Raw genomic sequence first — 72,089 nt, 5'->3', positions numbered from 1 at the left:
ACTATTTGGCCTACCTACTATTTTAGACATATATATATATATATATATATATATATGTTATACGCAGGTGTATGAAAAAGGCCTATGATTTTAGGGCCCGGGACGGCCGCCCCGCTCGAACCCTCAGGGCCGGCCCCGGCCCTGATGAGCTGCCTGACTCAGGTAACCAAAAATAGATGCCTGACTCCAGCGCTAGCAGCTGCCTGCATTTGCTCACTTGAGTTCTTTGCTAATGGCAATCAATGCTCAGATTGCATTGTTGTCCATACGCACCAGACCAATTAGCCTTCAGGATTCAGCACACAGCTCCCACTCTTTTTTTTTTTTTTGGTCGAAAGAAGACTACTAACAAGCGTACAACCACCAATCAACCATTCCAGTATCGAGTATGCCATTTTTTTGGTTTATTTTTTCACTTCTCATTGGGATGCAGTTTAAAAAAAACTTCTTGTTAGAATATTTGTGGCGTATTAACACTTCAGGCAACCCCAACCAAATAGGCATATTTCAAGCTTGCCTAGTCTCCTATCAGGTGTCACTTTTTCTCAGGCACATCACTCAACCTGTCCAAATAGACCATGTTTATTGGGCCAGCCTGAGACCCATCACTAAAGGTACGGCCCAGGCATGGCACTGTCCAAGCGTAGTCGGGTCGGGCTGGCACAATGCGATGAGTCATGCCTGGGTCGAGAACACATCACGCCGGGCCAGCACGACACGACCTAGCTGAAATGGTCGGCGCGAGCACGGCACAGCACGGGTCAGCACAGCACGACCCGACCAGGAACGCCCTGGCCCTGCATTTCAACAGCCCATGCAGCACGGGCGGCCCGATTAGGTACGACATGGCTTGGCACAGCAGTGGCCCATGCAGCACGATCGACCTAGCCAGGCACGCAACAACACGTCTAGCCCGACCCAGCACGCATGCCAATGGCCGGCGCGGCACGCGGTGGCACGGCCAGCCCAGGCAGCACGACATGCCTGACCTGCGCTCGTCGTTGGGCGCGTGGGGCTGGCACGGCCAGTATGCCAAAGCACGCGGGGCATGACCGATTAACGGGTTAAATGGGCTATATCTAGTCTGTTTAACCTATTAACCTAGTTTTTTCAATTTTATAGCCGTTTTTGACTGTTTGAGCTCCGAAATATTCGAATTTTTTTTGCAAAAATCACATTTTTCACCTATAAATAGAGCACCACCCTGTCATTCCATTTCACACCAGCAACATCATTTGCTCACTTTTTTTCTCCTCTCATTCTTGTCTCAAAGTTCTTGCGAAATTGCAAAATTTGGCAAAATTAGGTTGAATTGTTGCCAAAAATATGAGAAATTTCAACGTTGTCGTCTTGTTATCTTGAAAAAATCTTGGTGATTTTTTGCATCGTTATTCTATCTTGTTTCTTCCAATCTTTGTTTTATTATTTGATTATTTCTAACTCTGAATATTTTAATTATTTGTAGTGTTATTCGACATTGATCGTGGACGCCGGTGGTTATGATCATGATGATACATGTATCGATCATGATTTTTTCCTCAAGGACTCTCAACGGATTATGGCTCCTTTGACGGTGCTACAGGTGATAAACCCAACGGTGACCCTCCAGCAGCACCTCCATCATCAGGCTCTACAAGTGCACACACGTTAACAAGCACCGACTCTAGAAGATGAAGAGCCACTACTTCCGAAGTTTGGTAAGACTTCTAAAAAATCTACAGACAGAAAGACAAGGTAAATGTCAGGTATGCTAAGTGTTATATTTGCACAAAATAAATTATTTGCAAAGCCCTCAGGTGTAATGGAATACTTAAAGAGGCACGCCACAACTTGCAAGCGAAAGAGTGAAGTAGTCATGAAGCAGATAGTACTGCAGTACAATCCTGATGGCTCTGTTCATCATTAGGAGTATGACTCTACCAATGCACAAAAAAGAGCTATGCTGTTTCATTGCAAGAGTGAATCTACCACTCAACATCGGTGAATCTGTTGCATTTGAAGATTACATTAAGCAAGCTCATAATCGTAGGGTTCACGCATGTTTCTAGACAGACACTAGTAGGTATATGGTAAAATACTACAATACATGTCTAGAAAGCTTAAAAAATATTACAAACATGTATATTTTCGGTTGCTTTGACCTCAGACATATGGGCAGGTAGAGCTAGAGAGAATTATCTTAGTGTGGTTGCTCATTTTGTTAATAATGATTGGGAATGCACATACCTGTAAAAATATTGCTCAAAAAATATCTCAAGTAATTGAAAACTTTAGTCTCACAAATAAAATATTTTCTATCACTTTAGATAATACCAGTGTAAACTCTAGAGCATGGATATTCTTACTCCGTTGTTTAGTACATATGCTGAATCTTTCTTGTTACATCAACGTTGTGCTTGTCATATTATCAATCTTATAGTAAAATTCGGTTTGAAGATGTTATCGCAATACCTAGTTACTACAATATCTTTTGTAAACTCCTCTAACCAACGAATTGCAGCATATAAACAATATTGTATTGCGATGGGTGTGCGTCCACGTAAGTCTGTTGTGGATATGCCGGTAAGATGAAGTCTACTTTCTTGATGCTAAAAAATAGTGTACCATATAACAACATATTGTGTGTGTTTATTCATACGCACTATCATTAGCACGGGATCACATTTTACTCATGGAAGCGCATTGATATGTTGTCGAAAGGATATTAGAGTTTCTTGAATTTTTTTATGATTTAACTGTGAGTTTATCAAGAGTTTATTATTCAACATCTTACTTAGTAGCGCATAATATTATTGAAATTGCTACTCATTTAAACATCTATAAAAATGGTAATCTTCTAAGAGATTGTGTAGTTCATATGAAATCTAAATTCTTAAAGTATTAAAATGAAATTCCTTTGTTGTACGTTTTTACATTTATTTTAGACCCTAAGCTAAAATTGTAGCTTTCTGTAGAATTCTATCAATTATAGGTGATGCTCTTGGCGATTATTCTAAGTATTATACTAATGTTCGTTCTAAGTTATTCAAATTTTATGGTAAATATGAAACAAAGTATGACAGAGTTCGCCGGCAACGACCTTCACTAACACCCATAACAAGTATGAAGACGACAATGTGGGAAAAAAATTTGGTGGAGGTTCTTCATGAAGAAGTTCAAATTCTTTGTCACGATCGTCTACAAGTGCCAGAATTCTAACATCCGGAGGAGAGCTAACTATCTTCATCGACAACAACGTTATCAGCCATGAACAAGAAAATTTCAACATACTGTAATGGTGGCATGAGCACAAGATGAATTATCCAATGCTTTCACTGTTTATACGAGATTTGTTAACAGTTCTCATATCTATAGTTTCTTCTGACGCTACATTCAGTCTTACTAGAAGGATAATTGAAGAAAGAAGAAAAAGTCTATCAAGTGAGATGGTGAAAATGCTTACCATAATAAAAGACTGGGAATAAGCTGAAGCACGAATGCAATACACTGCAGAGAACACCGAGCTTGAAGCGTCATTGAAAATTTGTATCTAAATGTTGATGAGAACGTGTAATTTTCAATTTTTTAAGCTAGGTTGTACTCTTTTTTTCTTTACTAGAAAGGTTTTTAATGAGGCAACCTATCAATAAAGCTCAATTTTAGAATTAATTTTGTTTCCTTATTATTTTTTATTTTTTAACTTTTTCATGATTTTTATTTACTTTTATCAAAAAAACAACCCAAACCTGCCACCCATCTCTCAATTACTAATCTTGGCCTATAAATAGCCACGAACCATGCATGAAGCCATCATCCCAAACTCCCTCCTACTGAACAACAAAGCTACTTGGTAACCAAAGCCATAACAAAATAATTCTATATCTCCATTCATGGATCAAAACGTTGAGAACCCGTGTGCATGGTCATGGATGTGGCAATATTTTGTAAAGGACTTTAAGAGATTAATAGGGAACATGTAAGATTTGCTAAATATAATATATAAAATAATGAATTAGGTGATAGATCTACAAATAGAACGGGACACTTTAGGAAGCATATTAAATGCTGCGAGCAAAATTCTAGGGTTTCTAAAGAAATCATGTAATTTTCGGAGAAAAGTTTATAATCATTTTTCCTTATAGTAGAAAGGTTTTTAATATGGCAATCAATCAATAAAGCTCATTTTATCTATTTTCTATATTTTTTGAATTTTTTTACCTATTATTCTAGATTTTTTTATATTTTTGGAATGTTGCCGGGCCGGCTGGGCTTGCATCGTGCCCCGTGCCTCAACTGTGCTCGCCGGGCCGGTCATCCATCGTGCCTCCATCGTGCCCCCTAGACCTGCCACACTGTCGGGCCGTAACCGTGCCTAGGTCGATCCGACACGGTATGGTGGCTAACAGACTGTGCCATAAGTCGAGGGTACGGCAAGTGGATCGGCTCAGCATAGCCCGTCTAACTTAGTGAGCCTATCAGATCATGCCATAATCAAACTATGCCAAGCTGAGCCCGTATCAGGCCAACCCGATAAATCCATTTAGATAGGTCTGGCTCCAACCAAATATGCCCCGTATCCTCTGCCCCGCTGTTAAAGTGTTAACAAGATCCCTTGCTTGCTTGACTAAAACTCGTTTGCCAAGGATTTGAAGCAAGGACAATTGAATTCACGTGGAAAACAAAAGGAATATACCTCCTTGGTCATAAATACATGACTTTTTGATAAGGTCTGGTTAAATTTTTTAAACTTTGACCACCAATAACATATGAATATTTAGTTTCAAACATGAAAATTATATGCTTGGATTTTTCTTCAAAAATATTTATATAATATAATAAATTTATTGGATTATATAGGTATATTCTAGTTGAAAATAGATATCAAATGCACGTATCGAATACCATGCTATATCTAAAACACCAAATATTTTTAACTAGAGAGAGCATGAAATAAGCATACTGAACTGCCATCCTCACTTATATTCATACGGATGATTTCGTGGCTCCCGTCACCATCCGAGCATCACGATCCTACGTTCCATAGCCGTAACTGCATTGCTTTTAGATGTCCCACTAGCCCTACGGCGACATTGTTTTCTTGAGACTAGTAAGCGTGCACGCGGAATCCATATATCTAACAAAATAAATTTGACAACTTTGCACCGCATACAAGTACCAGTTGTGCTATGACAATTTCATATTGTATTAAATTGACAGTTACTTCAATCTGACTTTGTAACACATGGATGGCATTGTTTGTGGTTAAAATTTGACAAACGACCCTGTCTTAGAGCTTGAAGGACGATGCATCTTTATAGACAACTGAATCACGAGCTCTCAAGATGCCAAGTACAAGACAAATCCGTGATCTTTTTATGCTAATGTACTGCATTATGAAATTATATTGTAATCACCGTCAAAACACATGCATGTGTTAGTTAAATCAAAATGTTGTAGAGATAATATGACATGATCATTTAAAGAAAACTGACATAAGGCCAGCCCAACGAATTTCCTTCGGGGACCAAAATCCCGTCTTGAAGAGATTTTCGTTTCCTTCAGCGCTCCAACGGTTTCTCTTCACGGTTTCCTTCACAACGGGATTTCCAGAGTCATTCCCTTCAGGATGGGATTCTCTCTCCTTTCCCTTCGCAATTTCCCTCGAAGGGAAGCTATTGGAGATGAGAGAAAATAAAGGGAATGGGAACAGGAAAGTGAATCAGAAGGGAACAAAATGAAGGGAATATGGTTGGGGATAATCTAATCATGTTCCGTGTAATAAAAAATACTCGATCGGGGGAAGAGACAACCCGTAGGTATTATTTAAGGTTGAGAAAAGGCTCCGAACGCATGCTCGCACCTGCCATGTTGTCGCTATAAGCAACCCTGACACGACCACAAGGAACACACAACGAGAGGCCTTTTTTGTAAGAACCAGGATTCGAGTCCTGGTTGGTAGCCCCACTCCTGGAGGTATTCTCACCATGCCAGACATACATTTTCATGTTCCAAGTAATGGATGTTCTAAATACATATTACATAACAATAGTGAGCAAAACCTGAGTATATGATGAGTAATCCAATTTCTTGGATCTTTTGGCAGCAAATATGCCAACAGGCTTACCACTTTGAACTGAATATCAGTGTCTTTCTTTCTCCTGCATGCAACACATATAGTTAGATCCATCATGACCACAAAGAGGAACTAAACAACTGGATTTTTGAAAGAACCGTAAAAAAAGGTATGGCTACAAAAGCTGGTAATAGTAGAACTTATACTCAGTCCATGGAAAACACGGTTAAAAAAATTATGATACAGTGAGCGGTTGACATTTTGCAAAGTGATTCTCACTAATCATCGATGACAAATCGCACCAAACTATGAAAAATTTAGTCACCTTCATGGTTCTTTGAAAAACTGCATGCTTACAATGAAGGGTCTCTGAACATACTGGTGAAAGCAGAAATCCCATGATTTATAGAGCTGGAATGAATTTCTTATCAAATCACCTGATTCGATTAAGCTCATTAGCAAAACTCTAGGAATAAAATCCGTACAAACTGCACTCATCCAAAAAAAGAAGAGATACCTTAGCCCTTCAACTATTTTCCATGGAGAATAAGAACCCCAACTCTTATAGACCTTGTGCTGCATCATGACGTGGAATGCATGAAGTAAACTTTGATTGCAACCAACCATGCCACAAGCCAAATAATGCTTTTCTTCACAAGCACATGAACAGACAATAAGTTCCAACACGAAGAACTTAGTGACAGATGAACAGTGGAGATACTTCACTAAATAACTTTACAGACATGGCTAGATCAAATTAGTTGTGTAAGCCTATGCAGTCGAAGAGGTAATGCTGCAATGGGCTGCATGACACTTTTAGTACCCAATTTGAATTAACAAAGATAAATCATTGAATTTGAAAGTTGCAATAGACTGCATATAAATCGGAATAACACCACATCTGCATATAAGTTTTTTGATGGACTGCATATAAATAACACCAAGAGTAGTTTTGGAAACATGCTGCATGCTTGAGTTTTTGGAACACATAATGGAATTTATATTTTCATTACTTATGGTGTATACGGAGAAAACACAGCAAAATACATAAATTTAATTCAATGATATTGTATGCCCTTATTTGGCTTAGTCAAAATTCTAGTTATCTGCCTTGACACACCCCTTGAAAGATTGTTGAGCTGACAATTAAAATAATAAATATGAATTTTATAATGGAAACTTGTGTGATAATAAAAAGCAATGGAACTTAGTTGGAGCGTTTACCTAGGCTGCACAAACTAGTTTAGAAGTTCGTAAGAAATTTTGGACAAAATTAGAACCTTGAATAACAGTCACAGAGGAGTGATACAGTTGGGTATTGACATTCAGTGTTTAGCATGATTGGAGAAGAATCTGCGTAGCCATGAAAGAATGTATCTGATACGATGAATAAATTAGTGGCGTCATGAGGAATCAGTCAAATTATGAAAATATTTATCGGTCATACACTGGAAAAATGGCAATCTTTATTGAATGTTAACAAAAAATGAATAAAAAACATAACTTTTAAATGGGGTATGCTCCCTAGATCAAAACAAAGAAGCATCTGATTGATATGCCATCTGCTATGAATACATTGATGAATAGGAAGTCCAGACAAAAGGGTTATCTGCTGATTAGTGAGAAACTAATCGGCACCCCAAAAGATTACAATGCACATGTAGAATCATGTCTCTAAGATAGTTTCCATGTGACAATGGAAAATGTCTACTAATTTTGTAACCAATAATAGATGTTTTAACCAAGGAGCCACAAAATGATAAAAATGAAAGGGAAATGAAAAGTGCTTCCTTAACACTTCATAAAATGCTGAAAAGGGACAATCTTATGGGAACCTAGTGCATTTGGATCCAATTTAGTTAGCCAAATAGGAACGACCACGGAAATTCAGTATTGCATACATATGTCAAGTTAGCCAATGGTCTAAGCATCTCAGCCTAGAAGATAAATGAAACCACTTAAACAAATAACTGTAGCTCAAGAACCTGCTAGCCACTCTTCAGTGTCAGGATTCACATCGAGAAAGTTGTTGTCCAGCAAACTCAAAACCAATTAGAACTTCATGATGCATTGATCGAAAAACATAGCAAGAGGAACACAACTCAATCAATTTGGGGCAACATGATCTATATAGATAATTTATTCAAACAAATTATCAAGAGCATATGACTATGCAAGAAGAACTGACATGAAAATTATCAATAGTGTAAGAGGAAAAAATTACAGAGGTACCAAAATGTTTATGAAAGCGTTGTCATGCAAAACATTCAGGGTGGCATTATCTAAGGCAATTATCATGCTAATGAGAACAGCAATGAGGGATCAATCGGTATGCCCCCATATTTAGGCATCATCCAAAATATTACAACTCACAACCCCAAACCAGTGATACTCTACCGGTCCACCCTGATATCAATTTGTTAAATCTATTGGCTGTTGGAAGGGTGATAGGAGTATCAGCCAACTTTAAGATTCGATGTATGAATTATTATACAAATACCTTCTTGCTAAAGTGCAACTCTTCTGTACCAACAAAAAGATTCTAATTAGGGCTGCTAATCCTAAAACCGAAGCACCAATCATGATTCCAGCAATTGCACCTACTTCACTTTTCTTTTTGGAACACTGTTTCACACAGTAGGAGTAAAATCTGAAAAAGGGGTCTTATATTAGAAGTGAGTAAAATCCTTAATGTTATTTTTAGGAACATTTTAAGGTTATCTATTCATAGCATACTTGGTGTCACGCTTAATGTAGTTGCCATCGGTCTGCAGTATCGTTCAGTAGGAATGCAACAGGTTCCCTTGCCAGTCCAGAAGAGATGGATCAAGGAAATTTTTAGACACAATTGCATTATATTTGTGCAAACAATCAAAACATGATTCTTTGGTAACATGTAAAATAAATAAAGGAAATATGGTGTGTGGTAACATGTAAAATAAATAAAGGAAAAAAGGACACTATGGGCTTCCTGTTTGGGTCCATAACTATACCCTTATTTCTTGCTTCATAAACCAAACACTAACAAACCAACCTACAACTCACTTTCCTCTCTTGTTATATCTATGCTCTGAACCAACTACAGCTGAAAAAAGAAAAACGGCTCTATGTGTCCAGAAAAAATATGGCTCTCCTCTGAAGAGGATAAGGCAGCAACCACTGGAACATCACAGGCCATGGACAACAGAAGGTTACTGCGAGCCAGATTGGAGTGGAAACAAATTGCAGAGAAAGAAAAACAGCTCACCCAACTTCCTCCCAGGCAAACACAAAGAAGTGGTGTTGTCTTTGGCCGAGCAATAGCAATAAGTGGAGGTGTTTACAACTTGACATTACTCCTTACATTTAAAACATACGTTAAGATATTTTGACAACAAAATAATTTAGTAGTCCGAATTATGTCTATTTCGATTCTCTACAGGGTTTTATGGCTTTATAGAACAAAAAATGAACTTGAAAAACCTAGCAGCAGTTGCACACTTTTGAAATGAGGAGAAAGCTAAAACTTTAACCGTCCTATAAGCTTAAATAATGGTTACCAACCATACTATAGCCCAGTTTATTTTAGCTTATTGCTAACTTCTACTTTTTAAGGTAAAAGCTGAAACGAATAGGCTGGCTTATTGTTGGCTTTTAAAAAACTGAAAACCTGGCTTCTTATGCAATGAATTAAAAGCTGATAAGCTGACTGAGAGTGGTTTTCTAGCTTTTGGTATGCTGGGAACCTAAAAATTTCTCGTAAAAGCTAACAGCCCAAAGCCATAAGTAGCTTTCAGTAAAAGCCGTTTTTAACAAAAACTTATAAGTTTCAACTGTGTCAAACAGGGCTATAAGTCGATACAAAAAATACAATTCCTAAATGACAGCAACCTAGATGATAACAAACATCATGAGCATCATGTGGCTTCCAAGTTATCTAATAATGATTTATGTATACACAAGTGTATCAAGCAAACACAATTAACCTGCAGTTTTCTTGGATACGCATCAAAAGAATTTGCACCGCACATCCAAGCCATGGAACATGGCCCAAATAAATGAACCACTAAATCACATAGGTCATATAGTGTTATAGAAGATAACAACGCAGACATCACTGCATCCAAACATCTAAAAGACAAAAATAAACATCTGCAAAAACTGACAGGATGACCCTCACCTGCAACCATAAAACTACAAACTTGTTCAGTATAGGAAACAAAACCGGCGACGAAGATGAGATTTTTCATGTTTCTACCAACTTTGTTGCACATAGAGACCCTAATCTATCGATTTAAATCAATAAAAATATGAATTCGATCACCAAGCATCAAATAACAGAGCTATAAGAATATTGATAACCAAAGCAGAAACCCTCACATGCTTCTGCAATCTCTACAATATTACAATCATCTGCAAAACTACGGCAACCACACCGAATCAGAAACCCAACCTAGACCCAAACCTATTGATCCAATCTACAACCCCAAATAAATCCAAACCCCCTATGAGCAAAAGACCGACAACAACCCTCACCTATGCAACGACAACATGCCGCCTACTAACCTCGTCAAGCCTCACAGCGAGCTCGTCCATCCCAGAGAAGAATGACACCCTACCGCCGCCGCCGCCGAACATCCCCTGCGCCGCCACAGCCACCGCCGATCTACCCTCCATCGTTGGCCTCCCCGACCTCCTCGTCCTCCCCGCCGCCGTCGCTAAAAGGAGCCATGTCCTCCACCGCCTCCCCTCACAACCCGCCCATAACAATCGAGCCCATGCCTGTGGAACTAGTCGCATGGTGCCCGCAACGGAAGAGGTGCGATCTCTCCCCCCCGCTAGCCGTCCTTGCTGCCCCGCACATCTGATTCGCCGTTGCGTGGCCTGTCGTCGTCCCCATGCGCCCCTGAAGCTGGCATGATGATGTTGTAGGAGCAGGCTTCGGGGGAGACGATAGCCGCGTGGCGCGCGATGCGCGATGCTAGCTGCAGCGATGTTGGCGAGCAACATGGCCACCTGTAGCACGAACTCCGGCCGCACCTCTTGCTCGAGAGTGTGGTGAGTGGAGGAGGCACCATTGGCCAGCGTGCGACGAACAAAGAAGGGCGCAGTCATGGCGGTGACAGAGAAAGGCATGGTCACGGCAGTGGAGCTAGCGAGTGATGTGGTTTGGATAGAATCGAGAATTACGGGAGGAGTGCAGGGAAGTCATGAGAGGAACGTAGATTTAAAGTATTAGCGTAAGAAGCCGCGTGCGGTTTCCAAATTAGATGTGGGGAAGAAAGGTGACGTTAGCTGTTAAGGAAGAATCTTTAACTGTAGACCGTTTGGTCATGTTTAATGTAGGATGTAGATTGTTTAATTTTATCATAACTTAGTACATTATATAGAAGTATAAATACATCGAACCTGTTATCACAGATCCATAATTAAAAAAGCTGTTGTCACACACGGGATTTCTATGCCTTTTTTCTCCTCTGCTTGGTGTTGTAACCAATATCGACAGCTCATAAACATGGGGCCACAACTAAAAAGTCGTCCTCGTCACGAGCCCGTGGGAGCTCAAAACTTGAAAAGGTTTGGTGACCAGTGACCTGATAGCGCAGCAGGCAGCAGCGACTTGCGAACAAACTGCACCCGGAAATCGCAATACCAGCGAGCTAACGGCGAGACTTCCCGGTTGGGAGAAATCTCCAGAATTTTTTAATATTATATTTTTGTACGGCAATTTTAAAAATATTGCATAAATTCGAAAAATTACAAAAATATTCCCTGCCGCGAGATGGTTTAGCAAAAACCATTTTTTGCGAGTTAGAATAACGAAAATAAATATTTTCACAGTTCAGTTTAACGTAAATTTAATTTTTAGGGTTCGAAACTACGAAAATATTTTCGCGTCTTCAAATTGTGAAATTTTAAATTTTTCACAGGACCGTTTAGAGAAAATTGAACATTTAGCGTGACTATTGAGCGAAATACTTATTGGGGGACAAAAGCGTGAAAACATATTTTCGCTAGACCGTTATGCGAAAATTGTAATTTTCGCACAACGACACGCGAAAACTATATACTGTTTTGCCCATGCGCGCCTCAACTGGCTATCAGTTGCACCCGCCCACACCTACGCCAAGTGCGCATTCGGCCGAGTCTACCGGTTGGGAGAGAAGAGGGAGGTAAGAAGAAGAGAAGGAAGGAGGAAGGAGAGGAAGGAGAAGGAAGGAGGAAGAAGGAGGGAGAGGAAGGTAAAAAAATTACTATGTTTTTGTTAGTTTTGGTTTTTGTTTAGGTTATATAATTTTAATCAAATATTTGTTAGTTTTAGATGTATGTAGAAATATTAATTAGTTTTAAATGTATGCATAAATAATTTATATTAGGTAAATGAGTAGGGGGACAAATTTAGATGTATGTAGAAATATATGTTAGTTTTAGATGTATGCAGAAATAATTTATATTATAAATAATTTATATCTATGTAGGATGCAATATTTACTTTAGGATAAATGAGTAGGAAAAGAAATTATATATTTAGTTTTGTTATCATTTAAATGTACAATGTAATTAGTGATATTTGTTTTAGGTTATATATATTGAATTATGTATTTTTAGAATATTTGAACAGATATATTCTTAGTCAATATAAATTTTTATTTAGTCTAAGAACATTTTTATAATTTGTTGTAAATTATGTCATGTCGTAGATATGTGAAACACTATAAGTCTTAGAGTAAACATTTTATGTAGAATTTATTTATTTTCTTTGTAACATTGTTTTAGATTTAGGTAATTATAGTAGTCTTTTATTAGAAAAAAAGAATTTAGGTTATATTGGTCCGTTATATATGTAAGATTAGAAAGATTAATTGTAGGTTATATTTTAGGTTACAAATATTTAATTATGGTATAGAAATTATGATTTTGAATAATTTTATTTGTAATTAACAGGAAAATAAGTTGATAATTTATCTTGATATTTTTTTTTACGTCACAGTTATATCAAACCCTATAAGTCTCAGAGTTTTCTACAGAAATGGTTAAATCCGTGATGGTCCATCTGGTGTTGATTTGAGCATTTTTCTGTTTACCATCCTTGAATATCCAAATCATGTGGGCACAAGAATGAAGGAGATGATAATGTGGTTTATCTGATATTTTCAGTTGGGCCTTGACATTTATTATGTTACGGTAGAATGCATGTGGACTCGTACGTTAGATCTAGTTTTTTGAGTTAAAGCTGGTGTATCGAACGGACAAGTGGTTTAAATAATTGGAATGATGTAGCCGGCGTGGGGTTGAGTGCAATATGCTAGTGTATGCATATCCAAGAGAAGTGTATGTCAATAGCAGTAAAGCGACACTGATAGAAGAAGAGGATAGGGTCACGAAGTGTCGAGGGAGGAAGTTGAGCAATGGTAGACGACTGAGCTAGAGGTTGTTGTGCATAAGCAGGTGGGAGAGGTTGAGAGTCAGGCTGACGCATGGGAATAAAATGAAGAAATTATTGTTGAGCTTGAGAACGTAGACCATAACACAGTTCATGAGGAAGAATCTTTATTGCAATATGTAAATATGGGGGATGATGATGATGCCGATGACGAGTCCTCTAATACTACTATCCCAGATCAATGGAACTGATCTGACAACGCGAGGATGTAAGTTATGAAGAACCATGATTTTTCTTAGAAGTATGGTTCAAATATGGTTCACCTTAATCAGGTCTTCTCCAATCAGCCTGAAATGAAGGATGCAGTAGCATGATGGGCAGTGATATCACATAGAGAGGTATGTGTTGCTACTTCAAGCACAGAAAAGTACAGTGTCAAGTGCAGAACTTATTGATGCAGCTTTTTTATGTTTATGCATACAAGCTGAAGCATTCGATCCAATAGGTAGCCTCTAAAGTGGTTTAGCACAGTTGTAAGCTACAAAACGTACGTCGAAAGCACCGTAACCTCACATCACATATTCAAACATATAACACAGGCTAAAATCACCTACTCTATAAAAAGGTAACCTAAGGATGAATACGCTTTAGTGCATATAAACCGACTACTTCATCTCCAATACAATCCCATTCATGGCATTCGGATCCAGGTCCGACAAGGATAAAGACAAGATGAACCCTTACGAGCTATGGCACGACATCCTTGATAGACTCAAGCGTGAGGACAAAGAGCAAAAGAGAAATGAAGACTAAGAGCAGAAGAAGAGAGAGATGAAGTTGCAGATAAAAGTGTACAAGGCACGCATAACATGGTGCCATTGCGGTAAAATAGCACACCAGAAATCTAGTACCGTTATGGGGTAAGTGTATGTCGGAGAGTGAACTCCTGTCGCAGGGATCCCGAGAGACCCCTTTTTAGAGATTCGGCCGGGGGGATGATCCTGGAAAAGCTTGTGTGGGAAATAATCGGGAACGAAAATAAATGCGATGGCTGGTGGGAGACGATCACCCTAATGCAAGGAAAAGTGGGTACGCCGGGTTTTAGACAGGTTCGGGCCGCACGGAGGCGTAACACCCTACTCCTGTATGAGCGCTATATTTATCCTTGAAGGGGATTCTTCAAGGAGATATCTGGTTCTAAGGGGAGAACTGTTTACAAAGAGCTTGAGGCTCTTCTGTTCTAGCTTAACTTGAGCTGGTGCGAGTGTCTGTTGATCTATCTTTGGCCTGGTTCGCCGGAGATTGTTGGTTGTCTGGTCTCTTGGTCGTCTTGTGGTCGGGGGCTCTTGCTCTCTCTTCTTTTAGTGTTCTCCATCCTTTCCTTTTATAGGCGCGCCGACCTCAACATATCCTGAATGGGAAAGAGGGGACGCGAATGCCAAGGTGCCACGGAGAAAGGCGTAATCATTTCATCTTGGCGAAGTGACAGGGGCGGTGGAGAAATGCGGCGCGCATTCGACCACCAGTCGCTGCGGAAGCCTCGGGGCGCCCTAAAAGGGGCCCACCGGGCAGCCTCAGAGGTGCCCAGTGCGCCCACCCTGTCTTGTTCTTCTGCCAGGGCAGGGTGGCAGGCGGAGCGCTTCGATTCTGGCAACGTTATCCCGAGGCACCTGGATGAAACGGGACGGGACCCGTGCATTTAATGGACCCACGGCCCCCTGCCAGTGCATGGCAGGGTCTGACACTGGGGCGTGGGCAGCTGAGAATGTCAGGATGTCAGGATGTCAGACCGCGTGTGCCTATTAAATGCGGCATTGGGCCTTTGACTGGATGACACCCTGACGACGGGACCCTTCGGGTCGTTGAATGATCTTGCGCGAACCTTCGGGGAACCGAGTCCTCGGGGGCTGCCACGTGCAGCCCCGAGCACTCTCTCCCGAGCACTTCGGTGGGACCTTCGGGGCACCGAGTCCTCGGGGGCTGCCACGTGCAGCCCCGAGCACTCTCTCCCGAGCACTTCGGTGGGACCTTCGGGGCACCGAGTCCTCGGGGGCTGCCACGTGCAGCCCCGAGCACTCTCTCCCGAGTACTTCGGTGGGACCTTCGGGGCACCGAGTCCTCGGGGGCTGCCACGAGCAGCCCCGAGCACTCTCTCCCGAGCACTTCGGGGCACCGAGTCCTCGGGGGCTGCCACGTGCAGCCCCGAGCACTCTCTCCCGAGCACTTCGGTGGGACCTTCGGGGCACCGAGTCCTCGGGGGCTGCCACGTGCAGCCCCGAGCACTCTCTCCCGAGCACTTCGGTGGGACCTTCGGGGCACCGAGTCCTCGGGGGCTGCCACGTGCAGCCCCGAGCACTCTCTCCCGAGCACTTCGGTGGGACCTTCGGGGCACCGAGTCCTCGGGGGCTGCCACGTGCAGCCCCGAGCACTCTCTCCCGAGCACTTCGGTGGGACCTTCGGGGCACCGAGTCCTCGGGGGCTGCCACGTGCAGCCCCGAGCACTCTCTCCCGAGCACTTCCTTCTTGGTATTTGGGCTCTGTGGATCATCGGGGAACTAGGGTGCTCGGGAACCAGAGGCGGCGGCCCCGAGCACCTTCTCCCGGGACTTAGCTTCTACCTACCTTGCAGGGTGGTGACATGTGGTGGATGGCCGGCCTGGCCTCGGGACTTAGGGACCCCTGGTTCTAAATACACCGATAGTAGCCCCCGGGCCCGTTGGTAGCCGATGGGACGGAGACTGCGAATGGGCCCTTCGTCGCTACCGAGGCCAAGGCTGGCGCGGACGCCATGTGGCAAGCTTTCGAGGGGTGGCCCTTGCGGACCTAGACCTCAAATATGTTCCAACGGGAAAATGAGTGGACGCGTGTCCACACAACTTCCGAAGGGTATGATAACCATACGGGCGGCACGCGCGGTTGCCGCGCAGATCGAGGAAAATACGCCTGGCAACCGCTGACATCGCACGATCGGCGGGAGATTCGCCTGACAGTTGCGCCGATCGAGGCGACGCTTCGCCGAGCGAACCGTTCGGGCGGCAGTTTTCGAATTTTGAGATATAAAAGGGGGAACGGATCGGTCCGTTCCCCTTTTTACGCTCTCTTGCACTTGTGCTCTTGCCTTCTTCGTGCTCCGAAGCCCTCAGGAAACTCCCAGGCGACCGGAGCATTCTCCCTTCTCTCTCTTTTCACCACCAAAAAACATCCCCCATCTTGCCGAGATGACGAGGGTTGGAGGAGGACGACGGGACAAAACTTCGGACAGCATCTTGCCGGAGTCTCGTCTGAGGAACGAGGAGGCGGCGGATAAGATTAGGAAGCTGCTGGTGCCGGAGGGTCAGGAGGGTGCTGTGGCGGTGAGGCCGGCGACTCTGACGCCGGCGACGACCGTCCCTGGGCGGACCGTCCTCTTCACCTCCTTCGTGGCAGCGGGGTTGGTGACGCCGTTCTCCGCCTTCTTTCTGCAAGTGCTGGAGACGTACGGCATTCAACTGGTGCATCTAAGCCCCAATTCCGTCGTGGCGTTGGCGGTCTTCGCGCATCTCTGCGAAATGTTCGTGGGGGTGATGCCGTCGGCGACGCTGCTTCGCCACTTCTTCGTCCTTCGGCCGGTGGGGAAGAAGAGGGGGCACTCCACGGCGGACGTCGCGGGGTGCTGCAACCTTCGGCTCCGGGAAGGCCTGGGGGACCATTATATTCCCCAGGTGATGCGCAGCAAGTGGGAGGAATGGCGACGGGACTGGTTCTTCATCGACATCGACCCCCACGAGCGCCTCGAATTGCCAGAGAAGGCGGCGGAACCTCGGCGATCAATGTGGGAGGCGCCGCCACCAGAAGATGCGAGACTGAAGCCGGTGCTGGAGCGCATTCTGGAACTGCGCGAGGGCGGGCTGACCTCAGTCATGGTGGTGGCGGATTTTCTGCGTCGTCGGTTGGCGCCTCTGCGAGAACGGGCCCGGCCGAGCTGGTTCTACACCGGGCCGGAGGACATCACCAGGACCCAGATTGGCGCGAGCTGGGATCTGGGGGCGGCGGAACTGCGGGGGATGACAAGGGTGATCACCGGAACGGAGGATATGAGCCGGGCGGAACTCCCGTGGCCGGAGATGGCGCTCTGTGCCAACCCCAGCCGGGTGGCCATTATGGCGGGGCTGCCGGAGTTCGATGCCCAGGGGCCCGTGGACCGGCCAAGAAGCCGGAGTCCTAAGGCCTCCGAACTCCCCGGGCTGGAGGAACTACTTGGCGATGAGGTCGCTGGTAGCTCGGCGCAGGCTGGTGAAGGGGTCGCCGCAAGCGGCAGCCGCCGTACCAGAGAGGAGGGCGCCACTGAAGTTGTTGCGGAGTTGGCGCCGGGAGATCGGGGAAAGCGTCCCCGGGCCTTGATCCTAGTGCCGGATTCTCCGCCGTCGCCGACGGCAGCGGCGGCATTTCCGGTGCTGGAGCCGCGCCTAGTGCGGATGGGGCCCGCATCGGCGCCCGCGACCCGCACGGCGGAGACCGAGACCCGTGCGGCGGCACCCGTGGCCCGCACGACGGCACCCGTACCCCGCGCAGCGGCTCAGCCGAGCCCCCAACGGAAGAGGCGGCGGGAGGAGTCAGGACCGACAGCGCCGGACCCGGACATCAGGCTCCCAGCGGCCAAATGGCGGTATCGGTGAGTCTTCTTGCTTGCTTTTCCATGGGCATTTCCGGCCCGAACTGAGTTTTGACAACTTTCACTTGTCTCCCGTAGGCCGGCTGCAGGCGCTGCTGTGACGGAGAGAGAGCAGGCGCCGGGGCCAGAGCCGAGCCTGCCCGCTGCAACGGCGGAGGCCGGCATAGGAACGGCGGAGATGCCAATTGACGTGGCGGCCCCTGGGAGAGAGGCGGAGGCGGCGGCTGAGAGAAGGGCGCTGGCGGAACCTACCCCGGGCGCGGAGAGCCCGGGGCGGATAATGGTGGAGGTGGATGTTCTGCCGGGGCCGGCGGACAGGGCGGCCGATGCGGGAATGCGGCCGCTGTCCGAAACCTTGGCTCCGGCGGAGCCTACCCCGGTCAGGCAGAGCCCGGGGCGGATGGCGGCGCAAGGCCCGGCGGAGAGCTCGGCCCCCCTGGAGGCATCCCGCGGAGAAGCCTGGGCCCCCCCAGTGCCCGACCGGCCTGCCGATCCCTTCCTGGCCGCCATTAAAGGCGTCCAAGTAGCAGTCGGGCAGCTGGGGGCAGTGGTGAAGGCCAAGGAGGGGGAGCTCGAAGCCGAGTGCGCCCGCCTGGCACTGGAGAAGGCGCAGCTGGCGGGCGCCCAGGAGGAGGCCCGGGCGGCAGCCGCGCGGGAGCAGAAACTCCTAGAAGACATCCGCGCGGAAGCCGTGCGGGAACGAGAAACTCTGAAGACCGCGCGGGCAGAGGCCGCGCGGGAACAGGAAGACGCCGCCCGCTTGGCCGAGGCGTCGAGGCAGCAAGCTGCCGAGGCCCTTGCCAGGATGGGGCAGGCGCCGGAGAGGGAGGTGGCTGTCGCAGCCCGAGAGCAGGCCGCGGAGGAGCGGCAAGCCGAGCTGGCCCGCCGGGAGGATGCAGCCGAGAAGATGCGCGCCGATCTCCAGCGCTGGGAAGACGATCTCCAGAAGATCAGAGAAGAAATCAAGCGCTGGGAGGAGGACGTCTCCGTCCGGGAAGTGGACAACGAGCTATCGGCGTCGGATCTTGGTGCCCGGGAGGATTCGGTGGCCCAGCAGGAGGATGTGTTGGCCCGGCGGGAGAATGAGTTGAGTCGCCGAGAAGGCGAACTGAGTCGCCGAGAGGGCGAAGCTGCTGCTGCGACGGCCGCCGCGGCTACCAGGGCGGAGGAGAATGCGAAGCACGAGGCGGAACTGGCCGAGCGCGAACGCGCCTTGTCCGAGATGGTGGCCAAGGCGAAGCAGGCTGCCGTCCCCACCGTGGCTGGCGGTGCTCCCGGTCCGGCCGGGGACCAGGGACTCGAGGCACAGCTGCGGGCCGCCAAGGAGAAAATCGAGACTGCCTTTGTCTCGCGGGTCAACCTCGAGCATATGCTGGAGGACATACTCCGGCGGATGCGACGGGCCGTGGAGAAGGGTGGTCTTGGACGGCTTGTCGACGACAAGAAGGGCGACGGCCCCGCACGACAAGTGTTGGGGCTGCAGCAGGTCTGCGAGCGCCTCGAGACCCTGCCCTGGGCAGTCCAGGAACTTGCTGCCCGGGAGGGACGTGGCTTGGCACGTGCCGTGGCCGAGCACGTCCTGGCCTGCTACCGAAGCAGGGACCCGAACTTCCCACTGGAGCCGGCGCGGGAGGGAGTGGTCGAGGCTGAGGGGGAGGTCGCCCGGGCAGCGGTCCGGAGCACCGCCGCTGAGGTGGCGGCCGGCTTCAGGTGAGAGGTGCCACCGCCGCCAGCCCCCGGGGATGACTCAGAGGATTCAGCTGACGCTTCTGCCGCCGACTAGATCTTTTGTAGCCTCTTTCCTTTTGTTTGTAGATGTAGGAGTGAACCCTTAGAAAATGCCTTGGGAGTATCCTGTGAATATTAAATGGCTGTTTTTCCCTGGGCTCGCAACTCCAGTTTCTCTATGTGTTCGATGTTTCTTCCGATGTTTTACTTCGAAGTCCCGGGGAGTACTCAGTCGGGCCATTCCCGACCTTCCCGTCCCCGAGGATGAAGTTGTCTTTGATCGCTGCTACTGGCACAGTCGGCCTTCAAGCTCTCACGAATCCGTATTGCCTAAGTTAAGAACAAAGACAGAGACTTCCTTGTCCGGGAGATGGATTGATCCCGCGCGGAACACGCCGTGCCTGATGAACACTTTTTCACTTTGCGACCACTCAGTTAGTAGAAGGGAGACGCATGCGGGCGAGAATGTGACCAAGAGTCCTCGCGGTCCGGTGGTGCCCGGGCTTTAAACGGGCCAGGCCGAGCACTGACAGCCCGCCCCCGAGACCTGAGCTCCGGACTACCCGAGTAGCTCGAGCGATAGGATTACCCAGGGCACCCGAGGACTCGGTAGTGCTCGGGGTCCTTAAAAGCGGACCGAACACCACGACCACCACGAAGGGCTTCGGTCAGACGTTATCGCGAGCACGCTACTCTTTTCTGCAAACCGTTCTGTCGTTCTGGGAAAAAATAGTCACGCGGCAGGGTTTTGCGTGCGAGGAGGCCACCTCGCCGAACAGATTAAACTGCGAGAGCCCCCGAGAGTGACTCGAGGACATAAATTTACTTAAAGCAGACTTGTCTGAATATAACCACTCACCGGACAGCTGTCGGCCTTCCAGCTCATCGATCCAGGAGGGATGTGCTTCTGAGCTCGGGTGCCCGGGGACTCGATTCTTTCAACGGAGTGCCCGAGTGCCCAGAGGCATACGAGGCTCCTAGGGTCGGGTGATCTCGACCACCCGAGCCTAAGTGGTAGGACCACCCGAGGACCCTTGGGGCCGACCAAAGGCCGGGGCATTAAAGCCCTCGCGGCCGAGCTGCTTGCGATCGCCAGTCTGTGACTTAAGAGAAAAAATAGGATTTCTTTGTCTGGTGCGCTCTGCCAGTGCGGTACTTGTTATAGACTGCTCTCGTTTTCGACCCGGGACCTCTCGAACACCCAAACCGGCGGACAAGAGCGGGCAGAGGCATAACCCAGAGGTCCTATAGTTTGGTGGCGCCCGGGTATGACAGACCAGACCGAGCACCGACAGCCCGCTCCGGGGGCCCGAGCTCCGGACTACTCGAGCAGCTCGAGCGATGGGATTACCCGGAGCACCCCGAAACTCGGTAGTGCCCGGGAGCCTGTCATGACACCGAACACCACAGCCTGCCATGGCGGACGTAAGTCAGCGGCGACTGCTCGCATGCATACCGATCGGGATTCTTTTGTCAGCCGGGAAAAAAAAGAGAGAGAGCGAACTTTTTCTCGCACAACCGAGCTCCTCACCAGACAGATTAAACATACGGAATCCAGAAAAAGTATTTTGACATAGCGATTGCTTATTGAAAAACTTAATGTGTAATATTTACAAGGTTGGGCGACAGCGACTTACCCCACGGGGCGAAGCCTTCATACTGCTTGGGCAGGGAGAAGCCCCCGGCCTTACTAACCTGAACCGTGAACACGACAATCTACGGGTAGAAGCGTCGAAGATGCTCGATGTTCCACGGATTCGGGAGTGGCTGTCCTTCCTCCGTCGCCAACCTGAAAGAACCTGCCCGGGGGACCGCGATCACGGTGAAGGGACCTTCCCACACAGGGGACAACTTATTCATTCCTTCGCGCGACTGGATGCGTCGGAGAACTAGGTCCCCCACCTCGAGAGACCGGGCCCGGACATGGCGCAGATGATAACGCCGCAGACTCTGCTGGTACCGAGCCGCTCGGACAGCAGCAAGCCGTCGGCGCTCTTCCAGGTAGTCCACGTCGTCGCGCCTTTGATGCTCCTGCTCACCCTCAGAGTATGCATGCACTCGAGGGGAGCCCAGAGTGAGCTCGGAGGGGAGGACTGCTTCGGCGCTGTAGACGAGGAAGAACGGAGTCTCCCCGGTGGCGCGGCTTGGCGTAGTCCGATTGGCCCATAGCACGGCTGGCAGCTCGTCTACCCATCCCTTTCCGTGCTTAGCGAGTACGGTATAGGTTCGGGTTTTGAGGCCCTTCAGTATCTCCGCATTGGCGCGCTCGACCTGCCCGTTACTCCGGGGATGAGCGACGGAAGCGAAGCAAAGCTTGATGCCGAGATCTTCGCAATAGTCCCCGAACAAGGCACTAGTGAACTGGGTGCCGTTGTCGGTGATGATTCGATTGGGGACACCGAAGCGGCTGGTGATGCCGCGGATAAACTGGAGCGCCGTGTTTTTGGTCACCTTGACGACTGGGACCGCCTCCGGCCACTTAGTGAATTTGTCGATAGCGACATATAGGTATGCATAGCCCCCGACTGCTCGGGGGAACGGACCCAGAATGTCCAAACCCCAGACCGCGAAAGGCCATGACAGGGGAATGGTATGGAGAGCCTGAGCTGGCTGGTGAATCTGCTTTGCATGGAACTGGCATGCCCTGCAGCGCCGAACCAGCTCGAAAGCATCCTGGAGAGCTGTAGGCCAGTAGAAACCTTGCCGGAAGGCTTTCCCGACCAGCGTGCGAAACGATGAATGGCCACCGCACTCGCCCTCGTGGACCTCAGCGAGAAGATCGCCGCCTTCTGCCCGAGAGATGCATTTCAGGAGGACACCTCCTGCGCTACGTCGGTAGAGATCCCCATCTACTAAGGCATAGCGTTTGGACTGCCGAGCAACCCTTTCGGCAGACGCCTCATCCCCAGGTAGGAACTTTTCTTTCAAGTACCCTCGGATGTCAGACATCCACGAGGCATCTTGAGAACATTCGGCGAGCACAGCGCACTCACCGGACGGCGGCGCCCTGACGGGGCTTCCCACTGAGGGTACCGCCGGGGTCCCCTGAATTGAGTTCGAGGTTTCCCCTTCATCCTGTTCGGCAGGCAGGACGGAAGGCCGTGGGAGTCTTTCTTCAAAGACTCCGGCAGGGGCGCGCGCACGTGAGGAGGCCAGGCGAGAGAGCTCGTCGGCCGGAGCATTGTCGCGGCGAGGGATATGCTGCAATTCGAGGCCGTCGAAGCGTCTCTCGAGCTTTCTGACTGCATCCACGTACGCTGCCATTTGAGGATCCGTGCACTGGTACTCCTTGGAAACCTGGTTGACGACCAGCTGGGAGTCCCCTTTGACCAGGAGGCGACGAATCCCGAGCCCCACCGCAGCCCGGAGGCCGGCGATGAGACCTTCATACTCCGCCATGTTGTTGGATGCGCGGAACTGCAACTGTACGACGTACCGGAGCTCTTCACCTGTTGGGGAGGTGAGAACCACTCCGGCCCCTGCGCCTTTCAGCGAGAGGGAGCCATCGAAGTGCATAACCCAGTACCCGGGCGCGTCGTGCCCAGGATAGGCAGAGATCTCTTCTGGGATGACGCAGGGGACGGGCGTCCATTCTGCCAAGAAGTCGGAGAGTGCCTGGCTTTTGATTGCCTGGCGACAGACGAAGTGTAGGTCAAACTCCGCCAACTCAACCGCCCATTTGACAATGCGCCCGGTGCCCTCCCGGTTCCGGAGAATGGGTCCCAGTGGATAAGTGGTAACCACCGAGATCTTGTGCGCCTGGAAGTAGTGGCGCAGCTTCCGGGAGGCGACGAGCACGGCATAGAGTAGCTTCTGCGCCTGGGGATACCTTGTCTTGGCCTCCCGGAGGACCTCGCTGACGAAGTACACCGGTCGCTGTACCCGGCGGGCCCGGATGGTGGCCCCACCCGGGGGGCTGCCACAGCCCCCAGGGTCGGTGGTATGGTCGGGGCTAGCCGGGCACTCGGGCTCGATTCCTTGGCTAGGAAGAGCAGTGTGTTCGGGCTCGACCCCTTGCCCAGGGGGAGCCTCGAGGATAAGTGAACGGTCGGGGGCCTCTGGGAGCTGGGACCCAGCACCCGGCCCCGAACATTCGTCACGCTCCACCACCAGCACTATGCTCACGACCTGAGGAGTGGCCGAAACATAAAGTAGTAGGGCTCACCTTGGGAGGGAGCCACCAAAACGGGTGGCGAGGTAAGGTACTTTTTTAAGTCGTGGAAGGCCTGCTCGGCTTCCGACGTCCAGTCAAAACGACCGGATTTCTTCAACAGCTTGAAGAGGGGGAGCCCTCGCTCCCCGAGCTTGGAGATGAAGCGCCCGAGGGCAGCCATGCAGCCGGCGAGGCGCTGGACCTCCTTGAGTCGAACCGGGGGTCGCATCTGCTCGATGGCCCGGATCTTCTCCGGATTGACCTCGATTCCTCGGCCAGAGACCAAGAAACCAAGGAGCTTGCCCGCCGGCACCCCGAAGACACATTTCTCCGGGTTGAGCTTGAGGCGGGTAGAGCGGAGACTATTGAAAGTCTCGGCAAGGTCCTTGAGCAGGGTGGCGCGATCTCGGGTTTTGACCACGAGATCGTCGATGTAAGCCTCGACGTTGCGGCCAACCTGCGAGTTAAGAGTGATACGAATGGCGCGCTGGAAGGATGATCCAGCGTTGCGCAGGCCGAAAGGCATTGACATGTAGCAATAAGTCCCCACCGGGGTAGTAAAAGCAGTTTTTTCCTCGTCCCCTACGGCCATGCGAATCTGGTGATACCCAGAGTTTGCATCTAGGAAGCACAAAAGATCACATCCCGCAGTTGAATCTACGATTTGATCAATGCGAGGTAAGGGGAAGGGATCTTTAGGACAAGCCTTGTTAAGGTCGGTGTAGTCCACGCACATGCGAAGCTTGCCGTTGGCCTTCGGGACGATGACTGGGTTTGCTAGCCAGTCGGGGTGGAGGACTTCTCGGATGAATCCGGCGTCGAGGAGCTTGCGGACCTGCTCGCGGATAAACTCCTGGCGCTCTGGCGCCTGCCGCCGGACCTTCTGCTTCACTGGGCGGGCGTCCGGACGCACAGCCAAGTGATGCTCGATCACCTCCCTAGGGATCCCGGGCATGTCGGACGGTTGCCAGGCAAACACGTCCACGTTAGCCCGGAGGAAGGCGACGAGCGCGCTTTCCTATTTGCTGCCCAGGTTGCTGCCGATACGGACAACCTGGGTAGCATCTTCGCCCACCTCGACCTCCTTCGTTGGAACAGAGGTGTCGGCGGCGAGTCGGGGTCTAGATGAAGAGGGTCCCGGGCCCCCTGAAGAGCCATCAACCTCGGCCTGCGCTGAGACCAGAGCCATGTATGATTGTTCGGCGCAGGAGACAGCGCCGCCGGAGTCGGCGATCACGGAGATAGAGCCTGCGGGGCCGGGCATCTTAACCGTAAGGTATGCATAATGCACAGCCATCATAAACTTGGCGAGCGCCGGGCGCCCGAGGATGGCGTTGTAGGGGAGAGGGAGCTCCGCAACATCGAAGAGGACGCACTCCGTGCGGAAGTTGTCCCGGCTCCCGAATGTGACAGGCAACTCAACCTGCCCGAGGGGCAGGGAGTGCCCGAGAGTTACTCCACAGAAGGGGAGGGACGGCTTTAGGCGTCGGGAAGATACTTGCAGCTTCTCAAAAGCCTCTTTGGAAAGGAGGTTGAGGCCGGCACCACCGTCGATCAGCACTCTGCCGACCTTAACATTGCAGATAGTGGGAGACACTACCAGAGGTAGCCGTCCCACGGCTGCAGTACTGACGGGGTGATCAGCCATGCTGAACGTGATCGGAGCATCCGACCACCTCAGGGGTCTTGTGGCCTCCTCGCTCGGGGTTGCCGAGCACACTTCGCGCCGCATGACCTTGATGCCACGGCGCGAGCAGGGTGTGTAAGCGCCCCCGTCGATGAAGGCGACCGCATGCTCGGGCTCCTGGAAGCCGAGCTCGGCGTTGTTGGGGACGACCTCGGTATCGCCTCCTCCGCGGGACTCGTCGCGCTCCCTCTGGCGCTGCTCCACGAGTCCTTTGACCGTACGACACTCCGTGAGGTCGTGCCATCTGGTCAGGTGTATGGGACACCATTTACCTGGCTCGGGCCCCGCGGGAGCGGGGGCCCTTGCTGGAATAGGAGCTCGGCCAGGGGCCGGGGCTCTTGCTGGAGCTGGCGCCCTAGCCGGTGCCGGGGCCCTCGCGGGCACAGAGGCCCGAGGAGGAGCCCGAGCAGGGGCCTTGACGGGGCGCCGATCGACACCCGGCTGACGCTCTTGCTGGTGATCGGGCTCTTGCTGTACCCTGTGAGCGGGGACTTGGGCTGGCTCGACGGGAGCTGCCTCGCGCTTCCTTCTCTTTTTCTTTTCCCGCTTATCAAAGCGGGAAGAACTTGGCTGATCGGGAGCGGGGCGAGGAGCATGCCACGCCCTGGCCTCCGCAGCCTTGGCGCACTTATCGGCCAGTGCGAAAAGTTCCGCAGGGGTCTCGATCTCGTGCGTACCTAGCTTCTCGAGCATCCGCTCGTCAAGGACGCCCTGCCGGAAAGCAACAATAACAGCATGGGGGGCCACTCGCGGAATAGTGTTGCGAACCTGGCTGAAACGCTGTATAAATCGCCGTAGCGTCTCCCCTTCCTGCTGTTGGACGGCGTGGAGGTCGCACTCCAAACCGGGACGTGCGAACGTGCCCTGAAAGTTGGCCACGAATTGGTGGCACAGGTCATCCCAGGAGCTGATGGATCCTGGGGGTAAGTTCATAAGCCAAGAGCGGGCGGAACCCCTCAAGGCAACATGAAAATAGTTTACCATCACCTTTTCGCTGCCTCCGGCCGCTTGGACGGCCGTCGTGTAGATCTGGAGGAACTCGACGGGGTCGATGGACCCGTCGTACTTCTCCGGCAGCTCGGGGCGGAACTTGGAAGGCCACCTCACCCGGCGGAGCTCGGTGGTGAAGGCACGGCAATCGGTGCCGTACCCCGCAGCACGAACGGGGGTTCTCGGTGGCGAGAAGCGGCGAGCCGGGGATCCCCGGTGGTCATGGGCCGGGAGAGAGGAAGCCTGGTCCTCTGCCCCAACCCCCTGCCGGGTCTCCCGCTGACGTTCGAGAGTGACTCGGGCATCTTCGTGGCCCCTCCGCTCGTCAAGGTGCAAACGAAGGTCCCGGGCTCCGGACATGGCCAGGGGGACGGCACTCCGCCTGGAGACCCCTCGGCCCGTGCGGGTGTTGCCCGCTGAGGAGCCGGCTCTGGCGGCACCGTGCTGAGAAGTGGCGCGAGGACTCCCGGCCTGCACCTGGCGACGAGCAGTGCCGACCAAAGCGACGACATCTTGCATCCACCGGCCTTCCGGAGTGTTTGGCGTGGCCTGAATGGGCGGGTGTCTGAGGAGAGCTTGTGCCGCAAGCAACGCGCTCCCTGGGCTGGCCTCACTGAAAGCGAGCCTGCGCCGAGGCGGCACCCGACGTGGTCCAGAGGCAGACCTGGCGGCCGGGGTCCCGACCACCTGCTGGGGGTCGGAAAGTACGTCGGCAGCGGCGGCGGCGCTGATGGGCCCAGCGCCTTGATCCCCTTGGGCGGGAAAAACCGCACGCGTGGATGGCGGCTGCCGCGGGTACGCAGCAGCGACGGGGCTTTCTTTGTGGGGCAGCGTTCCGTTACTGGAAGTGGAGCCGGAACGCTGGAGACGGTGCCCACCGGCCATCTTTTCCTGTGGAGAAAAAAGTGAAACAAACAATCCAGGGATATTCCCCCCTACCTGGCGCGCCAGCTGTCGGAGAGTGAACTCCTGTCGCAGGGATCCCGAGAGACCCCTTTTTAGAGATTCGGCCGGGGGGATGATCCTGGAAAAGCTTGTGTGGGAAATAATCGGGAACGGAAATAAATGCGATGGCTGGTGGGAGACGATCACCCTAATGCAAGGAAAAGTGGGTACACCGGGTTTTAGACAGGTTCGGGCCGCACGGAGGCGTAACACCCTACTCCTGTATGAGCGCTATATTTATCCTTGAAGGGGATTCTTCAAGGAGATATCTGATTCTAAGGGGAGAACTGTTTACAAAGAGCTTGAGGCTCTTCTGTTCTAGCTTAACTTGAGCTGGTGCGAGTGTCTGTTGATCTATCTTTGGCCTGGTTCGCCGGAGATTGTTGGTTGTCTGGTCTCTTGGTCGTCTTGTGGTCGGGGGCTCTTGCTCTCTCTTCTTTTAGTGTTCTCCATCCTTTCCTTTTATAGGCGCGCCGACCTCAACATATCCTGAATGGGAAAGAGGGGACGCGAATGCAAAGGTGCCACGGAGAAAGGCGTAATCATTTCATCTTGGCGAAGTGACAGGGGCGGTGGAGAAATGCGGCGCGCATTCGACCACCAGTCGCTGCGGAAGCCTCGGGGCGCCCTAAAAGGGGCCCACCGGGTAGCCTCAGAGGTGCCCAGTGCGCCCACCCTGTCTTGTTCTTCTGCCAGGGCAGGGTGGCAGGCGGAGCGCTTCGATTCTGGCAACGTTATCCCGAGGCACCTGGATGAAACGGGACGGGACCCGTGCATTTAATGGACCCACGGCCCCCTGCCAGTGCATGGCAGGGTCTGACACTGGGGCGTGGGCAGCTGAGAATGTCAGGATGTCAGGATGTCAGACCGCGCGTGCCTATTAAATGCGGCATTGGGCCTTTGACTGGATGACACCCTGACGACGGGACCCTTCGGGTCGTTGAATGATCTTGCGCGAACCTTCGGGGAACCGAGTCCTCGGGGGCTGCCACGTGCAGCCCCGAGCACTCTCTCCCGAGCACTTCGGTGGGACCTTCGGGGCACCGAGTCCTCGGGGGCTGCCACGTGCAGCCCCGAGCACTCTCTCCCGAGCACTTCGGTGGGACCTTCGGGGCACCGAGTCCTCGGGGGCTGCCACGTGCAGCCCCGAGCACTCTCTCCCGAGCACTTCCTTCTTGGTATTTGGGCTCTGTGGATCATCGGGGAACTAGGGTGCTCGGGAACCAGAAACGGCGGCCCCGAGCACCTTCTCCCGGGACTTAGCTTCTACCTACCTTGCAGGGTGGTGACATGTGGTGGATGGCCGGCCTGGCCTCGGGACTTAGGGACCCCTGGTTCTAAATACACCGAAAGTGTACATAACATTCTACCATACTAGAAATTTTATAATTCAGCTGCTTTTCTTCAACATTATAACGAGCTTAGTTGCAAATACGAATGGTATGCAGATAAAGAAGAGTACGAGAACATCAACTACGACTATTAGGAGGCTGAGGCAACGAGACACGTGGATATTGAATGACTGAAGATGAGACTACAGAAGCTCAATTAAGGGTAGTGAGATAAGCGTTTCATTACATACAGTAACATACAGGTTCGTCTATAATGGGTGTGCGGCTAAGCGGTTCCTCGTATTTTTGTAATATTACGAATTTACCTATTTTTAAATTGCCTTATAATTTTTTTTGGAAATCTCCTTCCCGGAGGCGCAGAGGACGCAGGTAGACAAATGGGCCGGCCCATCAGGAGAGAACGATGCCGAGGACCCAGCTCGCCGTCCACCCGAAGAACCCTCCCATTTCCATCCCTCTCCAAGGACTAGAACCCCAGGCCTCGCCAGTCGCCGCAACCGCGCCTCCCCCCGCGATGGCTCACCTCCGGCTCCTCCTCTCCCACTCGCGGCGCCACACGCAGCCCCATCGCCTCCTCCCTCTCTTCCACTTCTCCTCCGATGCCAACTCCAGCTCCAGCTACCCCACGCCGCCGCCCATCAAGCCCGTCTCCTACGCCCCGAAGCCGCAGCCCCCGCCTGACGAGGCTGCCGCCCCGCCGACCCCGGAGTCACCGAGCGCTGGATCCGGCGCCGATCCCACGCTGCCCCGGCGGCCGCAGCAGCCGATGCCTCCGCGGCAATGGACGCGGCAGGAGGCGCGGTTCGTGAAGGACGCGGCGCCCGCGATCTCGCCCGTCTCGTACCCGTCCAGGGTCGCGCCGCTGCCGGAGGACCGGCCGGCCGGGGGGGAGGGGGAGCCGGAGGCAGAGGAGGGGCTGCGGGGGGAGGGGGAGCGGATCCTGATGGACGCGGCGCGGGCCACGAGGAGCATCTTCGGGATGCCGGTCGAGGAGGAGCAGGTGCCGTATCCCACGCTCATACCCGTCGTGAAGCGGCCGCAGAAAGTCGCCATTGATCTCGTTGACGCCATCCGCCTAGTCAAGGTCTGTTATTGTCGTGATTTGTCTCCACAATACACATAGTTTGATTCGACAATCCACAGAGTCGGATTGGAACAAGACACAACATTCGGTGTTATTCAATGTGATTGTAAATAGTAGCCTGCTAGGTGGAATAATTTCCTTATTTGACCCCGATGTGCACATTAAACATTTTGTTCAAAAGGCACCTATCGAAATCGTTCTATTTTTCTTTGATTTGCAGTCAAGTAGACATGTGCTATGCATTTTAGATATGCTGCACGTGGTGTTGTGTTTTTCTCAGTGAAACAGTGAAACTTGAATTAAAATGTATAGAGTCGTGTCCCTTGTGGTTGTTGCTACTGAACAAGCACAAGCAGTTAGATGCACTGTTTTACGACTCTTGTACTGTCCAGATGTATCGAATCTTTCTGGTTTGAAGATAACATCCCGTGGCCCAAACTCCAGGCAAGGAGAAGGTGGTTCCACATGGCTAGCCTGATGGATGAACTCTAGGTTGGAACAGGCACAAAATTCGGTGTTGTTCACAACGTGATTGCGAATGCTAGCCTGCTAGGTGGAATATATTCCTTATTTGACCTTAATGTGCACATAAATATCATACACATTACGTTTTTTTTGTTCAGAAGGCATTGCTAAAAAATGTGCTACTTTTGTTTGATTTGCATCAAGTAGACATATGTTGTGCATCTGAGATGCTGCACATAGTCTTTTGTTTTTCTATTACAGTGAAATAGTGGAACCTGAACTAGAATCGTGAGATATCGCTGCTGAATAACCACAAGCAGTTGGATTGAACTGTTTGATGACTCCAGTACTGTGCAGATGTCTCAAATCTTTCTGGTTTGAAGATAATACATCCCGTGGCCCAAATGCCTGGCATGTACTTTTGGATTTCATATGATTGTAGATGAACTGGAAATGTAAAAGGCCAAATACTTTCAAGTGTTGGATCGTGTTTATTAAAAGCATACCCTCTTACTGTAGTTTGAACTTTTTATGGTGCATCACTTCATACCTGCAACAAGTTTGTGAGCTTGCATCCTGTAACAGGAAGCCTTGAGGTGTTGTCACGCAATTAAAAAAAATGATCCATACCTTTATTTTTCAAAGCTAATTTGGAATTAGCATTGTGTGAGAATAGTGATACTTCGGTTATTTAACAAAGTGGTAGCCCAAATGCAGAACATAATCACATCTTAGCTTCAAATTTTTAGAATAAGTAGTGGATGCTGAGGAAGTGTGGGTAAAATGCATAGGTTCTGTAAAATTATTAACCCTGAAAATGTCTGTTCAATACCTTCACATCAATTTCCCGCTTTTTGTTCATTGTTTCATCATGATGCAGCTGGACTTGAGCATAGCATGGTCTTTGCCATATTTTTGTATCTAATTTTAGTTAAAAAAGATCAATTTTCTTACTTTGTTCTCTTGCTGTCTTCCAGACCAGTGCAAATGAGAAGAAGCGAAACTTTACTGAAACTGTTGAAGCTCATGTGATGTTAGGTGTTGATCCGCGTCGTGGTGACCAGGTATGCTGTGCTTCTTTTAAAAATACCTAGAAGTATTTTATTATCTTGCTATTTTCTATTCCACGCTACTCTCTCTGTTCTATTTTGTTTGATGTTATTGACTTATCTGCTCTCTCCAAGATATAACTGTGACTGTTACTTTTTACAACTCTGTATTATTAAATATTAATGAAACTACAGCATTAAATAATGTACTTTTAACGACAAATCTAGCTATACGTGTTTCTGATGTCCAATCTTGGTAGTTGTAAACATGCTGATGTTTTCAGTTTAACAAAGTTTGACTGCACAGAAGCATGAAATAAGCAATTAAGAGAGCCTAAATACTTTATAGACCAAGTTTAAGATACTAATAGTGATGTCCAAACAAATTTGAGGGCTTCTGGTGTAGTTTGTTCTTAATTGTTCTTTCAACAGTTCTATTGCAACTGTTGCAGGATCAGTGCTATTCAGTCATGCTCATCTACTCACAAAATCTTGAACAATTTGTTCTTCCTACTCTTTATCGTATGAACCATGAACACAAATACAGTTATTTTGCTTCCTCTTTTTTTTACGAAGTGGTAAACTTGACTTTTTCTGTGGAGTACACTGGGCTGTGTTTTCAAATACCTTAATCTATGGTGGTTTTATCATGTGATCTCAACTTTTGAACTAATGTCCTTATTTGGTTTGAGGTATGGAATGAGTTGGTCCATCACAAATTCACAATGCCATTCTACATGGCCGCAAAGCCAAGAGAAGATGAGGAATGAGGTCATGGCACAAAAATCATGAGATGAACCCATGATGGGCCCCAACCCACCCTAGAATAGGGCTGACCCTCTGTTGAACTGTCCCTTAGTGTACAGAGAACAACTGCTTGAGATAATTTACCAGTTGCAATAGCAAAATGGAATGCCACTTCATTCCGGCATACTCTTCTGTGATGCATGAGTCCCTTAGTGAAAGCTGGGTTAAAGCTCCATAAGTTAAGAGGGATATTGCTAACATGATGATTTAAACTTATGATCTTGCTATTTCCATAGTGGACAATGTAATATCAAATGCACAATAAATTGTCACAAACCCTCTGGTACGAATGTCTAGAAGCTTTATGAAATACTAAGCTATTTTTCTTAACTACTGCCTCATCAGTTCAGTAACCAAGATGATGTGTCGACCAAATGATCTTGTTATGATTGATTGGCTATTGGAACCTTATCATCAGACATACTGATCATACTTCTACCTGGGGTACAGATGGTTCGTGGTGCCTTAACATTGCCTCATGGCACTGGCAAGGTATGAATTTAGCTTTTTAACTATTACTCCCTCCGGTCATAAATATTTGTCGCTTTTGACTTTTCACGTTCTTCAATGTGCAACTTTGATCATTGTTTTCTATTAAAACATAGTTATAAAACCTAATAAAAATATAATATTATGAAAGTATTTTTTAAGACAAATCTACACATGATTTTTATATTTCCAAACTAAATATTCTGGAAGCTATTTATAGTCAAAGTTTTAAAAGTTTGACCAGATCTTGGTCAAAGCGATAAGTATTTATGACCGGAGGGAATAGTTTTTAATGGGTATTTTGTATTGAGATTTTCTTTTGCTTTCTGTTTGTTACTTTTAAGACTGTTAGGGTAGCGGTATTTGCTGAAGGTCCTTTAGCAGATGAAGCTAGAGCTGCTGGAGCAGACATTGTTGGTGGTGATGAGCTAATTGAGGAGATCCGCACAGGTACTGTATTACCCTATTTTGCTTTATAAGCTCCACTTTTCATCGACATGCATGTTTTGTTAGGACACGGATTATTTGAAGTGGGCATTTTTAGAGTATATGGTAAGGATCTGGAAGGATCCAACTGTTATGGTAGGGTTAATAAATCATATCAAATCCTGGTGTTAGAGTATATGGTAAGGATCCAGAAGGATTCGACTGTTATGGTAGGGTTAGATTAGAGTATCACGACTAACCAGGATTTGATAGGATTTATTAGGATTATGACCCCATGTTTCCATCTTATCTCTAAGAGGCTTCTTGCCCTCCAAGTCTTGTAACTATATAATACGCCCTCGAGGCTCAAGCAATACATCGACCACATTGATCCAATTCGCTACTCTTTCATGGTATCGATTAATGTTTTGGTCTTAGCTCCAAAACCGCCGCTTCCGCCACGCCACCCTCGGGGAGATCAATCACCATGATCTCCACCAAGGGCAATCACCATGATCTCCACCAAGGGCTGTGCAACCTATAGCTAGGATTCACGCCGCCGATCGTGTCGATCGACCACCCTAAAGTCTTTTATAGATTTGTTGATCGTTTTTTTCTCGTCGGTCGTTGATCGACGTTTTCTCTTTGGTTTTCCGCTCAAAGATCGATTTGCATCGCCCAACCAGCGTTGTCCTTGCGCGCCTCTACTTTGACTTCGGCAACGACTGCACCAACCTACTTCTCGTCCACAGTTGTGTGAGGGCCAGCTGCGCGCAGCACACAAGGGACGCCTTCATGCGTCATTGCCCGTTGCCCCATACGCACACCTCCACGTCGACTCTTCGTTGTTGCCACCGATTGGGATGTCCTCGACATCATCTAGTACCAGATCTGGTCGTCCCCGACAACGCCGTCACCAACTTTGATGCACGGCATCGTCCACCGTCGTCTCGCTCCGCACGCACCTCGGTCTGATAAGCCGAATTAGAGTATGGTTGCGACATGCATGGCCCCGGGACGGTTGTCCTGAGTACGCGTGCATCGCCTCCGAGCAACAGCCTGCCGCTGCGCACCCCCACGGGAAGTAGTGCCACCGTCTATGGTCATTGCCTCCAGACTGTTGCCATGCCCTCCCTGGCGTATCCCCATCTTCGGTGGCTTCTGCCGCAACTACATCTCACGCATGGCCGCTACGTCACCCCCTCAGGCCGTAGTGTCCGTGCACATGGTCTTCATTGCCATTCCCGCACACAACCCTCTAGCTGGGTCAGGTCACCTCTCTTGATGCAGCTTTTGCCACCGGTCGTACACGCGCCTGGTCTTTGTCACGCTAATGGGGTACTTCTCTGCCTACTTTGAGCACCGTCACGTCTCTCTAGGATACCGGTGTCGCCACTCTAGGCCGCTAGTTCCGCCTCACGTTCAGTCTCTGCCCGTCACAACCTCATCGCCAAAGTCGTTTCTTCCACAACTACACTTTGTCTACTCCAACAACCGCGGGCTGTACCGACACTCCTCCGTGCCGCTCTGTGCACCACAACCGTCACAGAGGTCTTCTCTGCTGGTCCCTCTTAAACTGGCACATGGTTTGTGATGGTCCCTTTCTTAGCACGTTCGATACTAGCAACACCAGTGTGTGCCTTCGTCCCTGACGCGTTCCTACGCTTGGCAAACTTGGTGCAACACTTCGTCCTCGACGGCCTCGACTGCATCGACCTCTCTCTCAACGATTGCTTCGATCGCGTCATCGTCTTCTTCCATAGCGCATCCTTGTGCTCGTGGCTTCAAGTGTGGCTTCCTCATCAACGGCAACCCTGATTGCGGCTACCTTGACCATGACTATTTTATGCGCGGCATCCCCGACCACGGCTACACGCCCTCGCTCTTGGTTACCTCGACATCGGCACAAAGGGCTATCATCTGCATGAGCATCTCGTCGGCCTGCACTCCAGTCACAACATCTGCATTGCATTGGCACCCTTGTTACGACTGCGGGGGGATGTCACTTTGTCTTCCTCTCTAGTCTCATCGTTTGTGACGCTACTACTGCGACTACGGAGGAATGTTAGAGTATATGGTAAGGATCTGGAAGGATCCAACTGTTATGGTATGGTTAGATTAGAGTATCACGACTAACCATGTTTCCATCTTATCTCTAAGAGGCTTCTTGCACTTCAAGTCTTGTAACTCTATATAATATGCCCTCGAGCCTCAAGCAATACATCGACCATATTAACCCAATTCACTACTCTTTCCAGCATGGGTTCATGATCTTATCAGAGCTGTTGGACTGAACTTTGAGATTTGTGCGCTTGGATTTTGTCAAAATTCAGCCGGTTTTTCAATATAGGGGTAGGAGAGAGAAACACAGGTATTGAGTAGGGTGTTCTTTTAATGAGGGCGGGGGATGCCATTTGCTGGCGTACGAGATTCAAGTTATGATTCGGTACCAAGGTGTGGGCGTGCACATGACAGAGTTGGAACATGTTCGGCTATACAGGTTTACTGTAAACAAACGAACATCACCATGAGCTTGAATAAGATGAAAAAGAGAAAATACGCATCATTGAATTTGTACATTGCAAGTCCAAAAGGGCGAGTGAAAAAAAAAAAGAATAGGACCAACTCTTTTTTATCACAAGTCCAAAAATCATAGGTGAACACACCTCTGAAAATCATAGGTGCTCCTTGCAAGTCACGCCCATGGGGTCTAGCGTGGATCTGGACCCTGCACCACCATCACCGCACCCTGCAGGCAGTCTCTAGGGGTAGAGCGGGGGGGGGGGGGGGAAGGGGAGAGAGAGAGAGAGAGAGAGAGAGAGAGAGAGAGCACATTTACATTTCAGACCTTGCTCGGAGCAGAGTCTTTATGGCTGCATACTTCCCTTCATGGGACCCACCCTAGGCTGCTCTCTTTTCAATGGAATTAAGAACTCAGCAAAAGGGGCTCGAAGTGTCCAGCAGAATCTATTATTCTGTATGTATGATGTGTTTTAATTTGAGGAATATTTGCAAGAAGGTGAAACTCAACATTTTCCTTCAATTATTTCCTGTTTTGGTCTCTTGGTACCCTATTGTACTATATCTTTGTAATCGGCGATTTCTTCAGTTTCCATCTTCAATATTTGATACTATTGTTGTTTGGGATTTTTATTTCCACCTATGATTATATGTATAGGAGGAGGCAAACTGAGCTTTGACAAGTGCATAGCGACCCCGATGTTCATGCCTCGTCTTTCAAAGGTACCTCCATAGTAGTGTTGGGCTTATTGATGTTAATTTGTTTATGATTGAAATATTTTAGCATCCTGATTGCTTTGCTTATTCAGGTTGCTAGAATATTGGGTCCACGTGGTTTGATGCCAAATCCTAAGGTAACGATCTTCTCTGGCTTTATTGTGGAATTATGCTCAAAATTCTGCTATTGGTGACACCTTATTGCTTTTTAGCTAGGGTCTGTGACAACTGATGTTTCTGGTGCGGTCAAAGCGGCAAAATCAGGCCGTGTTGATTTTAAAATAGATAAAACTGCTATAGTGCATGTTGGCCTTGGGAAGGTATGAAGATCAGCACTAATGCCAATAGTCTTAGTGATATTATGAATATAATGATATTGGATAGCCGAGCAATTGCAAACTTTGTGATTTGCTGTCTCACGTTATCATTGTTTGTGTTATTTGCAGGTGAACTTTTCGGAGGAGAGTTTACGTGAAAATATAGGCGCTTTTGTGCATGCACTTTTACTTGCTAAGCCGGTGGGCTTAAAGAAAAGTAAGTTATTTGCTGACACTACTTGCACCAGCATTTTCGTTGTACATTGTACCTTATAAGCGGGCATTACTTGTAACTTATGAACTCCCAACATGATTGCTATACAGTTCTTGTGTGGCATATTCAGTGCAAATGCTGGCAAAACATCTGGTTTTCTTCTCTGTCAGATGATGTCTTGTTTTCTTCTTTAAACATCTCTCTTTTAGCTCAAGATAAGATAGTGTACCATACTTTTTAATATTATATTGTATGATCTCTGAGCATGATTGTAGTATAATGATTGTGTAGTATATTTCATACCTCATATGTGGTTCTTTTCAGTACCAATGCTATAGAAATAGCTGATTTACTTTTGACCCATCTCTATCTACACTTAAAATACAAGTTTCACTGGACTGGATGAATCCTGGTAGTGGTAAATATGTTTTCATGCAAGCGTGTTTTGTTTTTACGTACAACTATGCGATTGTGTGATTTGGTTAGCAAGTGTGTCGCTGTTTTTTTGATACGTGAATATTTATGCATTTTATTGCTTCACAGTTGTTGTTCCTTTGATAATTGTGATGAAGCTATCAAGTCCAAACTGTTAATATTCTCCCTTTTTTGCAGCTTCGAAATATGTAGGATATGTGAAGAAGTTCACACTGAGTAGCACAGTAAGTTATCCTCTCTTTAATGTGAAGACAGACATATACTGCAGCATGCATTTTTTATGTTTCCTCGATGCCATGGAATACTACACAAACTAATAAATTGTTAAAATCTTTTACGAGAACTTTGTGCATGTGCTAGCCAAACAACACTTCTATGTACTTTTCTTTAGTGAGAACACTTCTATGTACTTTTCTTTAGTGAGAACATTTTATTCTAGATTGAATGATAATGAACTAGTGATGCATATTTCTCCAGTATCTATACTTTGAGTGGAAGTTTGTTATGACAGAGTGGGCATGGAAAATGAAAGTTTGTTAGGGCAGTGTGCATGAAACAGTAGGGTTGCGCTGGACTCACGCCCCTATCAAGTACTGTATTCAATTCAGAGTGTGGATACATGTTTTGTAAGTTAATACTACAGTTCATAAAGGTGGAGAGAACAATGCAATATCGCTGGATAAAATGTTTGCTAATTGTTTCACGGTTGCTACCTAAGTTGTCTTAAAATGACTCAAACCTCGGCTGTCTGTACTGTGTAGTCTTACGGTGAAGGGAGATGTCTTCTTAATGACCGCAACCAAGCCTCAAAGTACCAGTGCAGTGGATCAAAATGAATTATCAGTTGTAATATCCAATTGCAACAACTAATTCCTAGCAAGTAGCCTTGGCTGCTACGGGCTTGTTTCATCACTAGAAAAGAATGGCAGAGTATTTCTCGGGCTCCACAATCTGTGAGCTAAACTAAAAGTTGAGCTGCTTGTGATATTTGCATGGAAGCATATGCTCAAATATCGCAAGTTCTTTGATTTGTCATTTTCAACTACCATGCATATTTTTTTTTGTGTGACTGAAACTGTAGTGCCTGTGTAATGAATTTTCTCTGGAACATATTCTTAAATAGTTCTTATATTTTATTTTTCTCACTGGAGTAACTTTCTTGCAGATGGGACCTGGATTTCCTGTTACCATACCATCACTATCTGTGGCTGCTGATCATTATAACAAGGTGCAAGTCAGCTGAGTCAACACAATAAAACACAAATGAATCTTTCTTTCTCCACTAGTCGCAGTTGCAGATGGTGTCTTGTTTGGCAGTGGAGCGTGACTGCTAACCAGGTTGAGTACAATTGGCTGGCTGGCTGTTTTGCTACTGGGGATGATAATTTTGTGGACAAGAACTTTCAGCAAACATTATCTCCTTAAATCTCGTGGCATTTCATTGGGGATGTTAAGTTTGTCCTCGGGTCACAGCAGTTATGTGATTGCATTTGCTGGTCCATTTGAGTCATCAAAGGTGTTCTGCAATTTGTTGTACGAAATGTAAACTTGAACTAATTTTTGAAAAGATTGGTAGTTTAGGCCATTTATATTTTTAGATAATAACAAATGAGGGATTGAATCATGCTTCTGAACACTGACCCTTGAGTCAAAGAGCCTTGAATGTACATTCACAAGTGAGAATGAGCCAACTGGGGTAATGTTCTGGGAGTCGCGATCTGTATTGTCGGCTTCTAGAGTTGTTACCCAAGTATGGTTGTGGCCAATGATACGGGGCGATTCAGTTCGTTATCTCGTCCAGTCGCTGCATGTGGAAAACATAAAATGTTTATCTCATGTCTGCCTGGCATATTTGGAGTTGCGTCAAAAGATTTTGACCGCTGTCTTGGGCTGATCGGGGTGCCTGTTTCGAAGCAGATAGGTACAGATCTGTCTGCTTACCTGGTGCGTCAAAATCGGTACTAGCTTGTGATTTATATGAAGATGTGCTTGCAACGGAAACCTTCGGCATATGCTTCAGTATCACGCCCTCAACTCGTGCGGCTTTGGTTTGTTTCACTGGCGGTGTTATCTGTATTTTGTTTTTGGCGATTACGAAGTGACCACACCGGACACACATATATATAAACAGTGGAAACACTCTTAAGTTATCTACTCAAGGATATAACAAATGATAACTCTTTGTACGGACCGTATTTTTGTCGAACTTCATTGGGATTCTGTAACAACTAGGCCCCAATTTTGCTCAACGTCTTAGTTTAAACCTGGCACAATAGCCAATTTCATCCCGAACTTTGCTCATATGCTCAAATTAGTCTTATGAACTATCAAATCAGCTAGTTTAGTCCTTGAAGTATCTATTTCTAGCCGAAAACATCCTTCCTCCTATGTGAAATGTCTATTATTTTCTTACTTCATTGTGAATGTCAATGTGAATATGTGTGTTTGTAAACTGATCTAATTCAGTAAAGCAAACTATCAGCCAGGAGAATTTAGGATCAGTTTACAAATACACATGTTCATATGAACAATATAATTTGCACTCAGTTCGCACATTTTCATATCTACATCAGAAGGAGCGAGTTTTGTTGTGTGCGGTCGGATCAGGTTACGATGGGTTCCAATAAAGCAAAGCTATAATGGATATTTCACAATGAAGCAAGGATATAATAGAAATTTCACATAGAAGGAAGGATGTTTTTGGCTGAAAATAGATACTTCAGGGACTAATTGACCCACTTGATAGTTTAAGGACTAATTTGAGCCTCTGAGCAAAGTTTAGGAACTAAATTGGTTGATTTGATAGTTCAAAGAGTAATTTGAGTTTCAGAACTAAGTTTAAAGACGAAATTAGCTGCCTTCAAACTTTCACAAACATGCTGGATATTACAATCTCTCTCCGTTAAAACGGTTGATGCCATGAGAACGTACATTATGAACGACAAATGCCCAGAAGCACCTTTGGTACAATGTCCTTGTCGTGTGTGCCTCGAAGAGGAGCTAGAAAGGGACCATGCTACGAGACGAGTAGTTTATTATGTCACGGGTTAGGTACTACACCAATATGTTCCTATGATGTTTTCTATTTTCTTCAATAGGACACATCAATAGGATTTTGGTACTCGATCAGGGCTGAAGCTTTGGCATCCTTCACCTGGACAAGCACTTTGTGCATACCCAACAAAACTAGTGGACCCAAACCGACATTTAACATATCTATGCACACTAAGTGAAAAATAGATATGAGTGACGGGTGATAACATTAATGAGTGACGGGTAATGTACTTATCACTCCGAATGTGTCACTGATGACTAATCATTGGTGACAGTTTCGTACCTGTCACCAATGATGAACAAATATGATAGGTATTAACTGTTACCTGTCACCTATGACCGTCTCCTATGTACTAGGGAGAAAATTATAGGTGACGAGTAATTTTACCTGTCACCTATGGATTAGTTATAGGTGACGGGTGATTTCTACACCCGTCACTTATGTTCTTTATAAGTGACGGATAGCTATGTTACCCGTCAGTTATAGCTTTCACCCATGTACTGGGAGAAGGACATAAGTGACGGGTAACCTAGCTACCCGTCACTTATGTCCCTCTTGCTCGGTAGGAATAAGCTGTTTCCTGGCTGCATCTTGGAACGTAGCTAGGATTTGACAGCTGTCTTCTTCCTACAAACAATAGCAATACATCCAAATACATATCGACAAACACACTTGTAGGAGTACTCGCTTCATTACAGAATTGCAAATATTACAAAGTTCAAATGTATTCATTATAGAATAACAAATGTTACAAAGTTCCGATCAACTCATAATTACTTAAGACTTCACAGTTTAAGGCTTCTGTAGTGGAACTCGCCCTGTGGGCTAATAACGTCAGACACCACGAACTCAGCGATTCGTCGTCGAATATCCGTGAGTGCACCGGCGTCGAGAAACATACACTTGTATTGCCGCATAATTTAACGCGTAACCAATGTCATGTTACCATGGAATTAAACTAATTACAGAAATTAGTTATGAATAATCTTGTATTGAACTTACATTAGGGGATTTGATATTCTTTGCTCGGAGCATGAGGAGCATGTTCCATGTAACATAGAATCCACAGGTGTTGCCCGATGGTTGTTGGTGGCACTGCTGAAAAGAAACTTTACTGTTAGATGAAAAGAGAAAAGAAAACATCAACAAAGAATATTTGGTATTTTTGTTTGGTAGCACTTACCGCGTACCCGGTCTTGTGTGTCAGCCTACGACTGGCTTTCGTGTCGTAGTCAGGTTATGCTCGAAGGTACTTGTCGAAAGCCCTGTATAAAGAGGGATCGATTATGGAGCCTTTGAATGTTAGAAAAGTTTAATATGTGAACTAAGACAGGTAGAACTTACATATCAAGGAGTTATTTTACAACTCTGTAATCACACGATCTAAGTTTACCTTTTGCAGATGTTGGTCTTGACGAGTTGACGCAAAACACCAAGTCCCACTCGAGCAAATGTTAAGTAAGATCCAATGGCCACCGGTGTTGTGGGTGCCCATCAGGTACTTCACTTTTGAGTATTGTTGCATTTCCCTGGCCACATGATTCGCATCGTAGTCGGGGTGAAGTTGGATGACCGATATTGTAATGGGCTCAGGGTCAAGAAATGCGACGGGATCCTTGTTCTTCCTTATTTCTTTCATCAAGTGTCTACAGATAAGGACACAATTAGATTCAAGTCTTAATGGTATTAATTAATGAATATCCAGTATCATGGGACTTACAATATGAAGACCCATAATAACGATACATCCAGGCCATCAAGGTTGAAGAGCTTGTATAAGTTATTGAAACCCACAATGAAGTAGCCATCTTGATCACTTAAGAAGTGTCATCGTTTGTATTGTATGACTATAGACTGTTCATTGCTGTCTCTACAAGTCTGTACATAATAATTATGCAAGTCGATACATGCTTTTCCCGCCCTTGCTAGCTCATCTACCATCATCAAGGGCTTCCCATATTTGAATTTCGTGTTGGCCTGAGTTCACACTGGTGCAATGTCCGTGAACTTCTTCATCGGTACAATGGACTTCGACTTCGACGGTACAATGGCCTTCCACATCTCTGGTAGGGGCTTCTTAGAGTCTTTCTTCTCGACCTCCTTTTCCTTCTTCTTTTTTGGGCTCTCTGGGGAGACGGTATTGGGTCTGGAAGCGAGGCTGTCGGATGGGGAGGAGAATGCGGTGAAGCCGGCTTCTCTGGAGGAGGAGAAGGTAGTGAAGCTACCTTCTCAGGAGGTGACCGGCGCGATGGCGGTGCACTTGGAGCTCATCCAGACTGGGATGCACTGGAGAGCACGATGTCACCTCTCTTCCACTGGATCCTTTGATGAAGAGCTTCACAGAGAGTTATAACTTCCTCATTGGGGGGACCTCCAACACGTAATCAGTGGCATTGCTATGTACCATATCCACCGTAACCACGGCATAGCCTGCACGTATTGGGACTGTATGTAAGATATGGACGCCTGGAAGCACTTGGCCCCTTGCAACCTCGATGTGATATCCGCCAGGCCTGATTACAAGGCTGCAGGACGTGGGCCCTTCTAGCAGGTCCATTGTATCCGGCTCAGTCTCGGTAGTAGCTACTTGTTGCTCGACCACCCTGGAGGCGCAGCTACTCTTCCCTGCAGCTCCAGGGCTAAAATCCTGTGGCATGGAAATCTCTATTCCCTTTGCTGCAAGCTGCCCCATGATGCTTGAGTAAACTTTCTGGGTGATGTCTCGTGTCAATGCATCCACATCCACTGCATCTGACCTCTTCCTCTTCTTGTACATCCCGATGTATTTGGGAAAGCCGTATTTCCAGTCCTGGGAACTTGATACACCTCACACTCGACCTGGGTGCTCTGGGTTTCCCAGCGCCGCTGTGAGAACATCACTTTCCCTGACCCCAGTGAAAGAACCTTAGCTGGCTTCGGCTACCTTTTTTTGACTTTTTTTGCGACTGCATGGGTTTCGCTGTTTCTGAATGTGATTTCCTCGCTATCAAATAGCTCACCACTTGCACACAAATATGACCACGATCATCCCGTGAATTGATTCCAAGGATTCTCGTGGCCTTCTCTGGCTAATTTCTCATCCTCTGCCTGCCATTTCGCCCTTTTCCCAGCGTAACCTGCTGTGTCGGTCCTGTAGTCATGCTTGTTCTTAGCACGAAGCTGCTTCTTCTTCCCACTCTCCGTCTTGAACTGCTCTGAGCTCTTCATCTGCACAAAATCATCCCAATCTTCTGGTATCAGGTATTTGTAGCTCTCGTAGGGCGCCACCCCTTTTGCTAGGTAACGATTCACAAGCTTGCTCTTAAAGCTTTGGTGAAGTTTTGCGATCGCTCATTGCTGCATTGATCGTGGCGTTCTTTTGACCCTCGCTCATGTTTCCAGGGTACTCCAGATACTTCATGACGATATTATTGAACAAGTCTCTTTTTGCTTCGTCACTGAGGTCATTGAACTTAGTTGTTATTGACACCCTCTCCCGAGCAATGAGCTCTGCGACCCTCCAAAATCTTTTCAGGGCCTTTTCATCTGTAGGCAGCCCATCAGCATTGATTCCTGTGACGGTAACCTTGTCCGTCGGCCACTGTGTTTGTGTCCTTAGCTTTCGGGTGCGTGCAACACTACCAGCTGTTTGGCTTGGAGACTGCGTTGCCGCCATCTATAGAGAAAAAATGGGAGTTTACATAAACAAAAAATATTCCTCCATTCGACAAGTATAAAATGTGTTGACTCGCTCGTATCAATACCTCTTCAGCGGGATTGTATTCTTCGTCACTTGCCCGACGTTGGCTCTCCCGACTCGGTGACAGGTCAGGGCTCGGGCTGTGATACTGGCTTTCGTTGCTGCTGGAGGAGGACGTCGGGTGCGGGATTAGGCTCCTATCCGCCCCATCTTGTGCTGGGGTGGCCTCTAGTGCTAGCATCCTCTGTGTTTTTGGTTTTTTAGGGGTGACAGTCCTCTTCTTCTCCATGGTTTCTTAGAGAAAAGAAAAGGAATCAAGGTTAACGATTATGATCCAAATTTCACCATTGGCTCCAACTAATACCTAACGAACCTTATCATGCAACTAACATATATAAGTAACCGAAAAGTAACACTAATAGCAGATATACCAACAGTCCACCAATATCCCATTTCTTAAGTCACAAAAGCATATATAAGCTTTATTGGGCAAGGAACTTTGAGGATCAAATAACATACACTAAAATGCCATTGCTGATCCGATCTAGAATTGGAGAAGGCATTAAATTTTAATTTTGAAACAAACCATAACAATTTTCCAACTAGTGTCAAAACATTTTCATATCTGCAAAAGGTGAGCCTAGCAAAATAGTGCATTGTGAAACAGTGCTAACAAGCACCATATAAAGACCTGATGGCCTATCTTCTGCAAGAGCTAAAGAATCAAACCCCCTGGCTGATGAACAGGGGAAGTAACAAAGGATAACCAAGATACAAACCCACCATATATCTTTAGTGGATCAAACTGCAAGAAGGAAACAAAAGGAACCTTGAACCAACTTCAAGATATACCTAAAAGCAATTCGAAGATGCCCTTCGGTGGATTAGTTGGGTTTTCTCTGTTGGACAATACCATTCATGCAAGAAATGCTTTAACCCTTAATTATCTCATGAAATAACAATATGATTCTCTAAGGGAGAAGGAGAAGGGGGAATTGATGCGTGAAGCACAACGACAACATACCAAGATTATCGGCCTCTACCCATGTTTTCGCTGATGCTACTCAAGCTACTATTGCCATGGATGCTTTGCAAGGTGAGCTTGACATATACAGATACTTTCTGAACTATGTAGTTGACACTAAGTCATTTGTCAGATTTACTTCCTAAACACTTTTGATTGCATTTAGTCATATACCAATTGCTTTTGTTCTTTTATGTTGAAAACCTTGACTACACCGCGTTCAGGCATTGGTCTTACCAGCATCCATTTCTCATGCATGCCTCAAGTGTTGCCTTGTATTGTTTTAAACTGAAATCTACCTTCTCTTTTACTTGTAGTGTTAGAAAGTGCATAGTAAACCTTTATAATCCTTTACCACCACTATGCATGTCAATATTTTGATTTGTTACATGGAAATGATATCGGTACATTCATCTTCACATGTATTTTTTAATAAGATTACATTTATTTTTTATAGCATATGATTAGAAAACTAATGCCCAAAGGTGTGTATTGTGGACTATTGATGTCCAAATGACAAGTAAAAGGGAATGGATGGAATAACTATTTATATCGCTACTTTGGGCTTCAAGATCCTTAGGCCAAGAGCCAAAATACTCAAGTCTGTTTGTGGGATACAATTCTTTCAGGTGAATTAGATATCCGTTACTTTGGTGTTGAAATATTGGCCAACCAATCGAAAGTAGGTTGTGTAATTCTTGTCTGTAGAGTACAACACTAAAATTCTGTAAATTTTGCTCGACATGATCACTGACTAGTCATTGGTGATTATGTCACTAAGTGGTCATTGTCTGTAGAGTACAACTCTTTTGCTCGACTATTGATGTCCAAATGACAAGTAAAAGACAATTCAACAAATTTCTTACTATATAGTTCTTTAGATCACATCTCCTCATGTATTCTCAGTGGCTAAGAACAAATGTAGTGGCCGCAACAGACAAAGGATGTACATAGGCAAGAAAGGAAATGCATTGGAATACCCAAGGGGGGCGATGACGCGATGGCGCGTGGTGACGGCGACGGGGTCGGGGGGCGACGGTGACGACGACGGGGTCAGGGGGCAACGGCGACGGCAATGGGATCGGGGGGCGACAACGACGGCAACGGGGTCGGGGTGCGATGGCGCGTGGCTACGACGACGGTGTTGGGGGGCGATGACGACGGGTCGATGGCGACGGGTGGACAGAGACGGCTTGTGGCAGCGGGTGGAGGACGATGGCGACAGCTCATGGCAGCGGGTGGAGGACGACGGCGACGGCGAACCCTAGCTTTGCGCAGGCAAAAAGACTTAGGAAAACGAGACTGAGCACGCAAGGACTAGCTAGGGTTATATTAAAAAAAGTCATAGGTGACGGGTGATAATATTGCCCGTCATCTTTTACTTCGACTTGGCCTGTACATATCAGACATAGGTGATGGGTGATAATATTACCCGTCACTTATAATTATAACCCGTCACTTATTGTAAGTAAAAGGTGACGGGTTATAATATTACCCGTCACCTTTTACTTCGACTCGGCCTATACATGTAAGTGATAGGTGATGAGTGGTAAATGTCAATCGTCACTTATTGTGTGTAAAAGGTGACAGGTTATTAATATCACCCGTCACCTTTTACTTCGACTCGGTCTGTACATACAAATGATAGGTGACGGTTTATAAATGTCACCAGTCACTTATTTACTATAAAAGGTGTATTGGAAGTAAAAATTCAAATTTTACATTAATATTAAAAATTCAAATTTTACATTAATATTAAAAATTCAAATTTGACATTAATATTACAAATTCAAATAACTTTGAAACTTAAAATTCAATTTTGACATTAACATTAACAATTCAAATAACTTAAAAGTCAAATTTTCCATTAATATTACAAATTTGACATTAATATTACAAATATGTCATTAATATTACAAATATCACACTGAAATTCAAATTTGTCGTTTTCGTGCTTTCTTGACATGGATCCCTTCGTTATGGTCAGGGCGGATGTATGGAGTTTCCTCGATCGGCGAAAGGCGTGGCACGACTGCAGTAGCAAAAGGGGGGATTTCATTGAATTGATTGAACTCCTCCTCATCAACGACGTTTGCAACTCTGACGATGCGTCTTTTCCCAGCGAGAACCACATGGAGTTTCTTCTTTGTTGTGTCAGTCACATAAAAGACTTGGCGAACATCTTTAGCGAGTATAAAGGGTTCCGACTTGTATCCGGCATGTGTGAGATCAATGCTAGTGAACCCATACTTGTCATTAGTGACACCCTTTACCCCACATACCCAACGACACCAAAACAGGGCTACCTTGAATCCCAAGTAGTTCAGCTCCCAGATCTCCTCTATTTGACCGTAGTATGTGCCCCTTTGCATGTCGTTGTCATAAGCTTCTATACGGACACCACCGTTCTAGTATATGCTCTTCTCATCTTGGGCAACCGTGTAAAATGTGTATACGTTTATACCGTACCCTTGATATGTCATAATTGTGTATATAGGGCCCGATGCCATTTTTTTTATCAGAGCACTTGTAGGAGTACTCGATTGCCTGATTCGATCTCGGAACCAAGTCGTAAACCTTCGCATATGTTGCCTCGCAACCCAAGCTTCAGTTTGCCCTGGATTCTCTTCAAGCAGCATCTGCTTGTTCTCATCGACATATCGGCACACTTCGCTCATTTGTTGCAGCACGAGGAAATGAGCTTGGTCGTAAGCCTTCGGATTAGGAAAACTCCCACACCTGCGAGCCTCCCCTCATGGCGAGACTTAGGAACGCCAATTGGGTTATTTGGGTCAATGTAATTAATAGACTACTTCAATACCTCCTCTGTCGCGTAACCTTGCATGATGTAGCCCTCAAGAAAAGCTCGATTCCTTACGTACGACTTGAGAATGCCCATATATCTCTCGTATGGAAACATGTGATGCAGGAACACGGGGCCAAGGTAGTGTATCTCCTTCACGAGGTGAGCAGTGAGATGTACCATGATATCGAAATGATGGTGGGAAATACATCTCAAGAATACATAGAGTCTCAAAGTGTCTTCTTTCTAGCTCCTCCAACGAGTCTGGATCGAGCACCTTTTGTTCAATTGCATTGAAGAAAAAGCACAGGCTCAGGATAGCCTCGCGAACCTTTATTGGGAGGATGTTCCTAATTGCTACCGCAAGCAGTGATGTCATCATCACATGGCAATCATGGGACTTCATTATAGCGAAATTCATTTTTAGCTCTTTCACCAAGACAAGTCTTGTGATGTTGGACGAGTAACCAGAGGGAACTTTCACATTGTGCAAGAACTCGTAGAATTCTTTTTTCTCCTTCCTAGAGAGAGTGATAGCTACTGGGGGTAGGTGTTTTCCTTTGTCCGTATCTTGTGCATGGAGCTCCAGCCTTAAGCCCATTTCTTCAAGGTTAGCTCGTGCATTCTCATGATTCTTTCCTTTTCCCTTTATTTGGAGCAATGTACCAATCAGACTCTCGTAGATATTCTTCTTCACATGCATGTTGTCGATAGAGTGACGAACATCTAATTTCCCAATACTCTAGCTCGAATAGTATTGATTTCTTGTTCCACATTCCTAATTGTTCATCATCCTTAGAGGATTTATTTCGCTTGCCAAGGACAAAATTGATATTCTTAACTTGATTGTGGACATCTTCCCCGCTGAAATGCCTCGGAGGTAATGCTTTCTCCCTTGTGCCATCGAACTGCTTGTCCATGTTTCGGTACGGGTGTTTCCTGGGAAGGAAACGTCGATGCCGCATGTACACTGTTTTCTTTGAGTTGTTCAACCTCAAACAGCATGTGTCATCTAAGCAATGGGGGCAGGCTTCACTTTTTCTTTTACTCTGACCTGACAAGTTACGAAGTGCAGGCAGATCATTGATGGTGACGAACAACATGACGTGAAAGGTAAAGTACTCTTGCTTGTACTGATCCCAAACCTCGACGCCTTCTAACCAGAGTTTCTTAAGATCATCGACTAAAAGCCTGAGGTACACATCTATATCGTTGCCATGTTGTTTTTGTCCTGATATCAAGATCGACAACATAATGTATTTCCGCTTGTTACAAAGCCAGGGTAGAAGGTTGTAGATCGACAATATAACAGGCCAGGTGCTATGCGAGGTACTTATGTTACCGAATGGATTCATGCCATCCGTGCTCATAGCAAACCTAATATTTCTCAATTCTTCGGCAAACCAACCAAATGTGGAATCAACGATTCGCCACTGAGCGGAATCTATTGGGTGCCATATCATTGTGTCGTTCTTACGACCCTCCTTATGCCAACACACCAATTGGGCCTCCTTTCTGTTAGCAAACAGACGCTTCAAACGGGGAACTATAGGAAACTACCACACCACCTTCCTAGGACCACCTTTACTTTTCTTGCCTTCTTCCCCGTCACCATCGTCATTTCTATGCTTATATCAATGGGTTTCACACACGGGACATTGATCCAGCTCTGCATACTCTCCACGAAATAAGATACAATCTTGCTTACATGCATGTATTTTTTCTATTTCCAGTCCTAAAGGAAAAATTATCTTCTTCGTGTCGTCGACGCCCTTGGGCACCAAGTTCCCCTCCGGTAGCATGTCCCTTAGCAGATCCAGCAATGCTTCAAAACTCTTGTCAGTCCAACCATGGATTGCGATAAAGGGGCATTTTGGAATCCCGCATAAATTCCTGGAATTTAGCAAACTCACTATTGTTATACTCATCGTGCTGCTCAACATCCCACATCATCTGGTCCACATTCTCTACAAAATCATCGAGATCATTATCATTCAAACCTAATATGTCCTCATCCCTGAGATCATGATCCATTTCATCGGATGTAAGTCCTTGATCTACAGTGTCAGCATGGGGGGCCCGATCCATCTCTCCCTCGTTAAGGCCTTCTTCACCATATTTGTTCCAACATGTATAATTCTCTTTAAATCCACGCATGACCAATTGTGCACGGATATTGTCTGGTTTTGGGAACTTTTCATTCCTGCAGTCGCTACATGGACAATACATTGCCGTTATACCACGATCTTTCATATCCGCCAAGGCAGTACTCATGAAATGCTTCACCCCGCTCAGGTACTCCGTACAAGTTCGGGTCTCAAGGTACATCCAACTTCTGTCCGTCATCTACAATTAATGTAAAAACATTCATTCTTCATTAATAATGACCTTAATTTTGAGGTTAAGCACGCGATTAAAATCTCCAACAAATACACTAGATCTGTGGCATCGCACGGTAGATCGGCCAAACCTAGTACCAAATCTAACATAAATACAACTCACTTGTACTAAGATTTTGGATAAAGATGCAAAATGACCGATTACAACTCAAAGCACAACAAATCTACCAAATAGGGATGAGAGGAGAAGGAAAGGGGGAGATACAAACCTTCAAAGACCTAGCACCAATTCAAACTTCAAATTAATTAAATATTAGAGAGTCTCCAGTGGAACCGAAGAAAATCGCCAGAACTATCGCTTGGTACTGTTGACTACTGTACGGCCCGCACAGTGGCTGCCAGCTAGTTTTATATAACAGATGTAAGTAATAAGTGACAGGTGATAATATAACCTGTCACTTATTACTACTCATAAGTGACGGGTCATATTACGACCCGTCACTTATTACTGGACCAGGGAGACCTGTCACCTATGCCATGTCATAAGTGACGGATTGTACCATGACCCGTCACTTATGACTGGTGCCGGCAGAACTGTCACTTATGACCAGGTTATAGGTGACGGTTTTAATCGTCACCTGTCAATTATGATCGGTGCCGGGAGAACTGTCACTTATGACCAGGTTATATGTGACGAGTATACACCCTGTCCCGACCAGAGGTGACATAAGTGATGGGTACTGTGATAACCCGTCACTAAATTGTTTCTCCTTTGTCCGTCTTTCACGTAGTGGATCACCTGGCTAGTAGCTATCGACTATAGATCGGGATAAAGTACACGTAATGTAGAAAGGTTCGGATGTCTTGAAGGATAATAGCTCTATGTCCTGTATGTTGCTTTGAACCTTGTATTAACTCGAGAAGAAAACTACAAAGTGGGATGTCTAGATCTAATCTCTAAGCTATTAGGAAAGTTCTTCTCCTATTCTTGAAGCTTAGAACTGGATTAACCTCTGTTAGCTTGTCCCGACTCTAACTTTGTTGTCTTGGTTGTACCCCTACTTTAGTTTATATAGTCGGGCGGGGAGAGGTCGTGTCCTACTTGGAGTCCTGAGTGTAATCAACTTAAGTCGTGTCTCCATGGGTATATGGGGTATTTGCTTTCTTATCCAGAGATTGTTTCCATGTACATATAGATCTTGTACAGGGAGAACAAGATTGTGTCATACTTACCAAGGTGGCTTCAAGAAACCCACAACATGGTAACTGGACATGTGTACGATGGATATTTCATCCTTGCAATATATTGCATTTCTAGTAATATTTTAAATTATTAAGTATATATTCCACTATGAAGCGCCCCGGGTTACCCCCAGTGCTTAAAACTATTATTATACCAGTCCCTGGATCAGTCATTGATAAATAAGAGTCTTACAATAGATGAAACCACAGTCATACAACACGGGGAGTGGTGAGAAGGATCCGCCATCCTAAACATACATAAAGGATCTACGCTACCAGAGAGAACAATAGGAACATCATGAAGATATGCCACTCCACAGGAAACTCAGGTGCGGACTCAACCTAGACCTATTTGTCAGCCTCACCGTCTGCTTTAGTGATGTACAGATCGTCCTCTAAAAGCACAAGCAAGAGTGAGTACAAACGTACTCAGTAAGTCCCAATCCTTACCCTATGGTAGGGGTATAAACACATGCATATGATATCAGCTAGGAATAAGTTGTAAGGTTAATCTTTACAGAAATGCCAAGTTTACACATGCAATGGTGTATTTTCCAGAAAGCGATTTCGTGAAAGCGTCATATCAATATTCTTAAATGAAGGGGGTTCCACCGTGGTGGAAAGTCACCAGGGCCCAAGTTTTAATGTTGCCGGACACTTTGTCCACAACAACCTACGGCACATAGCTAGACTTATTCTCCAAAAATGGGCCCATCTTGCGCACACACTCACCAAGGAAACACACGCAACCCAAGTTAGTTGCTGTGACCGAACCATAGTTGATCCATAACCGTGGACACGGCTATTCAAATAGTTTTACCTATGTAGAGTGGTACACTTTACCCACAAGCTGAGTTTAGTAACATACCACCATTGAGGTAGTGCGACTAAACAAAGCCATTACCCACAACAACATCATCTCACTAGTCTCCTACAAGAGCTAACCAGGGGTTCTTGATCTTTCACTAGGACTCCAACCGGGTCGCCAAGCCTGCACCTGCTCCATGGTTTCCCGTTACACACCTGCCTCTGGGCGATCAGTATATTAGCTGATGGGGTTTAGACTAAGCCTTGCCAAATACAGGGTCGAGAGGTTGTACTGTGAATACTAGGTAGGATGTCACATCAACTCAGTCCTTAAACGAGCCAAGAAAAACATCTCCACATGGAGCCTACCACACAGGCAGCATTCCTCATGAAGCCTGCCACATTGGCAGCACTTCAACTCTCAAGGCGTTCCCAGCAGAATCCTGATTTGCCCCAACTCTAACCAGTTCTCAGTTATTATCAATATCCAACAAGTTTTCCTATCCCACAACTCAAGCAACACCAAGCACCAAGTTTTACATAATTCGCAAAGCTATATTTGGTTAAGCATGAAATAACAGTAGAGATTAACGTCATAAGCATACTATTATCAAGGTAATCGTGTTAGCGTAAATAAAGTAGATGAGATGATTGCCCTAGGGTTACCAAGATTATATTTAGGATGATCACAAATAGGATGGCTAATCTACAATAGGACATAACTAGCTCAACAGTTTAAATTATGCCACCAAGTAGTACTTCATGCAATTAATCTGTGGAAAATAGCTGCTACGAGTTGTGGTGATAAAACTGGGTCCAATATGATCAAAGGGAAATGATTGAGACTTGCCTTCATGAAGTCATCGAGAGGGTTTTGCTCAAAATCTTGCATTCTCGGCTCCTCCTCCTCCTCCTTGAACTCTCTGGTTTCTAAAACACGACATACACAATAGCAACACAACACACAAATAAATACAAATAAAATTTAAATAAATACAAAACTAGTATGAATAGATAGGGTTTGAATTTAGATGAATATTGGTGGAAGAATCATTAAAATCAGAGTTGAAACGGAGGAGAAACAAACTTTGGAAGTTGGTCGGGAGTTGAATTAGAGAAATAGATAACGGAGGAATATTCTTAGGAATATTCCTTATAAATTGGATTTTTGGAAAAAGTGAAAGACTACTGTGCTGGGTTACTGTGCATATGGGCTGCACCATAGGTGGGCTTGGGCTTTATGGCTACTGGGCTAGCCTACAGGCCGAGGTGACCCATTTTGGCCTAGGCGGGGGAGGTAACGGCGAGCAACGCCATTAGCGGCTAGGCCCACAAGTCGGGGTTATGCACGCGCGTGCGCGCACGCACACACACACACAAAGACGTAGGGGATGGCGGTGGATGGTGCCATGGACCGGAACATCATCGGGCGGCGCGAGGACGGTGGTGCGTGCTGCTCACGGTGGGAGCTCGTCAGAAAGCTCGTTGCCAGTGGATCCCGGCCTTGCATTGTGCTAAGAAATCGCCCATTACAATCCTCACGACACGGCGAAGGTGGAGGTGGGGCATGTTGTCGATGGTGATGGCCGAAACAGAGGCGATTTCTCACCGGAGATGGGTAAGGCGGCGACCAATGAGGCAAAGTTGTGGAAAGTGACTCAGAGTCGGGTTTTTGGATACTCGGAGCACGTATGGGGTGTGGGGAAGGTGTTTTCGGGCTCGTCTCGGCTGGAGGGGCATTCACAGTGGTCGGCTGAAGCATTTAGGCCCCTAATTCATGTTTTGATAATTAATGATAATACGTCTTTTGTGGACTAACATGCCCTGAAAAGGTTAGTCAGAAAGATGTTGTCGAGTTAGAAGATTCATGAGTGGAAAACATGAAAATAGCTAGCTCAAGGCAAAGGTATAATTGCAGGGCATTTTCTTTTACTGGTCAAAGGAGATTAGAGAAGAGAAGTTGATTAGATTGATAGGATATGTGCCGTACTATTAAGAGGGGTTGATGTGCATTTACTTGAGATATTTATAGTGTCATAATTGCTCAAACTTGCATTTCATATAGAGTGAGAAATTTAGTCTGAGAGCAACCAAGGAAATGATGTCTTTGGAATATTTCTGAGCTGTGGCAGTTTGACCGCTGGAGAGGCCGGTCTGACCGCTGTATAAACTTGGTTGATGCTTAGTAGAACTCAGTCCCGATCTGATCAGAGAGTGTTCCGATCTGACCGCCAAACGAACAAAGGGGTTCAGACCCTCTGGTCTGGCTGGCATTCTAACCGCCGGCATAGCCGGTCTTACCACCCTAGGAACGGATAGTTTTGGCACTCTGTTTCCTGCTCGTAGTCTAGCTGTGAGGGGTCGTGGTCTGACCGCCCTGGGAACAGAGAGTTTTGGCACTCTGTTCCCTGATCATGGTCTGCTCGTGAGGGGTCATAGTCTAACCATCAGACGTGTGTCAGAGTTGTCATCACGCCTTTTATAGCTGTTGTATTTGTGGTGGTCCGACCGCCGTTTGAGCGGCAGTCTAACCAACCAGTGCAGAGGTGTCAAATCAATAGCAACATCCATATTCTTGAGTGTGGGCTATAAATAAGAGCTTGGATAGGTTAAGGAAGTCCTCTAGCACTTCACTACAACTCATTGGACCTCTTGCCTTCCTCCTCCTCTCTCTCTTGGCTTAGTGTTTGTATTTTTGAGAGTGTGAGAGCATCTAGTGCATAACTTTGAAGAGTTTGAGCATTGGGACACTAGTGATGCTTCATGCAAGCATCATCGACTTGTTACTCTTGGAGGTTGCCACCTCCTATACGGCTTTGAGATTTTTGCGCTACTGAACCATTCAAAGAAGATTGTGAAGGAGTCACGACAATGATTGTGAGAAGCTTTGAGCATGCCTTGCCGGAGAGGCTAAGTGCTACTCTAGTTGAATCGAGGTATCGAAAATCAAAGGATGTTCACTTCTATGAGCAATAATGGATCGGAATATAGCAAAATCACATTTGGAGATAATAGCAAATGAAAAGTAAAGGGATTAGTTAAAATTTCTATCTCAAATGATTTTTCTATCTCAAATATTTTACTAGTTGAATCTCTAAATTTGAATTTGTTACCCGTTGCTCAATTATGTGATCTTGATGTTTCATGCACTTTTTCTCCAAATAATGTGATAATATCTAGCATGAAGGATAATAGTGTACTTTTCAAAGGTTTTAGACATGGTAATCTTTATCTAGTTGATTTCTCTTCTAATGATGTGAGCCTAAGAACATGCTTGTTTACAAAGTCATCAAAAGACTAGCTTTGCCATAGAAAGCTTGGTCATGTTGGTATGAATCAACTAAATCATTTGTTAAAGCATGATCTAGTTGTAGGGTTGAAGGATGTGAAATTTAAGAAGGACAAGCTATGTAGTGCTTTTCAAGCCGGAAAGCAAGTGAGAAATTCACATCCATACAAATGCTCCATGTCAACTTCAAGACCTTTGGAATTATTACATATGGATTTATTTAGTCCTACTACATATGTAAGTATTGGAGGTAATAGTTATTGTCTTGTCATTGCTGATGATTTTTCTAAATTTACTTGGGTATTCTTTTTATATGATAAGACTATTGTATTTAACACCGCCTTGCTAAAAGGGCCAAAAATAAATTTAGTTCAAGGTTAAGAAAGTGAGAAGTGATAATGGCTCCGAATTAAAGAACACAAAGGTTCAGGATTTTTGTGAAGAAAAGGGTATCAAACATGAATACTCGTTCAAATATACTCTGGAGAAAAATAGAGTAGTTGAAAGGAAGGATCATACTTTAATTGATATGGCAAGATCAATGCTTTCAGAATATAATGTTTTAAACAATTTTTGACCCGAAGCTATCAATACCGCTTGCCATTCATCAAATAGATTGTATTGTTACTAACAATTCTAGAGCTTCGGTCTAGCTTCGAGCTTGGTGAACCTCTGCTCAGCTTCTCAGACTTGTGTGCTGTATGCTTCGGCTTGTTCAGGTGTGTGCTTGAGCTTGTCCGAACTTCTTTCTTAGCCTTCTCTTCTCGGAAGTGCACCCCCCTTTTATTCTGTTGGGGGAGGCTTGGTGTGCCCAAAAAGGAGGGCACGAGTTCCCATGAGCCATAAATGGAAAGCAACCATCATGGGGCTGCAGTTTGACGTTACAGGGGGTTGAAAATGCGCCCTCGGCCTGTCCTATCGCCCATTATGCCAACTTCAGCAGGTGCAGGGGGGGCTCACCAGGCAGCCGCCGGGCAACCCCGCATTCCCGCTCGGTCAGAGCAGGTCTGACACAGTAGGGCGGCAGGCGATATGCCTTGAGCCCAGCGACGATATCTCCAAGCCGTTTCCCTTATGGGCCCCGCAGGGTGACGTGCGACGGGACCCGTCGCATTAAATATCCCCACGCCTTCCTGCTAGGAGGTGGCAGGGACTGACGTACTCAGTACGACAAGCGTGGGGGGAGTGGTTGAAAGTGACAGGCCACGCTCCCTCTTAAATGCAGCATCGGGCCTCTCACTAATTGACACCTCACCGCTGAGCCCTTGTGGGGTCCACCGGCAAGGGGTTTCTCGGGTCCTCGGGGAACTCTGAGCGCTCGGGGGACTACTGTTCATAGCCCCGAGTGCCCTCTCCCGGATATGTCTCTTCTCGGTCCTTGGGGAACTCCGGGTACTCGGGGGCCACTGTTCATAGCCCCGAGCACCCCTCCCGGAACTGGGTCTTCTCGGGTCCTCGGGGAACTACGGGTACTCGGGGACCACTGTTCATGGCCCCAAGCACCCCTCTCAGAACTGGGTCTTCTCGGGCCTCGAGGAGATGGTCCCCGAGGGAAGGCACCACGTGGCATTCTGTTGTTCTGGCATCGGGACTCGGGGACCCCTTGTTCCCATGTCACCGACACATACACTACCTGAAACGGACTTACCTTGGTGGTGGAGTGTACCGACGTATTGTAAGCAAATTCAATATGCGGTAAACACTCTTCCCACATTCTCAAATTCTTCTTTAGAACAACCGATAACATGGTCGATAATGTATGGTTGACAACATTTGTTTCACCGTCGGTTTGGGGATAACACGTAGTAGAAAACAGCAGCTTTGTCCCCAATTTATTCCAAAGTGATCTCCAAAAATGACTCAAAAACTTTGTGTCATGATCCGAGACAATAGTATTAGGCACTCCATGTAGTTGAACGATTTTCCTGAAAAATAAATCAGCTATGTTTGTAGCATCATCGCTCTTGTGACAAGGTATAAAATGTGCTATTTTAGAAAATCTATCCACAACTACAAATATGCTATCCCTCCCCCTCATTGTCCTAGGCAGTCCTAAAATAAAATCCATAGAATTATCCTCCCACAGTGCACTAGGAACAGGAAGAGGCATGTAAAGATCATGTAGATTCAAGCAAGACTTAGCTTTATTACAAGTGGTGCATCGGGACACGTAGCGTTTGGTATCTCGTCTCATTTTTGGCCAAAAGAAGTGGATGGCCAGCACATCTGCAGTCTTCTTTGCTCCAAAATGTGCCATCAATCTTCCTCCATGCGCCTCCTGTAGCAACAAAAGACGAACAGAGCTAGCTGGAATGCATTGCTTGTTAGCACAATAGAGCAATCCTTCATTCAACACATATTTATTCCATGTTTTCTCTCTTTTACAATGTTCAAGCACTTCTTTAAAATCCAAATCAGTAGCATATAAGTCCTCAATGGTCTCTAAACCAAAAATCTTATGACCAAATTAAAATAACATGGTATAATGCCTAGAAAGCGGATCAACAATCACATTGTCCTTTCCTTTCTTATATTTTATGACATATGGAAATACTCAATAAATTTGACCCAATTAGCATGTCGTTTATTCAATTTATTTTGACTCCTAATATGTTTCAGCGATTCATGATCAGAATGTATAACAAATTCTTTATACCATAGATAATGTTGCCAAGTTTCAAGCACATGAACAAAAGCATACAATTCTTTATCATAGGTAGAATAATTCAGACTTGGCCCACTTAATTTCTCACAAAAATAATCAATGAGTTTACCTTCTTGAATTAACACACCTCCAATTCCAATCCCTCTAGCATCACACTCTAGCTCAAAGGTCTTATCAAAATCAGGGAGTTGGAGTAAAGGAGCATGGGTAAGTTTCTCTTTCAACAATTTGAATTCTTTTTCTTGTGTAGGTCCCCATTTGAAAATCACTCCTTTCTTCGTCAATTCATTCAATGCGGCAGCAATGGTGCTGAAATCCCGCACAAAGCGCCGATAGAAACCCGCAAGACCATGAAAGATTCTCATTTGAATAACAGTATTAGGGGTTGGCTAGCTCTTTATGGCTTCAATTTTTGCTTCACCCACTTCTATTCCCTGTGTAGTAACAACATAGCCAAGAAAAGAGACTCGATCTGTGCAAAAGATGCACTTTTCGAGGTTACCGAACAAACGTGCATCTCTCAAAGCATTAAAAACAACACGTAGATGATCAAAGTGTGACTCATGTGACTTGCTATAAATCAAGATATCATCAAAGTATACCACAACAAATCTTCCAATGAAAACATGTAAAACTTTGTTCATCAATCACAAGAAAGTACTAGGTGCATTAGTTAACCTAAAAGGCATTACTAACCACTCATACAAGCCAAACTTAGTTTTAAACGCAATTTTCCATTCATCTCCAAGTTTCATCCTAATTTGGTGGTATCCACTTCAGAAGTCAATTTTAATGAAAATTATAGAACCACTCAACTCATCAAGCATATTATCTAACCTAGGGATAGGGTGACAATATCTTATAGTAATGTTATTAATGGCTCTACAATCAACACACATACGCCAACTACCGTCTTTCTTAGGAACCGAAGAACAGGAACAACACAAGGACTAAGACTTTCTCGTACGTACCCGCGATCCAAAAGGCCTTGGACTTGTCGTTGATTTTCTTAGTCTCTTCGGGATTGGTCCTATATGTAGCACAGTTTGGCAAAGTTGCTCCTGGAATCCAATCAATTTGATGTTCTATCCCTTGAATTGGTGGTAATCCCAGGGGAACTTCAACTGGAAATACATCCAAAACTCCTACAGAAGGTTAGCAACAATAGGAGGCAAAGAGCTAGATGTATTCTCGAGTCAAAATATCAAAGCATAGCATAGCAGCTTATTAGCATAAATTTCAGCAAGATCAAATTTAGTAGCAAGCATAACACACCCTTTCAGTCTCCTTTTTGGGTGGAATTTTTTTTCCTCTACTTGTTGATTTTCATATTCATTCTCAAACTCTTTTCTCTTATTTTCAGCTATCTCTTATTCACATTTTACAATTTCAGCTGGGGTTAAAAGCAGAAAAATTATTTTCTTTCCTTTATGCATAAGGTTGTACTTATTACTTCTACCATGATGTGTTGCATTAGTATCAAACTCACATGGTCGTCCTAACAAAAGTGAACATGCTTGCATGGGCACTAAATCAAAATCAGCACAATCATGGTATGAACCAATAGAAAAATGCACCCTAGCTGTTTGCATTACCTTCACTTTACCACTGTTGTTGAACCATTGAATATGATAAGGGTGAGGATGGTTTCTTGTCGGCAAGGCAAGCTTCTTGATCATATTTGAACTTATCAAGTTGTTGCTGTTTTCTCCATCAATAATGACTCGACGATAATCCTTGACTATGAGGAACATCTGAAACAAATTGTAGCGTTGTAGCTATTCCGCTTGCTCCATTTGAGTGCTTAACACTCATTGCACAATGAGGGTCTGATAATCCTCTGTGGCAGTAGCATTGAACACTTCCTTGTCGTTGATATCTGTCTCATGTCCATCCTCATCACCTGCATGATTAGCTGCAAGAGCATATTCATCCTCAACGTTACTAGCACTTACATATCCACCGTCTTCTGTTACAATGTACGCGTGCTGACTTGAGAAATCCTTCATGACATGGCTCATTCCCTTACATCCGTGGCAAATAATCCTAGTCGAGGCAACTGAAGAAGAGCTCTTCGCTGGACCCTGCACACTTACGAATTTGCTTACTTCGGGAGTGTGTTATGGTGTCGAAGGTACTGCTGAACGCGCCCTACTCGAAAAGGTGGTAGCAGACTGTGTAGCTAAATGTGGTGCTGTTTTGACTTGTCCCTATTGATTTGGAAGTAGTTGTGCTTCCAAAATTGCTCCTTGGCCTCTGTTGTCGTTCCTGCAATTCTTTTTCTGCCAAACACGCAAGTTAGAACAATCTAGGAACACTATCGTATTCTTTGTAATCAACTATATCCTGAATTTTATGCCTTAACCCTCCATAAAAGCATTCCATTGCAGCCTCTTCATCCTCAATAATATCACAATGCAACATACTAATTTGAAGCTCCTGATAATATTCTTCTACGGATCTATCACATTCGTTTAAGCGCTGCAATTTCTTACGCAAATCATGTTTAAAAGAGGGTGGAACTACGCATAGCAACCTTTAAAGCATTCCATGTAGTAGGCGCTAATCCGTCAATGCATACCCTATTCCACTAGATGATTCCAAAATTTTTAAATTCACTAGTGGCTTGCCTAACTCTATGCACTTTAGGAACTAAATGAGCATTAAACTTCTGTTCTACTGTCATCTCCCAATCTAAATACCTTTCAGCATCATAAGCACCCTCAAAAGATGGTATAGTAAACTTAATCTTAGCAAATGGATCATCACTAATACGTGGGTTATATTGCTGAAAATTATTACCTATCATACCTTGACGGTTGAAGTTCAATCGGTTCCTTTGTCGTTAATCAAAGGCATCACGTTCTTGTCTCAAAATTTCATCATCCGTGATGGACTCCTCTTGTTCATAGGCTGCACCATGAGGATCCACTCGACCATTGTTCAGTGTAGATTAATTAATCAATCAAAGCGTGTATTGAGCATTGCAATACTTTTATTGAGTCACTGCAATGCGGTATTGATTCCTGCAAGGTTCTTGTCAATGTCATCATTAATAGTTTGTCGATGATCATCCAATAACAATATAAGTTCTTCCCTCAAAACACACTCCTGTTCATTCTATGCTTCTCCTGCCATGGTTGGTCAAAGATAGAAAACAACGAAAGATAAAATATCCCTATCAACTAATAGGTGGTAGAGGTGGAGTCATACACTCTCAAGCGTCTTACCACACTCTTGCAAGTGTTCTTACCAATTATTGCAGTTGGCATAACCGGTGGCTGGTTCGTGATACCTTATCGGGTGCGAGTGAGGTAGTTGCAAGGGAAGATACCATTCTGATCGAGATAAGGTGTAATTTGGATAGGAAATATTTAGTATCAAGGAATAGCAATTAATGAAATCAGATTAGCAAAGCTGAATAAAAGTCCACAGTACTTGTCACAGTTGCTGGCCCGATCACATTCCTAGAACTAGCTCAAGCAAGCCGAAGACTATATCAGACACAAGCACAATAGAACACAATTCGCAATGCAAACTGATTCTCTCCTTTTTTTTAATTCTCTCTCTTTTTCTCTATTTTTGCACTCTTTGCTTTTTTTTTTATTCTCTCTGAACTTTGGCTACCTCTGTTTTGGCTATGGTGGTCGGATCCGAGAAGGTGGGCAACTTTGACTAAGTGATTGGATCCGAAAAGGTGGGACAATCCGACTAGGTGGTCGCAGCGACTAGATGGTCTGACCCGAGTGGGTGGTCAGAGTACTTGGTTGGAACCCCGAGTGGGTGGTCGAAGTGATTGGTCGGAACCCCGAGTGGGTGGTTGGAGTGACTAGTGGTCGAACCTGAGTAGATGGTTGACTCGACTAGTGGTCGAACCTGAGTAAATTGTCGAATTCGAGTAGGTGATCGAACACAACTAGTGGTCGAACCCGACTAGTGGTCGAAGCGGAGTAGGTGGTCGAACATGACTAGTAGTTGAACTCGAGTTGATGGTCAAACTTGACTAGTGGTCGACACGGCCTGTGACACAATCTCGACTAAAGCAAACAAGGGCCAATCGAGATACACGACGACTAAGACAACAAAGACTCGATACTAGAAACTAGAACACGATGACTCGACCAGCAACAAAGACATCGACGATGGACTCAAACTCAACAATATGAAAACTGAAAACAAAATTGCAAAAAGCTCAAAGTGGTTTGGACAACGGAAAAACTATGATCTAAATAATTGCAAAAAGCTCAAAGCTCAAAGCTCAAAGCTCAAAGTGGTTTGGACTGTGGTTACCTAACAGGCAACCGAGGATCAAATACCACTTGGTGCACGAAGGTAATATGATAAGTCGATTGGTGGAGTTTCAACGTTGACGATCCAAAGGCTCCGACCGGAATAGATCGAGAACTCTCGCAACCACTACACCACTACTATATGGTTATCAACTATACCAAGACATAGTTGACCTCGCTAAGAAGGGTTTTCCTGCAAGTGAATCGAGAACACAAGCAAGAATAGGTAGATGCAATCTGAATATTGCTAATTACCAATGAAGTACTCGAGTTTGGGGTTCAACAAACTGATAAAACGGAAAAATTGTCTAAAACAGAATAATCTAAGCTAAACCCGAGCCTAAACTATGATGGCTACCGTATATTTATAGGAGGACATGAGGGGGTCAACCTAGGGTTGTGCAACTGTAGAAAGAGGCGTGCACAACCTGGACTCCGACCTCGACAAGATTACAAAACCTGACAAGATCTAAAACGGTGATGCAACACCTTATTCCTTCAATTTTAACTAAACTACAATGAATATTTGGTCCAGCATAGATCCATTGGAAAGGGTTCGACATAAGCTTTCCAGAAAGTCCAAGAACACCTAAAATGGACTTCGTATGAGAGAGGTATGCCTGTTTTACTGACGTATTATCTTGAGACTCGACCACGACCATGACTTCGACCAAAGCTGAGCCTCGAGTCCGAGTAGACTTGGCCTTCGAGGGGTGACATCCGGGTAAGGTTGTAGTGCTTCTCCCGCATTCCTAAGCAATAAAATATCACAAGAATCTAGTAGTAATCCATCCAAGGAAACATGAACAGCGAGAAACGAGTTCACCTGGTGGTCTAATTGTCATGCACGTGCTCTTGTAATTGGACCTTGTATGATTTGAGGATTATTGACGGTATTGATCGTATCCGAAGGAGCCATGGACTCATCAGTTTAGCTGATATCTTTCAAGAGCTAGGCCTTTATGAGTTAGTGAGTTTCAAATGTAATTGGAATTCCACTGTCATCAGGAAATTCTATGCAACTGTTGAGATTTCTCATGAGTCTTAGAAAATTGAGTGGATGACCAGATCTAAAAAATATAAAACTTCATTTAGGGATTGATGTAAATAATGAAGTTTGTTTGGCTAAAAATGTGTGGAATGCCTTCTATGAGCCACAGGGGTTGTTCCTAGAGTCACACTTAGGACAGTGACTGGATTGAAGGTGCTACCCGCTACGATCAATAAGATTGTAAGAGCCACTTTTGCTCCAAAAAGTGGAAACAGTGATGCTAATCGGGGTCACTAGTGGAATATCATTAATCATATTATAAACAGGAGGAACATTGATGTGATTAAGTATATTCTGAAGGCTATTGATGATATCACAGTGAGCATAACTCCAAATCTTTATTTTGCTCCATTATAATGTCTCTTATTCTCATGAAGACAAACTTTCGGCAAATCGCTTGTGATATAAAACATATGGGATACATGCCTTTCAAAGTGAATCCCCACATCCTGAATAGAGGTCAGGGAGCTCAGGATATTCCTGCAGCTTAGGGAGGTTAGCATGAGGAACCTCAAGATAATATTCCTTCTCAGCGGGCACCTCCAACTGGTTTCTTTGATCCTTACAAGGCATCCATCCAGTAGGGTTTTCAGCAGAATTTGGATTCTTTCTAGGCTAGCTTTCAGCAGAACTTCTATCAGGCTATGATGACAGATTTGCAATCTACTCATCAGTCTATCTCCTTGACTGAGAGGACATTGCCGCTCTCAATGCTCAGAACCAATAATTGAATGAAATGTTTCACAACCTCTCTCTTAGACAACATCAGCTTGATGATCAGTTCACTACCTTTTTCGATCATTTCTACAATATCTATCCTCGTACTCCTCGGGATGACTAGACCTTTTGGTATTTGATGTCAAAGGGGAAAAGTTGGAAGAAGTGAAGAAGACAGCTATCTTGCATTGCATCTTTGTTTCTTTAAGCATAGTAATGAACGACATTGTATCTTTGTTTCTTGAAGTATTGTAATGTGATGAAATATATTTATTTGCTTATCTCCATACTCATCTCTATCTATATGTTCTAATTTTTATTGGATGTCTTGAGGAAAATGTTCTTTGGTGATCTTATTGATTATATTGATCATATCTCTTTCCTAGGATCCATATATACAAGGTAAACTCCATCAATTTTTTTATTCAAATTTTTAACTTGTGCCATTTGTTTTACTCTAAATCTTATGGTCATATGTGTAAGGGGAGCTTACCTTGACATGAGTTTTTATAGAAAATTATCTCTATTTAATTTCATATCCTTGAATTTCTTGCTATAGGAACTCACATTCGAGTTTTCTTTATGCTAATTGCTAAAAGTGGGCTCAGAACTTAATTCACAATACTTCTTAGTTTTATTGTCATCAATTACCAAAAAGGGGGAGATTGAAGCATCTAGGCCCCTGATTCATGTTTTGGTAATTAATAACAATATGTCTTTTGTAAACTAACATGTTTGAATAAGTTATGAAAAGGTTAGTCACAAAGATGTTGCGGAGATAGAAGATGCGTGAGTGAAAAACATGAAAATGGCTAGCTCAAGGTAAAGGTATAATTGTAGGATATTTTCTTTTACCGGTCAAAGGATATTAGAGAAGAGAAATTGACTGGATTGATAGGATAAGTGTTGTACTATTAAGAGGGGTTGATGTGCGTTTACTTGAGATATCTATAGTACCACAATTGCTCAAACTTGCATTTCATAAAGTGGGAAATTTAGTTTGAGAGAAACCAAGGAACTTTTGTCTTTGGCACATTTCTGAGCTGTGGCGGTTTGATTGCCGGAGAGGCCGGTCTGATCGCTGTATAAACTTGGTCGATGCTTAGTAGAACTCAGTCCCAATCTGACTGAAGAGTGTGCCAGTCTAACTGTCAAACAAATAGAGGGTTCGGACCCTCTGGTTTGGCTGGAGGTCTGATCGCCGGCATGGCCGGTCAGATCGTGAGCAGGAAACAAAGTGCCAAAGTCATGTGTCAGGGTCGCGTTCTGATCGTCAGACATGTGTCAGAGTCATCATCACGCCTTCTATAGATGTTGTATTTGCGGCGGCCTAACCATCGTTTGAGCTATGGTTTGACCGCCCAATGCGCAGAGGTGTCAAATTAATAGCAACGGCCATATTATTGAGTGTGGCCTATAAATAAGAGCTTCGCTGATTTAAGGAAGTCCTCTAGCACTTCACTACAACTCATTGGAGCTCTTGCCTTCCTCCTCTCTCTCTCACTCTTGGCTTAGTGGTTGCATTTTTGAGAGTGTGAGAGCTTCTAGTGCGTAACTTTGAAGAGTTTGAGCATTGGGGCACTAGTGATCCTTCAAGCAAGCGTCATCGACTTATTATTCTTGGAGGTTGCCGCCTCCTAGACGGCTTGGAGGTTGTTGCGCTATTGAGCCCTTCAAAGAAGATTATGAAGGAGCCAGGGTGGTGATTGTGAGAGGCTTTGAGCATGCCATGCCAGAGAGGCTAAGTGCTACTCTAGTGGAATCGAGGTATTGAGTAGTTCTTGTTCCATTCTGGCTTAAGATCAATTTGCTCGGTGTGAGCCCTTACTCATGTGAGAATTGGATACTTGATAGAGAAGCAATTAGAAGCTTGAACTCACCTCAACGTGGATTAGGGGTGATCGACAAATCACCGATACCACGAGATAAATTTTGTGTGTCATCTTTTGAGCAGTTTACTTTCATACAATTTACTTTATGTAATTTATCTTTCTAGAATATAAATTTTTGCATGTCACCCTAAGATTGCAAACCTTGACTTTAAAAACTACCTATTCACCCCCCTCTAGTCGGTATCGTAGATCCGACACCGGTGACAGTGATGGAGACGGGTGGCCATGGTGGTACGGTGGTAGCTTGGGGAAGAGGGGGTAAGGCCAAGGATAAGAGCCAGGAAGGTGGAGTGTGGTGCAGTGGAGCTTGTCGTGGTCTCAATCTAGCTGGTGGTAGCTCCTAGCGGTGGATCGACGGTGGCGCCATGGGCGGAGGGGAAAACCTCCGTGGGAGAGAGAGATAGAGTGAAGTGGTGCTTGCCATGGTTGGCGTGGCAAGCTTTGGTGAGGAGCGGAGGAGCAGTCAACAAGGCTTTGATAGCGAGCGGAGGAGCCACAGTGGTCGGCAGTTGGGGTCCACCGCGGAGCTCGTGCGGTACAGCGTGCTTGATTGTCAACAGTGACCGAGGGCTGGCGGTGTAGAGGTTTGGACTTCACGTGGCACGGGAAGGTTGGGCTCAGCAGTCGAGGCCACGCCATCTTAAATTCACGCGTGCTCAATCGGCGGTGAGTCATGGTTGCTATGAGCGGTGGTAGTGAGATGGGAGCAGTGAACGGTGGTGTGAATGGCGATTTTGGCTTAGGTACGGGGCAATAGAGTTAAGTGGGTGGTTGGCGGGTGGCGGTGTCGCGGCTCCATAGTGGGGTCCAGTGGCCGGGCGAGCTCGGGCAGGCGCTCACGCAAGCGCGAGCGAGAGGAGGAAGAAGGAGAGAGCCGGCTACCGCGAGCGCGAGCCGGCTGGGCTGATCGGTGGATTTGGCCATGGGGAGAAAGGAAAGGAAGAGAGAGCGGCCCGGGGAGAAGGAAAATAAAAGGAGTGAAGAAAAGAATGGGCCGGGTCGCGAGGCTTTTGGATTGAATTGAGCCCAGAGAGGGAAAAAGGCTTAGCTTTTGATTTGGAATATATTTAAAATGGGTTTGAACTAATTCTTTTGAAATGATTTTGAAATCAATTTTGAAATTGATTTCTTTTGTAAAGACTTTTGAAATTTAATTTTCAGCTAAAAATTGCGATGTTACACACTGTCATCTCTTTTTCCTAACAAATTGAATTCATCTATTATTGATATCATATCAACATGAATTTTGCATAATTAGTGTATTAGTACTCACCGCAATCTGTAAATTCTGAGCCATAATAAGTATATACATGTGGGATTTTTCTTTTTGAAAACTTTTATATGTGGGTTCGGTTGGTTAGAGTCCATCGACTAGAATGGGTATTTGAAAAGCATTGCTTTAGGAAAGGTATCTTAAAGGAGAATTTTTTTTAATAATATTAATTTATTGGAAAATTGTAAAAATAATAGCCAAATTCAAAAAATTGCAAGAACAGGTATCTGTCAGCACGCAGAATGCTGACATGTTATGAGACCAGCTAAAATGGTGTGCCACATAGGATGTTTATATAGCGTACTGGCCTGTCGGCATTCCGCGCGCCGACGAGTGATACATCAAGACATGTTTGCACATGGAATGCCGACATGTGCCATTTTAGGAAATGGAGAGTAGTTGAAAAAGTTCAAATATTTAGGTAATGTAGAGTAGTTGGAAAAGTTCAAATATTTAGCTAATGTAGAGTTAAAATATGTTACTTAATATGATTTGAAAATTTGATATTATTAGATGTACATATTTTTTTGTCGATGTAGGAATTGTATATTTGAATTGTTGTGGATTTTCATAGTATTGTATTTAGAATGGAAGGAGGAAAATATGATTCATTTAGAATTTATAACAAAAAAAATTTAGATACGTGTAGAATAGATAATTTAGCATAGAGCATATATAGTTTGTAACTTTTCATTCTTTAGTTGTTTTAAGTCGATTTTTTATGAATGGAGTAATTGTTTTTGGTAGCAATACATTTAGAATGATATAGTGTCAACAGAAAGAGTGTGTTAGTGATGATATTTGATGGTTATGTAGAATACAAGTGATGAGGTTGAATAGAATTTGTGGTCATAACTGTTGTATGTTGATTATAATTATTTAACCTGACAAAGTATAGTATGGTTGTTGAATCAGGAATGTCGACCATAGTTGGATTCAGGGTTTTTTACGGTCCTGGATATGTCATGCATTGTGACAGTGGGGTGGATCTGAGTAACTTCCAGTATGTAGACACAGAATTGCATAGTCCAGGAGAGATTCGGCGGTCCCAAGTGTTAGGTTGGCTATACAATCTGCTGCAACTCAGTCTGGCACATCAGCAGTTAATGATGAAGGTTCTGATTCCTAGACGTTGAGAAACTGGCTAGTAGTGGGAGCTCTTGGAGGTTACATGTTCAAAGCAATGGATGCAATTTGTGTCTCTAGGGTTGAGACTGGGTTTTCCCACTGTATCCTTGTAGAAGCGAGCGATGTTGGATCCACAGAAGCTGGACCTAGCACCATAGAAGTTGTTGGTGAAAATATTGTCCATGAGGAGGTGCATGAGAGTGTGGTTCCAGAGGTACCCCTGCAGACTAGTGCACTAGTTGAAATATAGACTGCAAGAGAAGAACGTAATGACGGGGAATAAAATTAGGTCATGATGCGTGCTGATCAGGGAGAGCAGGATGAGGCATTAGTAGACCAGATGGAGACATGTAACGATGAGTTTAACACATTTGTGGACTCAGGTGCAGGAATCCCGAAAGAATGGTCAAATTTTACTTTGGAGAAGTTGATGATGAACGATGTCCATGACTTGATATGGGAGTATGATTCCATCGTGGTGACCAAAGGTCAGATGTTTTATGATAAGTTCCATCTGCAGCATGCAGTGAAGAGATGGTGTTTCTCGGATGCGACGGAGTTCAAGGTGGTAATATCTAATCCTCGGGCATACAACGTCAAATGTTTAGCTGAAGGTTGCACTTGGCGAGTTCATGGATTGTTGCCAAGGTGTGGCACAGTATGGTTAGCGTCTATTGTTGAGCCACATACTTTCAACTTGAGCCAACCTCTGCGCGCGCATAGGAACATGAGCGCTGATTTTGTTGCAAATGTGATGTACCCTGAGATAGTGAAGAAGACCAGTATGTCTCCTTTTGGAGTTATGCATGCTATCAACACCAGATTTGTGTACGAGATTTTATATGACATAGCATGGAGAGCAAAATAGAAGGTGTTAGAGAAGAGGTTTGACACTTCTAAGGACTCATACCACAACTTGCCTTCACTACTAGAGGTTATTTAGGGCAGGAACCCAGACACATGCATTGCTATTCATAATTTTGTAAATCAGGATGGAGATTGAGTCCTTCGGTGCTGTTGTTTCATGACGCTTATATGCCTGACACTTTTCTTTTTCATGCAGCCGAGGTGGGCGATGGCGACGACGCGCTCTTCGTACCCTCAGTTCATTGCCGCATTCGACCAGCTGCAAAAGGACAGGGTGCGCTAGACACCGTACGACCACGAGGCAGTCACAACGCATGTGCCTCTTGGCCTCTCCCACTTGTGCCATAGGGACCAAGCTTTCTGGCTTACGTGGCAACGGCTGGTGTTCGATGTCATGGTTGAGCCCTATTACCCGGATAGAGTGTCCAAGTAGTTCGGTATCAGCAGCATTTTTCGCTGCCACGACGACCAACGGGTAGCACTCACTTGTAATTATTTGTTGTTACAGGTTCTATACTATTCACGTATGAAGTTCCATAATCGTAACTTTGTCTTGCAGGATTATGCGGAAGGGTTAGGGCATCGTAAGATGCAACTTGGAGGGGTAAGTTGCAGGCGTGGGTGGACTACTGGGTGGAGGCAGCTGCACATGTCCACGTCCCTAGCAGGCTTACAACCCTAGGACAGAGGATGCGTACTTGCGCTGGTTCCACGAGGTGACACAGGTTAGGTGCTTCCCAGTGCCTTTAGAACCACAGCGGGATGAGCCGGAGGTCACTGACATGTTCGCTACAGAGCCAGTGGTGGCATACCACACAATGGTACATGACGATGTTTCATTGCACTAAATTTCATTCTTATTATTAAATATGTTCTCTCGAACATTGCAGCGGACATGTGCAGTGGCATCGGCACGAAGCCATTAGACTTCATGGACCATTGGGAGTCGGACCCACCGCGGGTTCACCTGGGCGAGTTGATGGCTGGTCTGCATCAGCTGGCATGGTGTTGGCTCGACGGGTTTTGACGTGGTTAGTGCCTGAGGGTACCGTATGTCGTCGAGCCTACCACACAGACGAGGTCTCCATCACACACTCAGGCTATGCCGCCACGCTTCTACACGGAACCAGCCTTGTCGTCTCTGCCACCACAATTGTGGTACATGCTGACTCCCGGTTTCCGCTCAGGTGCTTCTGTTCCAAGTTCATCACTACCAATGGTATCACTCAGGATTGTATCTTCTAAGTCAACTATATTGTGGTGGACAAGAGTGGTGGGGTAAGTATCTCACTACATGCTATAACATGCAGGTTCCTCCACAATAAGTATGCGACCTACCGGCTGTGCCGGAGCCTATGGCACACGGAATGGCATAAGGGTATGTGTGCAACAAGCCCTACCCCTATGGATGCAACTTCCAAGAGATCCATTGGGAATATCTAGATGAGAAACCTCCATCTTTTCCACCAACCCAGTAGATATTTTCTTGCATCCGGCAATCTGTTTTTCCATAAGGCATGCTTCATTTAGCGATGGAGTACTACATGCAATTGTAACTTGTCATAGAATGTGTACAACTAGGGTGAGAGTCGGTGCATATCGCCTTAAGTGTTGTAGCCACAGACAGGTAATGAATGCTAATGATGACCCTTATATGTGATATAGTTTACTTCCATCGATGAAATGGATAGGATTTATCATTCTACCAATACATTTTTTCTAAGCCCAATACTTTCATAGGATTCCCTGCCTTCCATGCGAAGACAACAATAACTCCTTGTTGAACTGCTGTAGAATGAAATGACCACACCAAACAACAGTTTTCACAGGGAATCTTTGATAAGCACCAATGTCACAACTCTTCCAGCTTTCACAAGGAATCCTATGCTCCAGCCCCATCCAAGTCCGTACACTTAGTCCATGCACCAGCCCCCAGCCACTAGAAATAACCTCACCCTCATCCATAGATAGATCACTCCTTCTTCAGCTCTCTCAACTACAATGTCTTCCTCAGCTCCACAAAGCCCACCTAAGAAACATTAGGGGATTTTCATCTCACAGAGTGTCAAACCATCAATGTGCTTCTATGGTGACCCTTGTAGGTTTCACGAGTCTTAGGATATCTCCTAAACCTATGGTCTACACTAGTTCATGTGTGCCAACTACCAGTACGATAAGTCTCGACAGGGACCATACGAGTACCCATCGGTATAGCGATATAGATCACTCATGTGGGCTTTTCCATACGATTTCATGCACTCTCTTACTAATCGTCCCTCTTGTTTCTTTTTGTCCAGTTTCCTCCACCTATCTATGACTTCATGCAATGGCTCGATATGGAGCAAAATGAGCACAAAAAAGGTAGGTGGATAGGAAGATGCGGTGGAGGAAGAAAGCTTACGAACGCCGTGAGTATGAGCAACATCAAAGAAACTATGGATGAAGCAGCAAGAGGAGGAGGGCATCGGGAACGCCGCGAAGGAGCGTGCCGTGGCTCAAGCACGTGAAGCGGAAAGGGAAAGGAG

The 72,089-nt window shown here is 45.9% G+C and overlaps 1 protein-coding gene across 2 annotated transcripts; it reads left to right on the top strand.

Moving 5' to 3' along the window:
- Nucleotides 1–29,285: 29,285 nt before the first annotated feature.
- Nucleotides 29,286–39,080, top strand: LOC133883629 (large ribosomal subunit protein uL1c-like). Of its 2 annotated transcripts, XM_062323000.1 has the most exons (10): nucleotides 29,286–30,005; nucleotides 31,448–31,534; nucleotides 32,777–32,818; nucleotides 33,160–33,265; nucleotides 36,420–36,484; nucleotides 36,571–36,615; nucleotides 36,691–36,798; nucleotides 36,925–37,012; nucleotides 37,622–37,668; nucleotides 38,610–39,080. In XM_062323000.1, the coding sequence occupies exons 1-10, from the start codon at nucleotides 29,325–29,327 to the stop codon at nucleotides 38,685–38,687; spliced, it is 1,347 nt and encodes a 448-aa protein (XP_062178984.1). In that variant the 5' UTR covers nucleotides 29,286–29,324; the 3' UTR covers nucleotides 38,688–39,080. The 2 variants fall into 2 exon arrangements, with proteins under 2 accessions (XP_062178984.1, XP_062178985.1); XM_062323001.1 differs by lacking the exon at nucleotides 36,691–36,798.
- The last annotated feature ends 33,009 nt before the right edge of the window (nucleotides 39,081–72,089 follow it).

This window comes from Phragmites australis, chromosome 10 (assembly GCF_958298935.1).
Source record: "Phragmites australis chromosome 10, lpPhrAust1.1, whole genome shotgun sequence".
Classification (NCBI taxonomy): Eukaryota; Viridiplantae; Streptophyta; class Magnoliopsida; order Poales; family Poaceae; genus Phragmites; species Phragmites australis.
The sequence above is the reverse complement of the archived record's forward strand: the minus strand, read 5'-3'. Positions and strand labels throughout refer to the sequence as shown.

Coding starts and splice junctions, on each gene's coding strand:
- LOC133883629 (XM_062323000.1), top strand. CDS start 29,325: ATGCCGAGGACCCAGCTCGCCGTCCACCCGAAGAACCCTCCCATTTCC. Junction 31,535..32,776: donor ATCCGCGTCGTGGTGACCAG/GTATGCTGTGCT, acceptor CCTGGGGTACAG/ATGGTTCGTGGTGCCTTAAC. Junction 36,485..36,570: donor TCATGCCTCGTCTTTCAAAG/GTACCTCCATAG, acceptor TTGCTTATTCAG/GTTGCTAGAATATTGGGTCC.